At 37.5% G+C, this 72,089-nt stretch overlaps 1 protein-coding gene and 1 pseudogene across 1 annotated transcript; one reads left to right on the top strand and one right to left on the bottom strand.

Annotated features, from left to right (window-relative positions):
• Nucleotides 1-24,934: 24,934 nt before the first annotated feature.
• On the bottom strand, nt 24,935-25,293 carry LOC119542459 (annotated as a pseudogene).
• Nucleotides 25,294-29,831: 4,538 nt separating this feature from the next.
• Nucleotides 29,832-34,147, top strand: MUCL1 (mucin like 1). Its single transcript, XM_037845874.1, has 4 exons — nt 29,832-29,906; nt 30,402-30,431; nt 32,115-32,177; nt 33,983-34,147. Exons 1-4 carry the CDS (start codon nt 29,849-29,851, stop codon nt 34,099-34,101), a joined length of 270 nt encoding a protein of 89 aa, XP_037701802.1. The 5' UTR covers nt 29,832-29,848; the 3' UTR covers nt 34,102-34,147.
• Nucleotides 34,148-72,089: the final 37,942 nt, after the last annotated feature.

Below are 72,089 nucleotides of genomic sequence, written 5' to 3'. Positions count from 1 at the left end.
AAGAAAGTAGTTGTATAATTGGTAGTGGATAAAATGAGAACTTAAAATTGTATTATCTGTTGCCAGAATAAAATTTTTTAAAAACCCAGAATACATTTATATATGTACATACAATTTACGTATTTATGTGTGTGTGTGTGTGTGTATACATATACATACATATGTATATGTTGGAGAGTACAGGAAAGAGAGATAAACTACAAGGAGGTAAAGAAAAGATAAGACATAAATGAAGGTTATTCTCTGCGTATAACCAGTATGGAATAAACCCAACATCCCACCTACTGAGGTTCCCCCTCACCAAAACTGGGCACAAATTTCAAGGGTCACCCAGAGGATGGTTACTTATTTAGTGTGCCCACCACTGTGCTTGGCAAATGAAAGGCATTAAGACTTACCAGACAGAGGTAAGGTGATAATTACCTTGCCAGGGAAAAAGAGACTAAATGTGTAAAATTGTAGTCCAAAACATTTTGGCTTTCAAGTTCCAGGGTTGCATGATGGAATCTGAGAAGGGAAGACTCTAAACCCCCAAACCCAGGTTCAACCAGAATAGCTCAACTTTCATTTGTCTCTGCAGCTGGTTTCAAAATAAGACTTGAACAAAGGGATTACAGGCTTTATTTTCCATAGATAATGTAATTTTATGACACAGCAGTGCCTCAAATATTATTCTTTTTGGCATTACCATTTTCAAAGAGGTAAAAAAATACTATACAATGTATATAAATATTTAAATTGTACTCAAAGGAACCACAATTTTTTCCATTAAATGAGAAACATCATAATGTTGGATATTGGTATCAAAACTAGATACATTACTTTTCCACATCACTAAATTCAAATTTTGTATCATATATTTTATATACATTAAGTATGATGGATTCCTATAGAGCCAAACTCAGTATATACAGTACATTTATAGTTAAATGTGCCTCAGAATATTGATTCCTACTAAGAAAACAGATAGGAAAATAAATTTGGTCCATTCATAGTCAAACTAAATCCAGAATGCATCTCTAAACTTCCTCTGTTCCTCTTTTAGCTTTTCATTATAAAACAACATAGGTGCAAAGGAGAATTAGAAGAAAGTTGAAGTCATCAGAATTTCCACTACAATGAGATAACCATTACATATTTTACAGAAATTTAATACATGTACATAAGCATGCATTTAATACTTTTTATCTAATTAAGCACTAATTCTTATGGCATTTTTATATTTTTCATTTTTTAGAGAGCTAAAACCAGGAATAATGTGCCATACTACTACTGCCAACACTAAAATATGTACTGTTAACTCTGATTTATGTCCTTCCATAAATTTATATCATCATTTTCAAATATACATATATTCATGTTGTAAATATAATATGTAAATTATAAAAATATTATATTTTATATTATTGTATTGTAGAGTCTTCTTTGGCATTCATTAATATATTTTATAAATCTGGTTTACTTCACTGCTCTGGACCAATCTCTTTCTTTTCAATAACTGTATTATATCCATGGGTTTGGATATATTACAATTTATTCAACCTTTCCTGGTTAGGTGAATTCAGGTCATACTCAATTTCTGCATACAACAAACCCAACCAGCAAGTGATATACTTTTTAATGTACCCTTAATTGCTCAAGATCTTATGTCAGCATGATATATTGCCACAGTAAGTTTTGTAAGTCAAATAATATGTATAATTTTCATTTTAATAGATATAATCAAATTGCTTTGCCAAAGTTCTGTGCTAATTAATATTTGCTATGGCAAAGTAAGGGACCACAGTTTTTTCAAGCATCTCTGTGAAGACTATTTGTCATCTCAATCTTAACACTGGCCAATCTGAGAGGTCAAGAACAATATTTGTTCTACTGGTTTGCATTTCCTTGATAACTGATAAGATTTTCTGTGGTTATTTTAATATTTGAATATTGTCTTCCATGATTTGCCTATTCAAATGCTTTCCTCCATTATCAATAGGAGTTTCTGTTATAAATTTGAAGACTTAGAATTTATAAGAAATATTAACATTTTCCCCATCATAAAAATCACAAAATTTTCCAATCTAATACTTGTCTTTTAAATCATACACACTATATTTGCCATGCAAATACATTGTACTTTATTCAATCAGTGATATATTCTTCGTTATAACTTCTGGGTAAATTAATTTGAAAAACCTGTGACTTGATACCCTTAAATAAAAGACACCTTCTGTATTCTTCCATGCAAAGCTCAACTTCTTCCCAATCCACAGCTTTAAACAAAGATCACCATCCTGACCCTAGTCATCAGTGCACACATGAATTTGGAGCATATTTGAAGGGGAAACTAGGCCCTGAGAGAAAACCTTAACAGAAGCCCAACCCTGAAAACAGGTCTTAGAAAGAGCCATCAAATGATCAACTTCAAAACCAGACCCCAACATTGTCACCATACAGGACACAGAAGTTAGAAGACCCTGCAACAGTCATGGACTTGAGTGGAGCAAGGACACGTGGCTGATTTTCAAAAGCAGTTTAAAAGGAGAAAGGCTAACAGTGGGATCTAATACAGAGTTTATAATTAAAAATAGAAGTAAAGGGAAGTCCTTAGCTAAGGGGAGGCCCAATGGGATTTTGTATTAGGACAAAAGGTAAGATCTCACCCTGTTCTCACATCAGAAGATCTAAGGTGCACTGGAGGCTGCAATGTGACTGTACAACAGTAAAAATCTGAATGTGTGCACCAAGCACAATATATAGACACAGAATGTTTCTACTATTTTTCAATATACATGATTTCTGTGGTACATTATTTTCATTCAATCTCAGCTTAAATACACCTCTTCAGGGAAGCCTGTGATGGCTTCTAATCTAAAGTAACTCCTGAGGGATTTCCACATAACTTGATTCTAATTTTATCATAATATTCTTCACTTCCTGAAATTTGCTTTTCTCTTTGTTTCTTTGCTTTTTGCTTGTTGGTTTTCTGCCTGCCTTCTCGATGATGTAAACTCTAAAAGAACAAAGAGTTTGCTTTCTTCCACAAGACCTAGAACAGTGCCAAAGACTTAGAAGATACTCAATAAATGTTAGTTAGCCAAACAATTAATGAAATGCAAATTCCTTTAAGATATAGGGAGATCATTTTTTTTAAAGTGTTGGGGATAAAGCTTGGGACTACGAGCTGGATGTGGAGGAAGAAAGGAATACATCTGGAAATGTGGGACCTCAGGCTATGACTGTGAATTCTGAGATAAAATAGACAAAGAGGTGTAAGGTAGGCAGAGTACCATGAATGGAATTAGCTAAAGAAGGATCTCAGAGGTGTTTAGTTACAGAAATGTTCTATCTCTCAAAGCTCTAATAGTAAGAGGAATCTGGATATACATTGAGTTATGCACAACAGCATAATGTGAGGGTAAGAGTTCCACACACAGATGAAGCCTAGTCATTACTAAACTCATTAACATATCCCATAAGCACTTCCTATAATGAAAACCTGGGAAAATTTTCCAGAGCTTCCCTATGCTCTGAGTCAGTATTATCCTGGCAGAAAAGGACTCTCCAAAACTCAAACACTCTTCCTTCGGCTCTTAGGAGTGGGGAGAAAAGGAGCTCCAATCCTTCACCCAATTCATATTCTTTTCCCAAGCTGGGCTTAACCCACTGTTATTTGTTCATTCTCCACCAATATATGACTTTGTTTCCATTAATTTTGAATGGCCACTCCCAGCTAAAACACACAGAAAAGACTAACAAATGCTCTTCAATGAATCTAAACAATTAGAGGAATCATATTTCTAAGTGTTATCCTTTTATTTTTCTCTTTCTGGGAATACACCACAATTTCTCACTCATCTATCATTTTCTCTCTTTATTTTTCTAAGTTTGAAAGTCTTTCTATCTCTCCATATGTCTTCCTGAATTTCTTTTTCATATTTAGTGTTTATATACCTCTCATTATCCCTTACCCCATTTTGAACTTTCCAAATATTATATTAATTTGATAATTTTTGCAGTTAGCACAACATTCTCAATATTCTAAAACTTCTTTGCTGGAAGTCTGAAAACAAATATACTCTTAGAGTCTCCTCCCTAACTACTTGGGTTGGCATCCTTCCAAGGGAGCTCCAGAATCACCCTTGAAAACTGAGGGTTTTTCCTTCCTCTACTCTACCCTCTCTTCTTCACACTTTCTTACTAGCCTTTGGTTATCTCAATTGCTGGATCCAAATATTTAGTTTACATCATGCCAAGTTTTATCTATAAACTGTCCCAAGTACCTACCATGTATTCTGGTCTTTTGTCTTTGGCATTACTGTTGATCTATTCAGCACTCTTGGAAAAAGATGCATTAAGGGATTACATACTTCTTTAAGAATAAATAATTCCATTCTAAAATCAAATACTCATTATCCATCTAGAGAAAGATGTTCAAGATTTCCACATACAAATTATGACATACAAATGGAAGATAAACCATGTACAAAACATGGAAAACCCAATATTGTAAAGATATTATTTCTCTCCAAGTTAATTTATGAATTTGAGGAAAATCTAATGAAAGTGTGGGAAGTTTATTTCTGTAACTCATAAAAAGGATTCTAAAATTTCAAGGTTATGGTAGACAGAGTATCTAAATTTCAATTGTACCACCCCAACCCCAGAAACCTGTGAATATGATGAGAAAGTACATTGTAATTGTTGGGTTATTTTATGTTGTATTATGTTGTGTTGTGTTATGTTATTTTATATCATGTCATGTCATGTCATGTCATGTCATGTCATGTCATGTTGGAAGCTGTGTGGCACAATTCACCTTAAGATAGGGAGATCACTCAGCTGAGCCTTCTATAATCCTGTAGCCTTTGGAGGAGAAACCGAATGCAGATTTTAGTACCTGGAAGTGGGATTTTGCTGGAACAAATAACTGAATATGAGAGTAACTTTGCAATGGGGGAGAAAATGTAGACTGGCACAATTTTGAGGAACATGACAGAAAGAGGCTAAATTTCCTTGAACCTACTGGTGGTAAAAATATGTATGCAATATGCTGGTGAGGCTTAGAAGAAAGAGGAGAACAAATTATTGAAGAATGGAAAATCAAGGATCCTTGTTATGTGGTGGCAGAAAGCATAGTTTAATTGTCTCCTCCAGTTATGCAAGAAAATAGAACTTGTAATGATGAATTTACATACTTAGCTGAGAAATATCCCAAACAAAGTGTTAAAGGTGCAAGTTGTTCCTCTTGCTACTTACAGTAAGATATAAGACTAAAGAGATGATTTGAGGGAAGAATTGTAAAAAAAAATAAGAACGAAGAATTGATGATTTGGGAAACAAATGTCAGCACATCCAAATGGCAGAAGATGCTAAAATTAAAAGATTGCCTGAAAAGTGTATAAAGAGAAAAAGCCAAATATGAGACTGCACAACCCTTTGCTGAAACCTCAAAAAGATTAAAATATCAGAGCATTCAGTCACAAAACGATCCTTCTAAGAAATTAAAGGTGTTTCTCGTAGATCCGCTCAAATTCTGATAGAGGGAATTTTAGAAGCATTGCCCATCAGAACCCTCAGCCATAATAAAAGTAGACAAGGGATTATCTTGCAATTTGTGGACATGTCCTCTTGCCAATGGAGTGAATCCTCATGATATCCACAAAAGACCTTCAAGGTTACTGAGAGATTTATGGCACCAGAAACCCTGCCATTTTAGACTGAAAGAGAAAGAGAGTAAAAAATGAGAAAAGGCGCTGATCTCTGGAAGAGATTAGGCTGATAAACTATTCAGCTGCAAATATGGACTAACTTTCATTAAAAAGAAAGGACATGGGGATAGGCAAGATGGTGGCATGGTGAGGTGTAGAATTTAGTTACTCCTCTAGGGCAGCAGGTAAATAGCCAGAACTGTCTGGAATAACTGACAGGAAAAACATTGTAAACCTGTATGGGATGTGTGGAATTGCTGAGCTCTCAGCAAGGAACTATTATTTCACCAGGCATGGGACTAGTGCCCCTCCCTCACAGACACAGCAGACTGTCTTAGAGCTTGTTCCCTGAGGGAAAAAGAAGCATTCTCTGCTATGAGCAAGGAGGAGGGCTCATCCAGGCTTGAATTGCAGAACTGACAAATTTTGACTGCTGAATAAAACCTCAGAGCACAGATAAATAAAGACCAAACAAGAAAGGAACATGGAGTATTCACACTGGCAGAAAGGAGACGGCACTAACAACAACAACAACAACAACAACAAAAGAGACTTTTGAAGTTGTAGTAGCTCAGAGTACTCAAAAAGGGCTGGATCCTAAGAAAAAATGGCACATAGAAACAGGTACCAGCCCCAGCTCTTGATTGGCAAACCCAGGGAGATGGGATATGACTCTGAAAGGGTTTCCTTTTCTTTTCTGTTCTGTTCTTTCTCTCCATCTCTTTATGTTTTTTACTTTTCTATGCCCTATTAGAGCTTCTGGAACTCTCAGATTTCAATATCTCCCCAGGCAAGGGCAGAATTAAAGTTGTCTGAGAATAACTAGTCAGGTGAAGGAGATAATTACCTAAAGAGTGTATACTTAAGTGGTCACTACTGTAAGCAAGGGAAAGTAGCTCAGCAAAGCTACAACTGTGGCTTTAATTCCAGCAGAGAAGAGACAGGGCTGACAGAAAAAATGAAATAAAATAATAAACAATAAAAATGGGGGCTTTGGAGTCAGCTGTTCTCAGAGTGTGGGAAAGGGGCTATGCCCCCAGAAGTGGGGTGCACACAGAGTGGGGTACCAATTCTGCCTCTTCACTGGTGAAACTTGGAGGCCAGGGAAAGGCTCTGAAAAGGGATTTCTTTTTTCCCTGTTTTCCTCTTTTTTTTTCCTTTTTTTCCCTTATCTTTTCTTGTTTTTTATAAACTATTCTAAGTAGCTCACTAGAGAAAGCCTCAGATATTTTCAATTGGCAACTGGACCCAAAAAGAGCAGAGCTAAGATATGTCTGAGACACAAAGCAGTAAATCAAGTGGGGAAGACAATTCCCTAAAAGAGCATAACTTCCACAAGAAAAGGGGTGGTGGAGGCCAGCTCAAGTGATGGCCCTTCTTCAGAAACTCAGACCCCAGAGATTGGAAAACAGAAACATCTTGATCCACTCACACCCCTGGCAGAGATAGGGGCTGCTAAGAATTAGAGGCACTGTATCTCTTTACACCAATGGGGAGCTGTGGGCATACAAGTACCACCTGCATGCCAGTACAGGAAAAGCACAGACTCTAGAGGCTTCACAGAAGGGTCTGAAAACATGCTGGGTCTCACGCTCAGGGAAACTTCATACACTTTACACCCTCCTTCTGAGATCTGGGCCTGTCAATTCTGGGAAAATCTGATTGGAGTCAATCATGTCTGGGGAGACCCACTTATAAAAAGGTTATATAGAGGCAGGGCAAGAACCACAAAAACAGGAGCTGAAAATATCAGATCTATTAAACAGAAGCTATGCTATAGATATAGAATAAATTGAACTGAATGTCAAAGAACAGATAGAGAACAAAGACTACCAACAAGAAAATCCTAGCCAAAAGATTGAAAATGAGCTCCAGAATAAACTAATCAAGAGAATCAGATGACTAGACAGCAAAAAAATCATAAGCCATGCTAGGAAACATGAAAATATAGACCAGCCAAAGGAACAAACTAACACTTCAACTGAGATACAGGAGTAGAAACAATTAATTAAACATGTTCAAACAAATTTTAAATCAAATCAATGAGCTGAAGGAAAAGGTGGTGAGATGAAGGATATAAAGAAGACACTAAGTGATGATGAAGAATTCATAAGCTTGAAAAACAAATGGCAGAACTTATGGGAATGAAAGGCACAAAGGGGGATAAAAACACATTGGAAACACACAACAGCAGATATGAAGAGGAAGAAGAAAAGATCAGTGAACAAGAAGACAGGCATCTGAAATCATACACACAAAAGAACAGATAAGGAAAAGAAAGGAAAAATATGAGCAGGATCTCAAAGAACTGAATGACAACATGAAGCATATGAATATACATGTTATGGGTGTCCCAGAAGGAGAAGAGAAGGGAAAAGAGACAGGAAGAATAATGGAGGAAAGAATCACCAAAAATTTCCCAACTCTTATGAGAGACATAAAAGTAGAGATTCAAGAAGTGCAACATACTTCAAATAGAATAAATCCGAATACACCTACTTCAAGACACTTACTGATCAGATTGTCCAATATCAAACACAAAGAAAGAAGCAGGAGAAAGTGATCTATCACATCCAAGGGTAGCTTGATAAGACTATGTACAGATTTCTCCACAAAAACTACAGAAGTCAAAAGTCAGTGGTAGGATATATGTAAGACACTGAAAGAGAAAAACTGGCAACAAGGAATTCTATGTCTGGAAAAGTGTATCAAAAATGGGGGAGAGTTTAAATTACACTCAGACAAAAAGACACTGAGAGAGTTTGTGAATAAGGGACCCACTCTACAAGAAATACTAAAGGGAATGCTACAGTTTGTTAGGAAAAGACAGGAGAGAGAGGTTTGTAGAAGAGTATAGAAATGAAGACTATCAAGAAGGGTAAAAGGGAAGAGAGAAAAAATAAGATATGACATATAAAATCCAAAAGACAAAAATGTAGAAGAAAGTACTGCCCTTACAGTAATAACATTAAATGTTAATGGATTAAACTTCCCCATAGAAAGACATAGACTGGCAGAATGGATTATAAAACAGGACCCACCTTTATGCTGTCTGCAAGAGACTCTTAAGAAACAAGGACAAAAACAGGATGAAAGTGAAAGGTTGGAAAAAGATAAAAACAACTAGAAAAGAGTGGGGTTAGCTATGTTAATATTAGACAAATTGGACTTCAAATGTAAAACAACTAAAAAGACAAAGAAGGCCACTATATACTAATAAGAGAGACAACTCATCTGGATATAACAATCATAAATATTTATTCATAGAGTAAGAGTGCCTCACAATACATGAGGCAAACACTGACAACACTGAAGTGAGAAGTAGAGACCTCTATAATAACAGTTGGAGACTTCAATACACCACTATCATCAATAGATAAAACATCTAGACAGAGAATCAATAAAGACACAGAGATGTTGAATTGTATGAAAAAGAACTAGACTTAACAGACATTTATAGAACCCTTACACCCCACAACTGCAGGATAAACATTTTCCTCAAGTGTTCATGGATCATACTCTGGGATAGACCACATGTTGTATCACAAAGTAAGTCTCAATAAATTTAAAAATATTGATATTTTACAAACACTTTCTAGGACCATAATGGAATGAAGTTGGAAATCGATAACAGGCAGAAGTTTGGGAAATTCACAAATACATGGTAGCTAAACAACACACTCTTAAACAGCAAGTGGGTAAAGGAAAAAATTAGAAGAGAAATTAGTAAACACCTTGAGGCAAATGAAATTAAAACACAACATATCAAAACTTATGAGATGCAGCAAAGGTGGCACTGAGAGGAAAATTTATTGCCCTAAATGCCTTCATTTAAAAAGATGAAAGAACAAAAATTTAGGAATTAACTGTTCACCTGGAAGAACTAAAGAAAGAACAACAAATTAACCCCAAAGCAAACAGGAGGAAAGAAGTAACAAAGTTATTTTATTTCTGAAATGAAATTGAGAACAAGAAAACAACAGAGGAAATCAGCAAAACCAGAAGTTGGCTCTTTGAGAAAATCAATAAAATTGATGGATCATTAGCCAGCCTAACAAGAAAAAAAGAGAGAGAGGATGCAAATAAATAAAATCAGGAATGGGAAAGGGAATATAATTACTGACTCCACAGAAATAAAGGAAATAATGAGATGATACTATGAACAACTGTATGCTAATAAACTAGACAACTCAGATTAAATGGACAACTTCCTAGAAAAGCATGTGCAACCAACATAGACTGAAGAAGAAATAGATGACCTCAACAAACCAATCAGAAGTAAAGAGATTGAGTCACTCATCAAAAAGCTCCAAAAGAAGGAAATCCCAGGACCAGATGGCTTCACATGTGACTTCTATCAAGCATTCAAGAAAGAATTTGTACCAATCATGCACAAACTCTTCAAAAAAATTAAAGAGGAGGGAAATCAACATAACTAGTTCTATAAAGCCAACAACACCCTAATACCAAAGCCAGACAAAAAAACTACAAAAAAAGAAAATTATAGACCAATCTCTTTAAAGAATATAAATGAAAAAAAAAAAAAAAAAAAAACTCTCAACAAAATACTAACAAATTGAATATAGCAGCACATTAAAAGAATTATACACCATGACCAAGTGGGATTTATTTCAGTTATGCACATCTGGTTCAACACAAGAAAACAATTAATATAATACACCACATCAATAAACAAAGAAGAAAAATCACATAATCATCTCAATTGATCCAGAAAAGGCATTTGACAAAATTCAACATACTTTCTTAATGAAAACACTCAAAAGGATAGGAATAGAAAGGATCTTCCTCAATATGATAATGGGAATATATGAAATACCCACATCTAATCATACTCAAGAGGGACAGATTGAAAGCTTACCCTCTAAGATCAGGAACAAGACAAGGACACCCACTGTCACCGTTGTTGTTCAGTATTGTGCTGGAAGTTCTAGCTAGAGCAATTATCCAAGAAAAAGACATAAAAGACATCTAAGTTGGAGAGGAAGAAGTAAACCTTTCACCATTTGCAGATAACATGATCCTATATGTAGAAAATCCAGAAAAATCTAAAACAAATCTACTAGAGCTAATAAATGAATACAGCAAAGTGGCAGGGCACAAGATCAACATGCAAAATCAGTTGTGTTACTAAACAGTAGCAATGAGCAATCTGAGGAGGAAATCAAGAAAAAATTCCATTTACAATAGCAACCAAAAGAATCAAGTACTCAAAGTATTTAGGAATAAACTTAAACAAGGCCACAAAAGACTTATACACAGAAAAATAGAAGAAATTGCTAAAAGAAATCAAACAGGACCTAAATAAATGGAAGGACGTATCGTGTTCATGGATTAGAAGATGAGGTATAGTTTAGATGTCAATTCTACCTAAACTAATGTATAGATTCAATGCAATGTCAACTAAAACACCAACTTGCTTTGCAGAAGTAGAAAAACCAAAAACCAAAGTTATTTGGAAGGTTGGAGTGCCATGAATAGCCAAAAAAATCTTGAGAAGGAGGAATAAAGTGGGACTTTTCACACTACCTGACTTTAAAGCTTATTACAAAGCTACAGTGGTCAAAACAGCATGGTACTGGCATAAAGATAGATACACCAACCAATGGAATTGAATTGAGTGTTCAGAAATAGATCCTCCCATATATGGACAATTGATCTTTGATAATGCAGTCAAGCCAACACAACTGGGATAGAGCAGCCTCTTCAGTAAACGGTGTTTGGAGAACTGGATATCCATATCTGAAACAGTGAAAGAGGACACCTATCTCACACCTTCTACAAAAATTAACACAAAATGGATCAAAGACCCAAACATTAGAGCTAAGAAAATAAAACATTTAGAAGAAAATATAGGGAAATATCTTAAAGATCTTGTGATAGGATATGGTTTCCTAGACCTTACACCCAAAACACAAGCAATGAAAGAAGAAATAAATAAATGGGAACTTCCCAAAATTGAACACTTTTGTGCATCAAAGGACTTTGTCAGAAAAGTAAAAAGGCAGCCTGCACAATGGGAGAAAATATTTGGAAACCACATATCAGATAAGGGTTTAATATCCAGAATATATAAAGAGATCATACAACTCAACAAACAAAAGACAAACAACCCAATTTAAAAATGGGCAAAAGACATGGACAGACACTTTTCTGAAGAGGAAATATGAATGGCTTAAAAACATGAAAAGATGCTCAACTTCACTGGCTATAAGGGAAATGCAAATCAAAACCACAATGAGAAATCATTTCATACCTACTAGAATGGCCATTATTAAAAAGACAGAAAATTACAAGTGCTGGAGAGAATGTGGAGAAAGAGCATACCCTTTCACTGTTGGTGTCAATGCACAATGGTGCAACCACTCTGAAGGCAGTGTGGTGGTTCCTCAGGAAGCTAAGTATAGCATTGCCATATGATGCAGCAATTCAATTACTAGGTATATACTTAGAGGAACTGAAAGCTAAGACATAAACAGACATTTGTAAACCAATGGTTTTAGCGGCATTATTGACAATTGCTAAGAGATGGAAACTACCCAAATGCCTTTCAATTCAGAAGTGGATAAACTAACTGTTGCATGTACAGATGATGGAATATCATGCAGCTGTAAGCCAGAATAAAGTCCCAGAGCATATAATATGGTTGATGAAGCTGGAGGACATTATGTTGAGTGAAATTAGTCAGAAACAAAAGGATAAATACTGTACAGTCTCACTAATATGAATTAAAATTAATGAATAAACTTTGAGAGTTAAACCTGAGAACAGTTTATCAGGAGATAGAAAGAGGGTAGAGATCAGGTATTTGTTGCTGAGGGAGTACAGAATGTTCAGTGGGATTGATTGTGTAGATCCAGAAATGGATAGCAAATACTGTGTGATAGTAGCACCATATTGTATGTACACTGAACAAAGATGACTGTGAGAACATTTGAAAAAGGAAGGCTAGGGGCATGTGTGTTGTTTGGATATATTATGATCCCCAGAAAAGCCATGTTCTTTAAAACAGTCTTCTGGGGGTAGACTTATTAGTGTATTGATTAGGATATGACTGTTGATTCAATTATTTTCTATGGAGAATTGACCCTGCCCAGTCAGGTTGGGTCATAATTAGATCACTGGGGTCCATTGAGAGTAGCTGAGAGAGACATTTTGGAGAGAAAATAAGATACATAATGTAGAGTTTGCCCCCAGGAGAAGTGAAGAGAGGGGGGAATGGGGGATGAGATATTTGGGGTATTTTTACTTGTATTTTTATTCTGATATTTTTTGGGGGGGATAATGAAAATGTTTAAAAATTGTGGTGAAGAATGCACAGCTATATGATGGCACTGTGAACAACTGATTATACTCTGTGGATGATTGTATGATATGTGCATATATCTCAGTAAAACTGTATTTATAAAAAAAAAGAAAGGATGTTTTTCAGAAACAGCCTGCAGAATGATCCTATGCCAGATAAGCCCTGAAACCCAGAGATACCAGTCTCTCCCACAACATCAACCAGTTTCATGCTTCTGCCCAATAAGGTCATTACCCTTTTCCAGCACTTAGTGCCTAGTATTTTGGAATAGCCAGAAGGAAATACCTGAAGTTGTGTAACCGTAATCCAGTAGTCCTGATCTTTGATAATGATTGTATAACTACAGAGCAAAAAAGAAAAAAAGTCAGTTGCCCATGTTTGTATGGATCTACTTCTGGATGTTTTGCTCTGTTCCACTGACAGTACTACTCCGTCTCAGTTAACCAACCTCTGTTGTAAATCATAAAATTAGGTATAGTGCAATACTAGTTATCAGTAAAAGGGAGGGGTAATGGACTTGGTATGATTGGGGGTCTTCTTTTCTCTTTTAATTTCTTTTTCTGGAGTAATGCAAATGTTCTAAAAATGATCATGCTGATGAATACTCAAGTGGGATGATACTATGAACTACTGAGTGTATACTTTGGATGGACTGAATTGTGCATGAATATATTTCAATAAAATTACTCTAAATAATACTCTAAATAATAAAAATACTCTAAAAAAGAGTATTAAGAAAAAATTTTTAAATAGAATAAAATAAAAAAGAAAGGATGATGCACAGAGCAAAGCCAGAACTCCCAAACAGCCATGGGAGATAATTCCCAGCCCTTGAAACCTAATGGATTTTGTCCAACTGGATTTCAAGTTGGTCAAGTGACTGCCGTTCACCTTTCATTTTCCCCTTTTTGGACAAGAATGTCTATAACTATTCTCCTGCATATGTCCCAGTCTTATCTATTGGGACAGATGAATTATTTTTTTAGTTTTACAGGCTCACTAATGGAGAGGAATTGTACCTAGGAGTCTCATCTGCTTCTCATTTCAATGATTTAGATGAGAATTTGGGGACTTTAGAACTGGTATGATCTTGGATTTTAGTTTATGCTGAAATGCAATGAGATGCTTTGGAACAATGGGAAGAGGCAGAAGTCTTTTGCATTTTGGAATAGGAAAGAAACAAATCTTTGGAGGACAGAAGGTGGACCATGGTAGGCAGAATATCTCAGTGGTTCCCTGGGGATGACTCACATGAAACCCTAATTATGTTACATCATATGGCACAGTTGACCTTAAGAGAGGGAGATTATCCAATCACATCAACACTTGAGGAGAGCTTTTATTGGGGTAGCCATGAAGAAAATCAGCAAATTTTGAAGCATGAGGAGGATTCAACACACTCTTGCTCCTTTGAAAGTGGAGCAGTGCACATAGAAGGAACAGAGAGCAGCCACAAAGTCTAAAAACAATCTCTAGCCAACAGCCAACAATTATGGGGATCTCACCCTATATCCATAAGCAACTGAATTCCGATAACAAGATTGAGATTCAAAGAGGGCCTCAGGCTCCAATGAGAGCACAGTCAGCTGACACCTGACATCTCTTTCAGACCCTGACAGAGATCCCAGAAATGCCATCCCAGAATTCTGATCCACAGAAATGCGAGATAATGTTTTATACAGCTACAGAAATTAATACATAGGAACAGTCAAAGGGCAAATATACACATGATAATCTTGAAGAGCAAAGTTTCAGGAATTACACTACCTTATAAAGAGATTTATTATAAAGATACACTAATTAAACAGCATGGGTTGAGGCAAGAATAGGAAAATAGTAAACTAGAACAGAATAAAGAGTCCAGAAAAAATTCACAAATATAAAATGATACAATTTCCAACAAACCTGGAGAAAAGATCTTTTTAATGAATGTTTTGGGAAATTTTGGATATTCATACAGACAAAAGTGAATACTGACACCATATCTACTCCATATAAAAAATGTATTCCACATGGATAGTCTATATAAATGTAAAAAATAAGGATTCTAAAAAATATCAGAAAATAGCTCTGGAGTAAGACATGCAAATATTTCTTAAATAGGACATAGTAAACACTAATAATGAAGTAAAAGATTAATGCATTAGACTATAATAAATAGAAGATTTTTTTACAAAGTAGGATTCAGCAAACTACAGCCCTAAAATCAGTCCCCAGTTTAAGCAAATAAAGTTTTCTTGGCACATAACCCACCATTCATTTATACATGGTCTATGGCTGCCTAAGAGCTACAACAGAATTGAGAAGTTGCCATAGAGACCTTATATGCTACAGGCCTAAAATATTTACCAACTGGGAACTTAAGAAAAAAAAATTGCTGACCTCTGAGTCAAAGCATCATTCAGCTAGTAAAAGAACCATCCACCAAATGGGAGAAGATATTTATAATAAACACAGTCAAAAGAGACTAGAATCTAGTCAAGACAAAGACAGACAATCAAATGAGGAAAGCTTTGAATTAGACTTCAGGAAAAAAGATATCCAAATGATCAACAAACACATGAAAAGGTGCTGAAACTTATTTATCAGAGAAAATCAAATTAAGGCAACAATGAGACTATACTATACTGTCATCAGAATGACTGAAAATTCAAACACTAGCAAGACCAAGTATTCACAATGAAGAGGGAAAACAGGGAAGATATGTGGAACTAATTTACACAGAAAGCTACTAAACTGAAAGAGTATAAATTAAGAGGACCAAAATAAATCGTGACAGACAAAATATTCATGAATTGGAAGACTCAGTATTGAAAAGGGACATTTTCTGTCCAGTTCTGCCTAAATTGATCTATTCTGTCAAGACAAATCTAGTAAAAAACTATGAAAATTCTGTGGGTAGGAAATGGTAAACTTTTTCTAATATATATATATATATATATATATATATATATATATATATATAAAGGCAAAGAATTAAGAATAGCAAGAATGTTCAAAGAAACTGAGAGGGGAAGGACTTACTCTGGCTGGAATGAAGACTTAATACAAAATGACAATAATTAAGGCAGTGTGGTACTGGTGCAAGAATAGTTAAATAAATAATGGAACATAATGGGGGCCCCAGAAGACAGTCATATATATAAATAAATACATACTTGTGTATATATGTGTGTATGTGTCTGTGTGTGTATAACCACAAAGGTGACATTGCAGAGAAGTCAGGAAACAATGCTTGCAATGGTTGTTCTGAGTTGATTTGATTTCTACATGGAACAAAATACAACTGGACTTCTCTATCTCTACACACACAAAAATCAATTCCAGATGAATTTCAGATTTAAATGTGATGGCAAAACAAAAAAGGTTTAGAAGATAGTGTAGGAGAATATATTCATAACTTGAGAGGGAACCCTAGGAAGAAGGAAGAAAAGAAGGAGGCAGATAGAACTAAAGAGAAGCAATGCCCAGAAGTCTATCTGAGTAAGATTCCATTTGAACTTAAAGGTGATCCAATGAGAAACTGCAATGAACCCACTGAAATAACTTTGGTTCCTAATTGTATTTATCATTAAAAGAAAATGATTTCTCTCTGGAAATGAACAACACAGCCTCCCAGACACCACGTGGCATAATGGATGGAAGAAATTGGTTTTAAATAGAATAAGTCATCTATTTTTATGGCTATATCATATAATTTACCTTAGTTTTGTTATAATCCCAATAATAAAAAGAAAGTCATTTTATTTATTGAGATGTAAATTATATGATATATATTGGAGATTCCACAGCATTTAAAGGAAGATAAGCTACTGTGAGTCTCCAGAAAAAGCAGGAAATCAGAGCTCCCACCTTGCTACCAAAAACAAAACAAAACAAAACAAAAAAATAGAAAACAAAAAGTAGCCAAATACGGTCAAAGAAATGCAGTGAAAACATAACATATCTTTAGGAGGGGTAAGAAGATAATGGGGTAAGAAGATAATGGGGAAAAGTTTTAGGAAGCTTAATGAGCCCTCAAGGGCTATCCTGAAAAATGAGTTCCATGATGTTTTTCTCCCCTTAACTGGCCATAACCCTCAACAGCCATTTATCCTCACATTACACACCTCTAACCATGTACTTTGCAAACTGCCAGTGTTTCCCAAGATCCTTTGCTAATATTTCCTCTAAAGGAGTTCTTCAAAGTTTTGACAGTGATAGACTGGGGTGAGGAACAAAATGTATGAAAGCAGTCATGAATTGCTAGGGTCTCCTGAAGCCTGAGCGGCAGGCTTCCCAATGCTCTAAGCCTTAGCCCTACATCAATCTTTTCTTGAGCTTGAGAGATAGAAAGGGAACTAGGAAACAGAAATCAACTCCTTCCAGATTAGGCTTAAAGATCCCATCTCAGGCCCTTTTAGTCCAGGCTGGCAGTGTGTCTGTTCATACAGATCTCACACACACAAAAAAACTCATTGGTTTTGCATGCAGCATACAGGGGCCCCAACCGACAGACAGTAGGACTTTCCACAAATCTTTCTGGATAACTCTATTTCCAATACCGAGTCACACTGAAATGACTGACTGGTTAAATCCTCACATGGGGCTTTATTCTCTGGGGCCTCATTTCCCAGAAACTCAGAATTTCCCAAACCATCAATTTCTGGTTTGTGTCCAAGGGTTCACTTCTCAGCTTTTCCCTTTAAATCATGTTATCTCTCTTTGGCTTATTGTTCTGTCCTCACTGAAAGTTCTAGTTTAAAGAGGAGTCTTCTCAGATCGTGGCACATGTATGATCTCATTGGTGTGTGGATTGGGAATTACAGATCAAAGTCACATGGTTAAAAGAGATACTTATTGGGATTTCCAGGTAGAAATACTCAAAAATACAAAATGATATAGGAAATATAGGATTCTGGAAACTTTTTTCTTCCACTTCAAAGAATTTTCCCAGCTAAAATCTTACACTTTGGGAATTATATATATACATATCTATAAAGATTGGCCAAGAATGGGAGCCAAGGTTATGGTGCTCCACATGGTAGCCAGCCTTGGGGAATCAGAATTTCAGGATCTAGAGAATCTGGTAGGAATTTTAAGAAGTACCTTGAAGGAGACTTACCCCATGGCTCACACACTTCCTAGGGAAGTACTGAAACTTGAGAGTTCTGGCAGCTCTAATGGAGAATTGAAAAGTGAAAAATATAAAGAGATGGAGAGAAAGAACAGAAAAGAAAAGAAAAGAAAAGAAAACCCTTTTCAGAGCCAGGTCCCATCTCCCTGGGTTTGCCAGTTAAGAGCTGGAACTGGTACCTGTTTCTATGTGTCCCTTTTCCTTGGGGCCCAGCCCTTTTCCAGTACTTTGAGCTCCTGTAACTCCAAAAGTTTTTTTTTCTTTTTCTTTTTCTTTTTTTTTTTTGTTGTTGTTAGCCCTGTCTCCTCTCTACCATGACGAATCCTTCCTGTTCCTTTTGTGCTTGCTCTTGATTTATCTGTGCTCAGAGTTTTTATTCAGCAGTTTGAATTTGTTAATTAATTTGGCAATTGGAACCTGGTTGAACCCCCTCCTTGCTCCCAGCAGAGACTTCTTTTTTCCTTGGGGAACCAGCTCCAAAACAGTTCCATGACTGTGAGGGAGGCACACCAGCCCCATGCGTGGGAAAGCTTACAGTTCTTCGCTGAGATCTCAGCTCTCCCATGCATTCCAGATGGGTGTGCGATGTGTGACTGGTTACAGAAGTCCCCCAAACAGTTGTTCCAGACAGTTCCTGGCTATTTACCTGCTACTGTAAAGGAGTAACTAAATTACACACCTCACCATGCTGCCTTGTTGCCCTGCTCCCACATACTTCCTTTTTAATGAAAGTTAGTTCATATTTGCAGCTGAATAGTTTTATCAGCCTGATCTCTTCCAGAGATCAGGGCCTCTTTCATTTTTTATTCTCTTTCCTTTTCAGTCTAAAATGGTAGGGTTTCTGCTGCTATAAGTTTCTCAGTAACCTTGGGGGTCTTTTGTGGAAATCATGAGGATTTGCTCCATTGGCAAGAGGACATGTTCACAAATCTTTGCAAGATAATCCCTTGTCTACCTTTATCATGGCTGAGGATTCTGATGGGCAGCGCTTCTAAAATTCCCTCTATCAGAAGTTGAGCAGATCTATGAGAAACTCCTTTAATTTCTTAGAATGATCTTTTTGTGACTGAACGCTCTGATCTTTTGATCTTTCTGAGGTTTCAACAATCTGTTGTATAAACTCACTTTTGGCTTTTTCTCTGTAAACACTTTGGAGGCAATCAATTTTAGCATCTACTGCCATATTGATGTGCTGAGATTTGTTTCCAAAATCATCAATTCTTGGTTCTAATTCTTTTTTACCGTTCTTCCCTTAAATTATCTCTCTACTCTTGCATTTTACTATAAGCTGCAAGTAGAAAACAACTTGCACCGAAGCCTTTGCTGCAATATTTCTCAGCTAATGTAATGGATGTAAGTTCATCATTACAAGTTCTGCTTTCTGCATAACTGGAGGAGACAATTTCACTATGCTTTCTGCCACCATGTAACAAGGATCCTCGATTTTCCGTTTTCCAATAATTTGTTCCTCACTTTCTTCTATGCCCTCACAAGCAGCATCTTTTGCATGCATATTTTTTACCAACAGACTGTTCAAGGAAATTTAGCCTCTTTCTGTCATGTCCTCAAAATTGTGTCAGTCTACATTTACTCCCCTATTGCAAAGTTACTTTCATATTTCAGTTATTTGTTAGAGCAACATCCCATTTCCAGATACTGAAATCTGCATTAATTTTCTTTTGCAACCACTGGAGAAATCTCTCCTTCAAAGGCTACAGGCTCAGGTGGATAATATCCCTATATTAAGGTGAATTGTGCCACACTGCCTCAAACTTAATGTAATGTAATATAACGTAACAGAAAACAACATAATACAATATAATATAATATAATTTAACATAACATAACATGATATAACATAATAACATAATTACAGTGTGCTTTCCCATCATATTCACAAGTTTTTGGGTTTGGGGTGGTACAATTAGAATTATTTTAGATATTCAGCCTACCACACCCTTGAAATTTCAGAATCTCTTATTGAGTTCCAAAAATAAACTTGCCCACTCTTTCATTAGATTTTCCTCAAACCCATATATCAGTTTGGAGAGAATTGGCATTTTTTCAACATTGGCTTTTCCATGTGGTTTATATGATTTATCTTCATTTGTATGTTATAACTTGTATGTGGAAATCTTGAACATTTTTCTTTAGATGGATAATAAGTATTTGATTTTAATATGGAATTGATTATTCTTTAAAAAGCATGTAATCACTTAATGCATCCTTTTCTGAGAGTGCTGAATAGATCAACAGTAATGCCAGAGACAAAATACCAGAATACCTGGAAGGACTTGAGACGCTTTATGGATAACACTTGGCATGATGTCATGTAAATATCTGGATACAGAAGTGGGATGATCAAAGGATGCTAAGAAAGTGTGAGGAAGAGGGAGTAGAGAAGAGTGGAGGAAGAGTAATCCTCAGGTTTCAAGGTTGATTCTGTGCTTCCCTTGGAAGGATGTCAACCCAAATAGTTAGGGAGGAAACTCTAAGAGTGTAAGTGTTTTCAGACTTCCAGGAAAGAAGTTTCAGAATATTGAGAATGTTCTGCTGAATGAAAAAATTATCAAGTTATATAATATTTGGAAAGTTCAAAATGGAGTAAGAGATAATGAGAGGCATATAAACACTAAATATGAAAAAGAAATTCAGGGAGACATATATGGAGAGACAGACTTTCAAACTTAGAAAAATAAAAAGAGAAAAAATGATAGAGGAGTGAGAAGTAGTGGCATATTCTCAGAAAGAGAGCATAAAAAAAAGGATAACACATAGAAATACTACTACTCTAATTGTTTAGATTCATGGAGGAGTACTTGTTAGTTTGTTCTGTGTATTTTAGCTGGAGTGGCCACTCAAAATTAATGGAAACAAAGTCATATATTGATTGAGGATAAACAAGTAGCAGTGGGTTAAGCCTGGCTTAGAAAAAAAATGTGAATTAGGTGAAGGATTGGAGGACCTTTTCTTCCCACTCCTGACAGCCGATGTCAGAGAGAGTTTGGGTTTTGGAGTGATATTTTCTGCCAGGGTGATACTGACTCAGGACATAGGGAAGCTCTGGAAATTTTTCTTAGGTTTTCATTATAGAAAGTGTTTGTGGGATATGTTTATGGCAGCTGAGTAATGACTATTCTTCACTTGTGTATGTAACTTTTACCTTCACCTATAGGTTCACGATGCTTTGTGCATAACTCTGTGCATATCCTGATTCCTTTTACTATTAGAGCTTTGGAAAACAGAACATTTCTGTAACTAAACACCTTTGAGATCCTTCTTTGGCTAATTTCATTCACGGGAATCCTGCCTGCTGCACTCCTCTTTGTCTACTTTATCTCAGAATTCGCAGTCATAGCCTCAGGTCCCACATTTCCAGATGTATTCCTTTCTTCCTCCACATCCAGCTCATAGTCCCAAGTTTTATTCCCAAAGCTTAAAAAAAAAAAAGTTGTCTCCCTATATCTTAAAGGAATTTGCATTTCATTAATTGTTTGGCTAACTAACATTTACTGAGCATCTTCTAAGTCTTTGGCACTGTTCTGGGTCTTGTGGAAGAAAGCAAACTCTTTGTTCTTTTAGAGTTTACATCATTGAGAAGCAAGGCAGAAAACCAACATGCAAAAAGCAAAGAAACCAAGAGAAAAGCAAATATCAGGAAATGAAAAGTATTATGAAAAAATTAGAATCAAGTTATATGAAGACACCTCAGGAGTTACTTTAGATTAGAAGCCATTGCAGGCTTCCCTGAAAATGTGATATTTAAGCTAGATGTAATAAAAATAATGTACCACAGAAATCACATGTATTGAAAAATAGTAGAAGCATTCTGTGTCTGTATATTGTGCTTGGTGCACACATTCAGATTTTTACTGTTGTACAGTCACATTGCAGCCTCCAGTGCACCTTAGATCTTCTGATGTGAGAACAGGGTGAGAACTTACCTTTTGTCCTAATACAAAATCCCATTGGGCCTCCCCTTAGCTAAGGACTTCCCTTTACTTCTATTTGTAATTATAAACTCTGTATCAGATCCCACTGTTAGCCTTTCTCCTTTTAAACTGCTTTTGAAAATCAGCCATGTGTCCTTGCTCCACTCCAGTCCACGACTGTTGCAGGGTCTTCTAACTTCTGTGTCCTGTGTGGTGACAATATTGGGGTCTGGTTTTGAAGTTGATCATTTGATGGCTTTTTCTAAGACCTGTTTTCAGAGTTGGGCTTCTGTTAAGGTTTTCTCTCAGGGCCTAGTATTCCTTTCAAATATGCTCCAAATTCATGTGTGCACTGATGACTAGGGTCAGGATGGTGATCTCTGTTCAAATTTGGGGATTCGGAAGAAACTGAGCTTTGCATGGAAGAATATAAAAAGTGTTATTTATTTAAGGGTATCTAGTCACAGGTTTTTCTAATTAATTTACCCAGAAGTTATAACAAAGAATATACCACTGATTGAATAAAGTGCAACATATTTGCATGGCAAATATAGTGTGTATGATTTTAAAAGATAATATTAGATTGGAAAATTTTGTTAATTTTTATGATGGAGTAAAGTTTAATATTCATTATAAATTCTAAGTCTTCAAATTTATAACAGAAACTCCTATTGATAATGGAGGAAAGCATTTGAATAGGCAAATCATGGAAAAGAATACTCAAATATTCAAACAACCACAGGAAATCTTATCAATTTGATAAGTTATCAAGGAAATGCAAATCAACAGAACAAATATTGCTCTTGACGTCTCAAATTGGCCAATATTAAGATTGAGATGACAAATAGTGTTCACAGAAGTGCTTGAAAAAACTGTGGTCTCTTACTTTGCCATAAAAAATATTAATTAAAACAGAATTTTGTGGTCTCTTACTTTGCCATAACAAATATTAATTAAAACAGAATTTTGGCAAAGCAATTTGACTGTATCTATTAAAATTAGTAGACTATATCTATTAGAATTAAAATTATATATATTATTTGAGTTACAAATTTTCTTTTGGCAATGTCTTATGCTGATATAAAATCTTTAGTAGGTAAGGGTACATAAAAACATATATCACTTGCTGTCCGGTTGGTTGTATGCAAAAATTGAACATGACCAGAATTCACCAAATCAGGGATAGGTCAAATAAACTATGATATATATATATATATATATATATGTGACTTTGTAATTGATGGTGAAACTTGGGCAAATTTATGGAAGCATGTAAATCAGAGTTAACAGTGGATATTTTAGTGTTGGCAATGATAACATGGCATATTATTCTTTGCAGGATGTGGATATAATATCCTGGTTTCAACCCTCCAAAAATAAGAAAATATAAAATACCATATGAATTAGGGCTTAATTAGATAGAAGTATGCATGTTTATGTATATGCATAAAAATTTTATAAAAATATATAATGGTTTTCTCATTGTAATAGAAATTCTCATATCTTCAACTTTCTTCTAATTCTCCTTTATACTTATTTTATAATGAAAAGCTAAAAGAGGAATAGAGGAAGTTTTAGAGATGCATTCTGAATTTAATTTGAGTATGAATAGAACAAACTTGTTTTCCTACCTATTTTCTTAGTAGGAATCAATATTCTGGGGCACATTTAAATAAAAATTTACTATATTCACTGAGTTTGGATCTATAGGGATCTTTTATACTTATTTATATGTATGTAAAATATATGAGAGAAAATTTGAATTTAGTGATGTGGAAAAATAAGGTATCTAGTTTTGATATCAATATTCAACATGTATGATGTTCATTTAATGGAAAATATTGTGGTTTCTTTGCATGTATTTTAAACATTTACATATAATAGAGAATTTTTCTACCCCTTTGAAAATGGTGATGCTACAAAGAATAATAGTTGAAGCACCACTGTGTCAAAAAATTACATTGTCTATGGAAAATAAAGCCTGAAATCCTGTTGTTCAAGTCTTACTTTGAAAGCAGCTGTGGAGACCGATGAAAGTTGAGCTGTTCTGGCTGAAGCTTGGGTTGGGGCTTTGGAGTCTTCCCTTCTCAGATTCCATCATGCAACCCTGTAACTTGAAAGCCAAAATGTTTTGGACTTTAATTTTACACATTTAATCTTTTTTCCCCAGCAAGGGAATTATCAACTTACCTCTGTTTAGTGAGTCTTAATGCCTTTCATTTGTCAAGCACAGTGATGGGCACACTAAATAAGTAACCATCCTCTGGGTTACACTTGAAATTTGTGTCCAGGTTTGTTGAGAGGTGACCTGAATGGGTGTGTTTTTGAGTTTATTCCATACTGCCTTTACTCAGAGAATAACCTTCACTTATGCCTTACTTTCTTTACCTCCTTGAAGTCTATTTCTCTTTCCTGTACTCTCCAGAATACATATACATTTTCTGGGTTTTTCAAAAAATATATAGTCTGATAAGAGATACACAACCTTAAAGTTCTCATTATATCCACTAAGAATTATACAATTCCTGATGTTAATTACTTTCATAATCTTGTGCCACCATGACTACCATTCATTAGCAAAATTTTCCATCATTCCAAACAGAAACTCTGTACCAATTAAACATTGACTCCATTCCCTACTTCACCCTAGCCCCTGGTAACCTGTATTCCAGTTTCTGAGTTTATAAAGTCGCATATTATACTTATTTCATTTAAGTGAGCTCAAGCAATATCTCCCCTTTTGCTTCTGGTTTATTTTACTCAACATGATGTCTTCAAGGTACATCCATGTTATCGGATGCATCAGACCTTCATTCATTTGGGTTTTTTTTAGCAACTGACAATCAGTTTATTAAAAATAGTTGACTTAAGCATCTGCAATTATGACTTCAACCTCTAGTCCTAGCTCAATACTGATGGAAGTTATCTGCTTAACAGTCTTAGAAGGACTGTGCAAGTCTATGAGTCACTTGAGGGTTCTCATCTGGAAATGATCCAAGACCTTCGAACCTTCACCACAAGGAGTTTTCCTTGAGGTGATTCTTAGAGTCTTGGGAGGCATCTGAACTTGTCCCTTCACCTGAGGTTCTTTTCTTTTGAGCCTCTGATCAGTTCAGCACACACCTCCGCCAGAGACTTCGCGTAGCGGCTGGTCAGGGTGATCCTAATGTGGTGAATCTCCTCCTCTGGTTCCATGGGCATCTTTCTAGTGCTCTTAAAAACCATGGCTGCGGAGCGGCTTCCTGACTGACTTGTTCCTCAGCGAGAGTGAACAGCGGTGAGTCAGAAGTGGGGAGCCAGAGCACCAGACAGCAGTGCCCGTGTTTTACTCAAAAGGTTTCATTCATTTTTATGGCTGAATAATATTCCATTGTATGTATATACCTCATTTTGTTTATCCATTCATCTATTCATGTACAAAAATCCAACAAAAATTCAGGGGGCTTCCTTCTCGGCAAAATTTCTAGAGACCAGATGTGAGGATCATGTTTCAATATCCCTCTGTGGTGAAGGATAAGTGGTTGGATCTAACCCCTCCAACTAACAAAAAAAAGAGGGACAACACTTTGTGGGACTCTTTGGATTTATGAGGTAGTGTATTTCTCATCTGAGTGTGTTACTCCTGCCCATTTATCAAAAGGCAAAAAAACTACTAGTATTCAGTGGTGCCCAGAGGAAGAGAAGGTTCAGCAGGTCTATGCTGGCAGGCAAGTTGTTCTGCCACTCCAGCCATGTTACCTACCATAGCCAGTGGTCCTTGAAGTGACTCTGGGTGCTAGAGAGAGATGTTGTTTGCAGCCATTGGGTGCCCCTGTAGGTGAAGAACATAGCAGACCTTTAGGATTTTGGTGTATAACTACTTCCCTTTAATGTAACAAATTTTGGCTAGTTACTGGGCCTTACTAGTGACTGAACACTTAACCATGGACCACAAAATTACCATGAAACTTGAGCTGTTCCTCAAGAACTGGATGTTGTGTGAAGACACCAAGCAACAAAATTGGGGGTGCCCTGCAGGACTCCATTATCATACATAAGTGATGTGTATGAGATTAGGCTGAAGGCACAAGCAAGTTACTTGAGGAAGTGGCCTAAATTCCCATGTCTCCCACTCCTGCTACATTATCTTCACTCTCTCAGCCCAAATGTATGGCTTTGTGGGGAATTTCCTAAAACACTTGTGCAAATCAATTCCTTGCAATTAATCTGTTAATATATGTCTCCTACTAGTTCTGTTTTTCAGGTTGAACCTTGTAAACAGCATATAATTGGGTCATGTTTTTAAAATCCATTCTGTCAATCTCTGACATTAGACAAGATAGTTTAATCCCTTTACATTTAAAGTAACTAGTGATAATATGGGATATTCTTCTACCATTTTTTTAATTTAGTCTAAGCCTTATAACCCTTTTTTCCCCTCAACTCTTCCATTACTGTCAATTTTCAGATTTATTTGACTTTTTTATTGTACCATATCCCTCTCTCTATATATATTTGTTCTAGATATTTTCTTTCATGGCTTTTGACAGTTTGAACATAAAGTGTCAGAGTGCAGTTCTCTTCAACTCTTTGGGTTACTTGAATGTGCATATTGATGTATTCATTAATTTTGGGCTGTTTACTCCCACTATTTCACTTCCCACTTTTTCTACCACTTTCTCTCTTTCCCTTCCTTCTGGGATTCCCATGATGCATATTTTAGTATGCTTGATGGTGGTTGATATGTCTGCTATGGATCTGTTAGGCTCTGTGAAGTTTGTTTCATTCCTTGCTGTTTCTGCAACTCAAGCTGGATAATGTCTATTGTTTTATCTTTGAGTTCCCTGGTTTTTTTTCTATGATCTCCAATCTTCTATTGAAACCCTCTTGGGAATTATTAATTTCAATTATTGTGGTCTTCAGTCCTGTATTTTTGTTTGTTTCCTTTTTATATTTTCTCTTTGTTTATATTCTTTTTGTTTATTTACTGTTTCCCTGATATCTTTCATTCCACGCATTTTCCTTTAGCACTTTGAACAAGTTGAATAACAATTTGAAAAGTCTTTGTCTTGTATGTAAATACAACATCTGATCTTCTTCCTATATGATTTCTGAAGTATTATCTTCTTCCTTTTGATGGCTTGCCATGTCCTGTTTTTTTGTTTGACTTGTAAACTGTTTTCACACTGTTCATTTTCATTATGTGTTACCTCTGGAATTGATTCCCTATACTCTCTGCTCCTTAAGTTTGTATCTAGCCAGTGATGAGACAGAGATTTCCTTGAGTGTTAGGAACTAACAAATCAGCCTAAAGCAAAAATGTCTATCAAATTCTTTGTAAATTGGCTCGTGTCGACTGGTCCTCTGTCAGAGTTAGTCCTCCTGCTAAGGAGATCATCCTGAATCTAAATTGCTGTGTCCTCTCTGTGTTGCTGAGCATGTGTCCTGTCATGGACATGAGGGTTATTACATAAATTCTCCTTTTTAAACATATCTGAATGGCCCCGTCAGTCCCATTGAAACAGACTTTCCTGCCTCTTCTGGTGTTCTGTTGTATGTATTGAAGCCAGCAATTCTTTTCCCCAGGCTGCTTCCATTTGATTATTACACATGTTGCTTTAGTTCATGGCAACCTGCTTTGGCCTACAACATAAGTTCTGGAGGGAAAGTCAGAGATAATTTTCCTGGTTAAGTCCTTCATGCTGCCACTTGACAGATTGGGACTGACATAGAGGCACTGAAGTATGCACATAGGGGTTACTCTGCTCCCCTTGGAAAAGAACCAGAGACCCACATTGAGTGTGGCGAGCCAGTAGCACACCATATAGGAAGGGGGGTGGGGTAGGGGGGGATGCAAGGTTGTCATGAGATTCCCTTTGTTTCTTAAACTACATTTTCTTCATCCCATGAACTTTTTGCTACTAGCACCCTCTAAAACTTTGCTGAAACTTTGAGGAAGATAGCTCTTCCAGTTGTTAGTAGACATTTAATATTCTGTGGGATTTGGGGACCCAAAGCAGCCTACACCTCCAGTGAAGTCAAGGGGCTAGAATATGATCTTAAACTCTGTGTGAAATACACTTTTTATATGAAGTAGAATATTGAAAAGGTAATTACTATAACCCTTGCTGCTAATTTTAGCTCATGCCTGCATGTCATCATGAATAACAGCTCTGTACTTAGTGACAGAGGTGAGGTTAGTTTTGACAGGGGAGAACAGCTCTTTCTGAAGCATAAGGACCACCCTCCCTGAAAGTCCATCTTTCCTATTTCATTCACATGTGGGGGCCTGTCCAGCATGTCTTGGTATATCCTGTGTCTAGTGTTGATTTGTGGACTTTCATATGAAAGATAGATAGATATTCAGGGTTGCTATGGAAGGCAGAGTTTCTCTCGTGTGTGGATCAAAGGCATTATTTGTATGAATGAGAAATCCTTTTCAATGATTATTGGAGAAAGCATATTTAGAATGCAGTGAACACTCCACATTTTAATTATTTCAGGAGATGTTCTGTGTCTCCCTTGGAACCCTGGCCAGTTTCCACCCTTGGTTGGGATGTGGATGTAGTTCTTTCAGTCTTATGTTTACAAGCTTGTGTTTACTGAGCAGCTTGGGTGGATTAATATCCTTAATGACTGAGGCTTTTATTGTCATAAGTTAGTGCTCTGTGGGGCTGTGCTCAAATATGGCGGAGGGACAAGCAGGATAAAATGTTATGGTGTGTTAGGACTTGATTTTTCTTCCCCATGGAATACAGTTGTCAAAGATAGCCCATGGTTCAGTCCTGAGCTCCTTCGAATCTTTGTTCAAAGGTCTCCTTCCCAATAATTTCTTCCTTAGCCACATTACCTATACACAGAACTCCATACTTCTATCTATAGAAACATTCTTTATGATTCCCCTGTGAAATTATTTTTTAATGTTAGTCTGCTGTCTCTGATGTAATACATTGTAATTATAAGGTATTTTTTCCTTAGGGAATGATTCCCTGATAGAATGCCTGACTTGGAATTTTTGTGTGGTATGTTCACTGCCCATTCTCTAATGCATAGCAATGTGCATGGAACATGATAGTACTGATATATATGTTCAATACTGAATTCATTCATTGAATGTATGGGAAATTAATAATATTTTTCAGAATTGCTCCTTCATTCTGAATCTTTATGCAAGAGAAAAGAGAAAATCCAGAGAGGTCAGATTTAGTTCTGGAATTCTTTGTTGGACTTGCTGTATATATAAATGACAGTTATCCTCTACAACATTCAGAGGAGGGAGGCAGTGGCTTGAGGAATGAGTAGTATGACTTGATGATGGTACTTGGATTGGTTTCCTTTGCCCTAATTATTACCATTTGTGTAGAAATATGATTAAGCAAGCTTGCAGTTTACAACTTCTAATCTCTATGAAAGCAGCAATGTGTCAGTTTGTGTATGAGCCTTTCCAGCTTGTCAGAAATTAGTGCTACTCTACCCCATAACAGTAAGAGGAATCCAGAAAGAGAGAGTTTTGCTTGGTAAGATTTCACAAGGAAAATTTTTAAATTTGAAACTTGTCTCAGAGTCAAGGACTTGCATCTCATGACCTTTTCAAAGGGTCTCTGGCTGAATTGTTGATCCTCTGGTGGTTTCTCTGAACACCACCTGTTTCTGGCATTAACAAACCTGGATTCTGAGCTGGCAGCTCATGATTGGTGCCCTCTGCCTATATAGTGCCAGTACCTGGGATGTGAGAGTCATCACCCAACTCCACCTGGGCTAAAGCTTTCCTGCTTGCGCTACTGCTCTGCCCTTCCTCACAATGAAGTTCTTGGCACTCCTGGTGCTGGTTGGAGTTTCCACCGTCCTGGTCTCTGGCCGTAAGTGAAGATCCTTACCTGAAAATAAGGTTTCAAGATTCTTACTGAATATATGTGTGACCAATGGGAGAGTAGGCAGACTGCTGATACTCCAGTTCCAGGTCCATTCTCAAGGTTTATCACTGATTTAACTGACCATTCAAGATGGACTTGACTCCACCTTTATGCTTTCCTATTTCAGTCAGATCCTTGCTCTATTCCACTCTCACTGTCAGCCAGTGCATACCGTGGGAACCCAGCATCATTATTGTCAGTGTAGTAAAATCTGTTTTGGAATGTAATTCAGGTTATATACTCAGGAAAGCAAAAATGAAAGCATGTCAGCTTAGTTAGTGGACATGTGGGATTTCATATTATATATGAATCTCTTCCCCCTCAAATTCTATACCATAGACCAAGAGGCTTTCACTCATGCAAGCATTTTCTGAATTCTCTTTTCCCTCCACCCAAGCTGGTCTTTGTCACAACTCTAACTGTTTATTCTTACTTTTCCAGAGAATACAACAACTGCTCCAACTACAGCTGGTGAGTCTGCCCTTGCACTTCTTGTCCTTTCTACTGTGACTGTTTTCCACTTCCAACTCTTTTCAAAGATTCAGCAATAATAGGGAATGTCCAAGGTTAAAGAAAACCCTGGAAAATGTAGGAGGCCAATATCCTGATTCCAAAGTTTGTTTTGAACATCAAATTCCTGCTTATTTCTTTAAATTTTCATTAGCAACATGAAGCCTCTGACATGGATTTATATGAATTGTGAACTATTCTTTCTTTCCCAGCAGAAAAAAAAAGGGTAATGTGACATTTTATGGTGGCCTGACAATTTTATGAGATGCATGTATTGTAGTTTTGCTCATCATAATTTAGAGAGCTTGAAAGATATTCATTGTGTGAACTGAGGTCAGTTAGTCTCAGAATGAAGAAGAGGTTGTAATGCCTGAGGGGCCATAGAGATGCAGATATTTAAGTCAGCATTAGGTCTAAGGAAGGTGGGATGTGGGATTTGGCATCCAAAAGAAACAGGATATTTTCTTCCTTGTAATTGTGTATTTGCCGTATTTAGGCTTTAAGTACACTGTGGTCCAAAAACCGAGATGGTGAACCAAAGAGCCTGTTCCTTCTTTTCCTACTTCAAAAGCGTCCTGTGTATCATGTGTGTGAGTGTGTGTGTGAGTGTGTAGGTGCATGTGGGGCTCATGCAGAAATTGTGAGGATTTCTTCTCTGATGCTATACAGCTTGGGGATTTTTGTCCTTTGGACATAATTTCTCTGACTCCAACCAGAATTTGCACACTGTGTCATAAGTGCTACCTGCCCTGTTGGATTAAGTTTGAAATATATTCTTTCACCTGAATGGTGCCTGAGACAGAACTGCTAGACTGTGGGATACAGTTGGGGAAATCCTGTTATTGCAAGTTGTTGTGATCTTTCTGTTTATCCATAGCTTTCATGTGGGGTTAAAGGAGAGAGAATTCTAATAACTCAAAGTCACTTAACCCTTGAACATGGGATGTGTGACAGAGACTCTGGGGTTATTTTATTATTGCAAGGATAGTACCAAATCTCCCATTCTGTCTACTATGTCTCTCACAATTATTGCTGTAGAGACAGAGTCTCAGTCAATGGAAATGGTGAGACAAATGTGACCCTGTTAGGGCAGGAGCTGAGGGAAGAGATTTAATTGCAATGAAGAGATAATAATAATCCAATCTGAGATACATCTTATCCTTAATATGAATACACTTAATCTGTTTTTCTCCTCTCCTGTGGAATTTCTCCCTCTACAAAAACTCGTACATGTTGCAGTGGAAAATATTCAATTATGAATTATTCTGTGGAAGGATGTCAGAATACCCGGTTGCAAGGGATATTCTTTTTGCCTCTGGGTAGTAGTCCCTGTGATTGTAAAACAAGTTGATGGGTCTTCTGGGCTCATTTTGGAGATAAAGTGTATACCTTCTGCTCTATCAGCCCTGATGTGATTGGAGAAAAGCCTCAGATATTACCTGTTCCAACAATTCCAGGGCTATGTTGGGAAACAGAAGAGGAAAAGGGACAGGACATGTCCAGTGTGAAGGGATGACAGAATGGATGGCAGCTTTTCAGAGATGAATTCAGACTGAGGAACGCATTTCCAAGCATGGGTGGGAGAAATCTTGTTCCTTGAGCAGGAATCTGTGTTTTACCTGGGAATTTTCTTCCTAATTTCAGCTGCCACTCCACAGACCACCACTGCGGCTCCTACCACCACCTCTGCTACCACGGCTACTACCAGTAAGATCCTGCCATTCTAAATGCTTCCTTTTTCTGTCTCCTGTAATCCTGAAGTTCCCTCTTTTTACTGTAGAATATATTGCTGCGCGGGAGTAAAAAGCAATGAGAAAAGCCCTGTTTTCTTCTCATTGGTCTTTAATTTCTTTTGGTTTTCTGTAGCAAGTTATAGTATAGAGAGTAGCAGTAATTGGCCATTGTGTCTTCTTGGCAACCATGTTACTTTTTAAATATTGGCAATAATAAGGCAAACTTCATCTTTAGCAATAATGTCATTGGAAATACCTCAAATAAGAGGTATTTTAGGGATAATGTGGGAAGGTAACTGTGTTGGTTTGCTCTGATCAGTATATTTCTTTTCTCCTTTTGAAAAGGTCCTATAATGGAAAATGGCTTCATATTGAGACACCCTTTCTCTATTAAGGGTTTTAGGGTTCTTAAGGTTATTTCTGGTAATTTTGAAATTCATGGAGAGTCATTTGAGTTTTCCTATTCTTGTTTATTTATCCCTCTCCTTCAACTTTCATATTCATCATTGCAAAATTTTTTGAGTAGGATATATACTGGAATTGTGTTATACAGTCTACATAAAAACATAATTTTAAATTTATAGTACCTCTATGAGGTAGAAAATTTAAAGATAAGTAAATAAGTAATGAGCAATTCTCCTTTAGAATATGGGGTATAAGAAAAGGGGTTTGGGCAGGGGAGTGAATCTCCCTGGCAACGTGGAATATGACTCCCGGGGAGGAATGTAGACCCGGCATCGTGGGACGGAGAACATCTTCTTGACCAAAAGGGGGATGTGAAAGGAAATGAAATAAGCTTCAGTGGCAGAGAGATTCCAAAACGAGCCGAGAGGTCACTCTGGTGGGCACTCTTACGCACACTTTAGACAACCCTTTTTAGGTTCTAAAGAATTGGGGTAGCTGGTGGTGGATACCTGAAACTATCAAACTACAACCCAGAACCCATGAATCTCGAAGACAGTTGTATAAAAATGTAGCTTATGAGGGGTGACAACGGGATTGGGAAAGCCATAAGGACCAAACTCCACTTTGTCTAGTTTATGGATGGATGTGTAGAAAAGTAGTGGAAGGAAAGAAACAGACAAAGGTACCCAGTGTTCTTTTTTACTTCAATTGCTCTTTTTCACTCTAATTATTATTTTTGTTATTTTTGTGTGTGTGCTAATGAAGGTGTCAGGGATTGATTTAGGTGATGAATGTACAACTATGTAATGGTACTGTAAACAATCGAAAGTACGATTTGTTTTGTATGACTGCGTGGTATGTGAATATATCTCAATAAAATGATTAAAAAAAAAGTTAAAAAAAAAAAAAGAAAAGGGGTTTGGGTTGGAACACCTGTAATTTTAGTTGATGGTGCTTTTTCCAAATTTTGTTTGTACATTATCAGTGTCTGGATCATTGCTTCACACTTGGTTCATGGAGCTGCTGAGCAGTCCATGGCAGAGAAGATGCCTCTTTTCCTTTCTCAGAAGAAGGGTGGAATGCTCTCTGTCCTTTGTTTAAGAAATGCATCCTTGTCTCATTCCCGTTCTAGCTACAGCTTTCAGTCTACCTAGGCACTTTATCCACAGCAGTAGCTTCTGTTTTTTTCAACAGTATTTGAACATAGAGGATCTTTACCATAATGCTATTTCCAGTAACCTAACCCCAGATTGCTTTGATTGCATTGAATCAATGCCTTTTAACACTTGTTATTCCCCTTGTGGGCTTTAAGTAAACAGCCTTCTGCCCTTTTTTTAGCATCCCTCTGAAAATATGTTTTTTTTTATTTTATAGAAAAATATATAGTGCTCCCGACTCTCCCTACTCTTCCGACTTTTCCGAATCTTCCGACTTTTCCGAATCTTCCGACTTTACCGAATCTTCCGACTTTTCCGACACTACGATTTCCCTGAGATGGAATCAGACACATTCCTAGACTGGACCATTAGCAGTTTCTCCAGCTGGAAAAGAATTGCCACATTTTATTTCATCTGATTGTCTACTATGCTCCCAATATCTTTCCCATTCTCAACCAGTTTACCTGCTTTCAAATAAAGAATAATCATGAGCAGCAATTAAAATTGGATGTTGTTTTCTTTTTCCAACATGGTAGAAGAAATGTGAACAGGCATGGGTATGTCTGATCTTTTGGTACTTGCAGTAATAATAGAGATTACATGGCATAATTCGAGCACATGGGGAACAAAACAGCTACAGGAATAAAAGTGTTGGTACAAGTGATGATCATGGTTATGTGCAAACTTGGTTTGCCTACCGCCCTTGGTTATTAGACTGTAATCCAGATGTTGCTGTGGTGGTATTTTGTAGATGAGATTGAAGACCACTTGTCAGAATCACCCTATTAACTCCCTGAACTGTGGATTATGGACATTATATTAGGAGGGGAAAAGTGGAACAATGAGAACTGTCTCTCCCTAGGAAAATAGAAAAGAAAAGCAAAACCACATCCCTGAAGGTATTACAGAGATTAATGTGACCATCAAGGACTTGAGGAATATTTGGATAATGATTCCCACAACATTCCCATTTAATTCACCTTTCTGCCATGCCCAGTCAGCTGATGGTTCTTGGATAATACCTGTGAATTGTTGTCAACTTCATCAGGTGGAGATTGCAATTGCAGCTCTTTTGTTCCAGATGGTCCGATTGGTGATTTCTTTGATTAAGCAAATTAACACATTCCCTAGTACCTGGTATGAAGCTCTTGATCTGGCTAATGCTTTTTTTCCTCAGCATTTGTAACCAAAGTCTACAGAAGTTGATTGGCTTTGGCTGGCAAGGCCAGACATATGCCCTCAGTCTCCACCTCAGCTCTATACTCTCCACCTCTCTACCTCTTTATCATAATTAGGTACATGGCAGTCTTCATTGACTTTTTGTTCCATAAGATATCATGCTGGTGTATTTTACTAATATTATACTCATTTTATCTAATGGGGAAGAAGAAGAACTACTTTAGACATATTCATAACACATTTGGGTGTTTATGGGCGGAAAATAAATTCAAAAAACTTTTGGTAACTTCAATGCAGTGAAATTCCTGGGACCCTGTGTTGTGGGTCATGTTAAGATACCCCTTCTAAGGTGAAGGAAAAGTGATTATATTTTCCCCCTCCTAAAATAAAAAGGGAGGTACCAAACCTGGTGGGTCTCTTTGTATTTTTGAGGAAATTATTCATCTTCTGGGTGTGAACTTCAGGCCATTTTTGAAATGACCCAAACTGCTAGTTTTGAGTTGGGCCTAGAGGAAGAGAAAGCTCTGCAATAGGTCTATGTTGTCATGCTGCTCTGCCACTTGGGCCATATCATCCATCTTAACCAGTGGCACTTTAAGTGTCTCTGGGAGATAGAGAGATGGTTTTTGCAGGTTTTGGTATACCTTTGTAGGTGAAAAACAGAGTACTTTAGATTTTGTTAGCAGAACCATACCATTCTTGGTATATAACTTCTCTCCTCTAGAGAAACTGCTTTTGACAAGTTCCTGGGTCTTAGTAGAGACTAAATGCTTAACCAAGGACCAACAAGTTACCATGTAATCTGAGTTGTCCGTCATGTACTGGATGCTGTCTAATGACACAAAGCAAAGGTTTGGGTGTGCACTGCAGAACTGCATTATCAAATGTGAGTGGTATATATGTGATGGGCTTGAGCAGACCCTCAAGACACAGGAAAGTTACATGAGGGAGTGGCCTAAATTCCCAAGGGTCCCACTCCTGCTACATTACCTTCACTCTCTCTGCCCAAACTTACGACTTCATGGGGAGTTCCCTACAACCCTGGTGTAATCCAGTTCCTTGCAATTAATCTCTTAAAATGTGTCTCCTACTAGTTCTGATTCTCTGGATGTACCTTGCCTGATTCAGTATTCATGCAATAAGTCTGGTATCATTTTTTTTTCCCTGACAGATTATTCCCTTATCCTATTCAACCATCAAGGAATACCTTTAAGGTGTCTCGTTCTATGCCAAACAATAGGTTAGATCAAGCACATGATAAATAATTCTGTGAGATGTGTTGAGGAAGCCAGTCTATCTCTCAAGGGAATGTTGGATATGAAACTATTTTTCATTTACCTGTCCTCATGAAGTGTTGATACTAGACAGAATGTGAATAAAGATAGAGTATTTATACAAGGATCATGGGAATCCAATTTGAGAATCCTTTCTATGTATCAGATCATTTGTCATAGATTGCAAGATAGGTTTCCAGATGAATAAATCACCTAACAGTTAAAGCATTTCTTGGCAACAAATTCTGGTAAGCTATATGTTACACAAATTTTACTTTTGACCATTTTTAATGTTCACTTTAGTGACATAGATTACATTTACAATTTTGTGTATCACCACCATTCATTCCCAAGATGTTTGAATGAGCCGATAGTTAAATTCTGTACCTATTATACAATAAATCTTTCCCCAGTCCCTGGTAATCCCAATCTACTTTCTGCTGCTATTAATCTGTTTATTTTAGATGTATAAGTGGAATCATATAAAACTTGTTTAACATCCCAAAGTAATTTGGGCAGATAATAAAAAATATATCTACAGCCTCCCCCTCCTCTGCCCCAAGGAGCTGGGGGAAGGTGCAGAAGTGTTGGACTTCCTCACCTAGACTGGTGTTGATGTTGTCACAAACACTGGGACTGGCGGTTTGATGTGCCGAGCCCTCGATTGTGGGAGTTGCCCTTATGAAGCTCATTACTGCAAAGGAGAGGCTAAACTTGCATATAATTGTGCCTAAGAGTCTCCCCCTGAATGCCTCTTTGCTGCTCAGATGTGGCCCTCTCTCTCTCTAACTAAGCCACCTCAGCAGGTGAACTCACTGCCCTCCCCCCTACGTGGGACCCAACTCCCAAGGGTGTAAATCTCCCTGGCAATGCAGGATATGACTCCCGGGGATGAATCTGGACCTGGCATTGTGGGATTGAGAATATCTTCTTGACCAAAAGGGGGATGCAAAATGAGATGAAATAGTTTCAGTGGCTGAGAGATTCCAAATGGAGTCGAGAGGTCACTCTGGTGGACATTCTTATGCACTATATAGATAACACCTCTTAGGTTTTAATGTATTGGAATAGCTAGAAGTAAATACCTGAAACTACCAAACTCCAACCCAGTAGTCTGGACTCCTGAAGATGATTACATAATAATGTAGATTACAAGGGGTGACAGTGTGATTGTGAAAACCTTGTGGATCACACTCCCTTTATCTAGTGTATGGATGGATGAGTAGAAGAATGGGGATAAAAACTAAATGACAAATAGGGTGGGATGGGGGGGATGGTTTGGATGTTCTTTTTTCACTTTTATTTTTTATTCTTATTCTGATTCTTTCTGATTTAAGGAAAATGTTCAGAAATAGACTGTGGTGATGAACATATATGATCGTACTGTGAACAGTTGATTGTATACCATGGATGACTGTATGGTATGTGAATATATTTCAATAAAACTGAATTAAAAAAAAAAACAACTAAAAAAAAAAAACTTGTTTAGCTTATTTTGCTTAACTTATTGCTGTCAAGGTTCATCCTTCTGTAACATTTTCCTTTTCCTGTCTGACTAGTAAATCATTCTATGTATATCCATTTATGTGTCGATGAACACTTGTGGTGTTTCCACTATTTGATGATTGTGAATAACCCTGCAGTGGACATTGATGTTCAACTATCTGTTTGAGTGCCTTCTTTCAATTGTTTTAGGGATACAACTAGGTGTCTAATTGCTGAGTCATGTACTCAATCTGTTTAAGTTATTGATGACCAGCTAGACTTTTTTGTCCTTCATTATCTTAAAATCCCACCAATAATTTTCAAGGCTTCTAATTTCTCCCCTTCCACAGCAACACCTTATTTTCCTTTTAAAACATGGGCATCCTAGTGGGTGTGAAGTGGTATCTCACTGTAGTTTGATTTGCATTCCCTTGATAACTAATGATTTAAATCACCTTTTCATGTGCTTATTGGCCATTTGTGTATATTCTTTGGAGAAAATCTTCTTGATTCCTTTACCTATTTTTTAATTGATTTGCTGTTTTGCTGTTGTTGAATTGTGGCAGTTCTGCAGAAATTCTGGGTGGTAAACCCTTTTCAGATTTATGGTTTCCAAAGATTTCATTCCATTTTGTTGATTGTCTTTTCAATTCTCAAATATGTCCTTTCAGTCATAACTTTTCAATGTTGATGAAGTCCATTTTAGCTATATTTTCTTTTGTTGCTTGTGTTTTTGAAGTCATATCTAAGAAATCATTTTCAAGTCCATGATCGTGTGTATTTTCTCCTCTGATTTCTTGAAAGTGTGGACATCCAGTTTTCTCAGCTACATTTTTTGAAGAGACTCTTCTTTCCCCACTTTGAATGTGGCACCCTATTTGAAAACCTGTTGACTAAAAATATGTGGCCTCATTTATGGACTTTGAATTCTATTCCAATGTCTGTATATCTAACTTTATTCCAGAGACACACTCTTGTGATAGCAGTATCTTTGTAGAAAAAGCTACTTTTTTCTTTTCTGATATTTTTTCATTTAGGGGCCTTCTGCAAATCCATATTAAATTGAGGACTGGCTTTTTTATTCCTGCAAAAAGAAACCTGAAATTTGATAGAGATTGCATAGCATCAGTTGGCTGTTTTGGGTAGTATTGACTCTCCACAATATTTTGTCTTCAAATTGAAGAACACTGATTATCCTTCCATTTATTTAGTTCTTTAATTTCTTCCTGCAATGTTTTGTAGTTTCCATGTAAAGCACTTTATCCTTGATTAAATTTCTTCCCAGATCTTAGATTCTTCAGGTGCTATTGTAAATGGAATTATTTTCTTGATTTCCACTTCAGATTGTTCATTGCTAGACCATGACTCATTCTGTCTGTTGATCTTTCATGCATCTACTTTGTTGAAGTTGTTTATTTACCTTTGGAGTTTTGTTTTGGATTTCTCAGGATTTCTACAGGTAGGATCATGTCATTTGAAATTAGGGAAGATATTACCTCTTCCTTTCCAATTCAAATGCCCTTCCTTTCCAATTCAAATGTACCATATATAGGGTATAAAATATGTCCTATATATGGTGTTAAATGTACCATATATACAATCTAACATTTCCCCCTTTAATCATATTCAGATATATATTTTGGTGTTGTTAATTGTACTTATGATGTTGTGCTACCATCACCACCATCCGTTTCCAAAACATTTCCACCATTCCAGATAGGAAACCTGTACATTTTAAGCCTTAATTTTCAATTCCTTATCTGTCCTCTGTCCCCTGGTATATTCTGTATAAGCCATACTCTAGATTCTGACTCTGTGTGTTTGTATATTCTTATTGTTTTAAATCAGTGAGATCATACAATTTTAGTCCTTTTGCCTTTGTCTTATTTCACGTGACATGATGTCTTCCAGGTTTATCCATTTTCCATATGTTTCAGGACTTCATTCCTTTTTTTACAGCTGACTAATATTTCACTGTGTATATATACAACATTTTATTTATCCATTTGTTAGGTGATGGACAGTTCTGTTGCTTACGTCTTTTGGAAATTGTGAATAATGCTGCTCTGAACATTGGTGCACAAAAATCTGTTAGAATCCCTGCTTCCAATCTTGGGTATGTCTGAGTAGTAGGATTGCTGGGTCTATGGTAGTCCATACATAGATTTCTGAGGCACTGACAAACTGTCTTCCACAGCAGCTCATCATTTTACATAGACGCCAGGAATAAATGAGTGTTCTTATATCTCCATGCCCTCCCATCTCTTTTATTTTTCATTGTAATAATAACAGACATTTTAATGGGTGTCAAACCGTATCTCATTGTGGTTTTGATTTGCATTTCTCTGATATCTAATTATGTTGAGCATCCTTTTTTCATGTGCTTTCTGGCCATTTGTGTATCTTTTTTGGAGAGATGTCTGGTCAAGTCTTCTGCCCATTTTTCAATTTGATTGTCTTTTGGTTACTAAAGATGTCTGTATAGATTCTGGATATTAAACCTTAATCATATATATGGATTCCAATATTTTTTCCCATCCTGTAGATTATTATTTTTTCATAACAAGTCCTTTGAGTCACAAAAATTTTAATTTTGATGAGGTCCCATATATCTGTTTTTATCTGATGTTGCTTGTGCTTCAGGTGTAATGTTGAAGAAATTGATGCTCAACACAAGGTCCTAAAGATGCTTCCCTATGTTTATGTTTTCTTCTAGCAGTTTTGTAGTTCTAACCCTTATATTTATATTTTTGATCAATTTTGAGTTAATTTTTGTATATGGTGTCACATAGTGGTCTTCTTTTTTTTTGGCAAATCGAGATCCAGTTTATCCAGAAACATTAATTGAGGAGACTATTTCTTCTGATTTGAGTGGGTTTTGTCCATTGGTATAAATCAGATAGACATATATGCGAAGGTTGATTTCTGAATGTTCAATTCAATTCCATTGGTCTATACTTCTGTCTTTGGACCACTACTATACTGTTTTTTAAATGCAATTTTTTGAGATATATTCACATTACAGATTATCATCTAAAGTGTTCAATCAATGGTTCATGGTATCATAATATAGTTGTTCATTCATTACCCACAATCAATTTTTGAACATTTTAATTTCTCCAAAAAAATAAGAATAAAAATAAAATATAACACCCAGAATATCCCATACTCCTTATCTACACTATTATTTATTTATTTTGTCTTTATTTTCTTACTCAGCTGTTCATATTCTGGATAAAGGGAGTGTGAATATCAAGGTGTTCACTATTACACAGTCACACCATGAAAGCTATATAGTTAAACAATCATCTTTCAGAATCAAGGCTACTGGATTACAGTTCAACAGCTTCAGGTATTTGCATATCCCTAATAGCCAGTGAGGTTGAGCATCTTTTCGTATGTTTTTGAGCCATTGTATTTACTCTTTGGAAAAGTGTCTTTCCATGTCTTTTACCCATTTTTAAATTGGGTTGTCCTTTGATTGTTGAGTTGCAGGATCTCTTTAAATACTCTGGAAATTAAACCCTATCTGATATGTTGTTTTCAAATATTGTCTCCCATTGCTTATGCTGCCTTTTTACTTTTCCAACAAGGTCCTTTGATGCACACAAGTGTTCAATTTTGAGGGGATCCCATTTATCTATTTCTTCTTTCATTACTTGTGCTTTGAGTGAAGATCTAGAAAACCACTTCCTATCGCAAGATATTTAAGATATTTCCCTCCATTTTCTTTTAAAAATTTTATGTTCTTAGCTCTAATGTTTAGGTCTTTGATCCATTTTAAGTTCATCTTGTATAAGGTGTGAGATAGGAGTCCTCTTTCATTCTTTTGGATATGGATATCCAGTTCTCAAAGTAATATTTGTTGAAGAGGCTGCTCTGTCCCGGTGAGTTGACTTGGTAGCCTTATAAGATCAATTGTCCGTAGATGAGAAAGTTCATTCTGAACACTCAATTTGATTCCATTGTTCAGTATATATATCTTTATGTCAGTACCATGCTGTTTTGACCACTGTAGCTTTGTAATATGCTTTAAAGTCAGGCAGGGTGAGATCTCCCACTTCATTTTCCTTTCTTAAGATATTTTTAGCTTTTGGGGGCCATCCTGCCCTTCTAAATAAATTTGGTTATTGGTTTTACTATTTCTGCAAAGTAAGTTGTTGGGATTTTAATTGATATTGCATTGAATTTATAAATCAATTTGTGTAGAATTGACAACAGTATTTAGCCTTCCAATCCATGAACATGGGATGTCCTATCATTTGTTTGTGCGCTGTTTCATTTCTTTTAGGTAGTTTTTGTAGTTTTCTGTGTACAGTTCTTTTGTGCCCTTGGTTAAATTTATTCCTATTTATTTGATTCATTTTGTTGCTGCTGTAAATTGAATTTTTTTTCTTGATTTCCTCTTCAAATTTCTCTTTACTAGTTTATGGAAACACTCCTGAGTTTTGCTTGTTGGTCTTGTACCCTGGAACTTTGCTGAACCATTTATTAGCTATATTAGCTTTGCTGTAGATTTTTCTGGATTTTTTACATATAAGATCATGTCATCTGCAAACAGTGAAAGTTTTACTTCTTCCTTTCCATTGTGGATGACTTTTATTTCTTTTTCTTGCCTAATTGCACTAGCCAGAACTTCCAGCACATTGAATAACAGTGGTGACAGTGGGCATCCTTGTCTTATTCCTGCTCTTAGAGGGAAAGCTTTCAGTCCTCCTCCACAGAATATGATGCTAGCTGTGTGTTTTTCATATATTCCCTTTTTCATGTTGGTGATGTTTCTATTCTTTGAAATGTTTTCATCTAGAAAGCATGTTGAATTTAGTCAAATGTCTTTTCTGTATCAATTGAGATGATCATGTGTTTTTTTCCCCTTTAATTTACTGATGTGGTGTCTTACATTAATTGATTTTCTCCTGTTGAACTACAATAAATACCTGGAATAAATCCCACATGGTCATGTATAATTCTTTTAATGTGCAGCTGGATTTGATTTGTGAATATTCTGTGAGGACTTTTTCATCTATATTCATTAAAGAAATTGGTCTATAATTTTCTTTTCTTGTAGTGCCTTTGTGTGGCTTTGGTGTTAGGGTGATGTTGGCTTCATAGAATGAGTTAGGTAATCTTCCTTCCTCTGTGATTTTTTTTTGAAGAGTTTAAGCAGGATTGGTTCTAATTCTTTCTTGAATGCTTGGTAAAATTCGCACATGAAGGCAACTTGTCCTGGGCTTTTTTGGGAGGTGAGCTTTTTGATGAATATTCAATCTCTTTACTTGTGATTGGTTTGTTGAGGTGTCTATTTCTTCTTGAGTCAATATTGGTTATTCATACTTTTCTAGGATTTTGTCCATATCATCTTTGTTTTATAGGTTATTAGCATATAGTTGCTTATAGTATCATCCCATTGTCTTCTTTATTTCTGCCTGGTAGTATTTATGTCCCCTCTTCCATTTCTCATTTTCTTTATTTGCATCTTCTCTCTCTCTCTTTTTTTAGCCTAGTTAAGGGTCCATTGATTTTATTGGTTTTCTCAAAGAACCAACTTCTAGTTTTGTTGATTCTGTTTACTTTTTTTCACATTCTCAATTTCATTTATTTCTGCTCTAATCTTTGTTATTTCTTTCCTTTTGTTTGCTTTGGTGTTATTTGCTGTTCTTTCTCTGGTTCTTCCAGGTGAACAGTTAAATTCCTTGATTTTTGTTCTTTCTTCTTTTTAAATATAGGCATTTAGGGCATTAAATTTCCCTCTCAGCACCACCTTTGCTACATCCCTTAAGTTTTCATATGTTGTGATTTTATTCTTATTTGCCTTGAGGTATTACTAATTTCTTTGTAATTTCTTCTTTGACCCACTGGTTGTATAACAGTGTGTTGTTTTAGCTGCATATATTTGTGAATTTTCTGATCTTCCACCTGTTATTAATCTCCACTTTCACTCCATTATGATCCAAGAAAGCATATTTTTGGTTTTTTAATTCAGTTTTATTGAGATGTTTTCCCATACCATTCAATCATCCACAGTGTACAATTGTTCACAGTACCATCATCTACTTATGTATTTATTGCAATGAATTTTTGAACATTTTCTTTACTCCAAAAAATAGGAATAATAATTACAGTAAAAATGAACACCTAAAACATCCCATCATCTCCATCACCCCATTATTCATTTAACTTTTGCTCCCATTTTTCTACTCATCTGTGCATACACTGAATAAAGGCATTTGAGCCACAAAATTTTCACAACCACACATTCACACTGTGTAAGTTATATAGTTATTCAATCATCTTCAAGAATCAAGGCTACTGGGTTGCAGTTCAACAATTTCCATTATTTCCTTCTAGCTATTCCAGTACACTGAAAACTAAATAGGGATAGCAATATAAGGCATAAGAATAACCTCCAGAATGTCTTCTTGACTCCATTTGAAATCTCTTAGCCACTGAAACTTCATTTTGCTTCATTTCTCTTGCCCCTTTTGGTCAAGAAGTCTTTCTCAAACCCATGATACTGGGTCGAGGTCCATCCCTGGGAGTCATTTCCCACATTGCCAGGGATATTTACAACCCCTGAGGGTCAAGCACCATGTAGGGGGTAGGGCAGTGAATTTGCCTGCAAAGTTGACTTAGAGAAAGAAGGCACATCTGAGCAACAAAAGAATTTCTCTGGGGGGTGACCCTTAGTCACAGTTATAAGTAAGCCTAGCCTCTCCTTTGCAGTAACAAATGTCATAAGGGCAAGCCCCAAGATAGAGGGCATGGTTTCTAAATTGGCAGTCCCCAATGCTTGTGAGAATATCAGTAATTCCACATTTCCCCCAGTCCCTCAAGGGGTTTTTGCAAATACATATTTATTCTCTGCCCAAGTTACTCTGGGATGTATCAGGGATTCACACTAACTTGTACAAACCAACCAGATCTCACTCCTTATTCAAAGTTCCATGTAATTATGGTGTTTGAATAAACTGACCATACAAATTAAATTATATGATGTGTTACCAAAAGTATAGATTTTGCACCAAATAAGCTTCTCTTCCTTTGGTCTCACACAGAAGTTGACGTTTTAAAACACAGTCAATATCATCCTTTACCCTTTAGTTTGATTTGATGTAGTCCTGACATGATCAGCTTCATTCATGTCTGCAATTAAAGTCTGGACTCTTTTTAGCATTTTTAACAGTTGCTGTATGGGTTATACTGACATTCTTGGATGCCAAACTCTAGTGCTGAGCCTCAGGTGTCACACAGATACCCAAATTTCCAGATACTGACCAGGTCATATGCAAAGAGCTCAACATCTCAGAATTTAGAGTTAACCATTACAACTCAGCAATAGATGTGATTGCTGTAAGAGCTTACTATCCAAGGACCTTTACCATAAGCCTTGTCTATTAACCTATGCTCTAAGAGTCAATTCTCAGAGTTTTCACATTGTAGTTTGTCCATATTAGTGAGGTGTTTAAATGTCTTTTTGTTTCTGTCTTATTTCATGCAAAATGCTGTCCTCAAGGTCCATTCTTCTTAAGATTTCTATCTCTTTATTAATACTCTCATATTGCTCATTCGTTATTTTCCTATTTTATTTCAGTTCTTTCTCTATATTTTCCTTCATCTTCTTTAACATTTTTAAGCTAATTTGAAAAAAAATGCTGTGTTTGGTATGTAAACATTCTCATCTTCTTCAATGTTGTTTTCTGTATTTTTATCCTCTCCCTCTGGGTGGTCCATCATTTTCTCTGGATGGTCCATCATTTCCTGTTTCCTTATTTTCCTTGTACTTTATTTGCACACTGTTCAGTTTAATATTTAATAGTTAATATTTTAAAAAGTAAATTTGGGATTTATTCCCTGAGATGTCTGTTTATTGATTTTGCAACAAGCTGATGAGGAGATAGAGATTTTCTTGAGCTTAAGCCCTCCTATCAGGATGATTTACCTAAAGTAAATGCAGTTTGCAGGGTTTTCCATGTCTTTTTGAGCATCTCTCTTGTCCTTTACTTCTCCTTGTTAGTTGCTTTGGAGTTCCCCTCTTTATTTAGTTTGTTTCCCAGGAGACAGACCTCTCTGCCTGGTGTATGAAACTAAAAGGCCTTTGCCCTAGACTGTCTGCCTTTATAATTTCTTACACTTCTTTGATTGTCTCAAGGTGCTTAGGATTGGGGGTAAATTCTGGGAGTAGGGACATGCTGGAGTAGACTTTCTTAAGTCAGCATTTCCCAGCTGAAACAGGGCCAGGGACCCAGGAAGCAGGCACAGACTGACTGCAAGTTGCCCTGTGGTGAGTTAGGAAGCATTCCAAGGTCTTCTCCTATAGGATTTCAAAGCTGAGATTTCCTGGCCTGCCCAGCAAATGTGGCTCCTCAACTAACTGTCCCTTGCATTCCTGGAGAAGCAGAGCATCTTTAAGCATGCACTGACAAAGTCACTTTCATGTAAGGTTTGAAACATGGATGCAATCACTTTTGTGTGGGATAGGTATAAACTATGGTTGCCACTTCCTTTCTCCAGGTTTGTTGACATAATGGGTCATGTCAGAGCCAGGTCCCCAGTGATCTGAATTCACTAATCAAAGGCCATGATGAGTGATCAGCAGTGCTCACCTCTTTTCTTGGGGAAGAAGATTTATATGACCTTTTATGTCACCATTGGTCTATCCAGGGTCTGGATACTATGGTGGCCTGCCATGAAAGGGTAGGGAAGGGGGACTGGTATCTACCATGCAGAGAGACAGAGAGCAGTTCTTCCTCCTACTCTTCCCTGGATGCTGTACAGTTTCCTTCTGGCCTCCTGAGTTTCAAAGTTGTTTCAGACAGTTCCTGAGTGTTTAATTGTTGTTTTGGTGGAAGGACTGAATCCTGGAACCCCTACAAGGCATTTTCCCACAATCCTGCCCCTTGCTTTCTTAAGCCATGTTTCCTTGTTAAGGTGATCTACTATTACTGCCAGCATCTATCTCTTCCTGGAGCTCTGAAGAAAGAAGATAGATCTCCCAGTTTTTGCTAGATGTTTAAATATACTGTTGGCAGGTGGGATGCTGTTGAATCCAGCATTGACTTTGTTATGAGCCAGAAAATGTTTTTGAACACTGTGGAATACACATTTCCTATTGAGTAGAAATTGAAAAAGTAATGAATATAATCCCTGTTGCCAATTTTTTGCTTGTGCCTACATGTCATCAGGAATGACAGCTCTGTGCTCAGGGGCAGAGGTGAGGTTAGTTACGACAGGACAGCCCAGCTGCTTCGCTGAGCTTAAGAACCATCCTCCCTGGAAGTCCTTCCACCCTATTGCATTGATGTGGGCCTGTCCAGCACCTCTTGTCAATTCCAGAGGCTACTATTGCTTGATAGAATCGTATGAAGAAGAGAGGATAGATATTGAGTGTTGTTCTAGAAGGCAGAGAGCTTCTCAAGGTGGGATATTTCCAAGGACATTATTTGTATGAAAAAGAAGTCTTCTTTAATGATTATTGCCATTTAACAGAAGAGAAAGCATTTTTTGGAATCCACTGAATGCACCATCATTTTCACTATTAATGGAGATATTGTGTGTCATCCTTGGGTCGCTTGTCAGGGTCCACTTTTTGGTTGTGATTTGAATGTGGATCTTTTACTTCCATGTTGATGAGCTAGTTGAGTTTACTTAAGACTTGGGTACATGTTTTCTTAAATTCCTAACAACTGAGAATTGATTGTCTTAAGGTAATCCTCTGTGGGGATTTTCTCAGTTATTGCAGAGGGGCTAGAATGATGGAATATTAAGTTGTATTAGGACTTGCTTTGTATTAGGACTTGCGTTTCCTCTCCATGAAATACAATTCTCAAAGATACCACATGGCTGAGTACTCACTCCTTCAAATAGTTGTTCAAATTTCTCCTTCTCATTAAGGCCTCATTTGGCCACATTACCTAAACATCTAACCACAAAGTCTTATCACTAATCATGTCCTTTAGGCTATCCCAGCATAATTTTTCTCTTTTGGTCTGTGTCAGCTGCAGTACATTGTAAATCTAGGGTATTTTGTTCTCAAGGTAGGATTCCCTGCCTAGGATGTCTGAGTTAGGTTTTGTGTGCTGTTGTTCACAGTCACTTCTCTTGCCTAGCAATGTGGATGGAACATGATAATATTCTATATACAAGTTGAAGAATGTACTCATTCACTGAATGTATGGGAAATTAATAATAGTATTTCAGATTCTTCCTTGCCTCTGCATCTTTAAAAAGATTTGTATAAATCCAGAGAGGTCAGATATTGTCCTTGAGTTCATTGTTGGAATTTCTGTGCCCACAAATGACAATTATCCTCAACTACATGCAGAGCAGGCAGCAGTGACTTGAGGAATGCATAGTATGACTTGAAGATGATGGTTCTTGGATTGGCCCTCTCTGCTCCAAGAATTATTTAAAATTATTAGGAAAGGGATTATTTCCTTTTGAATAGACATATGACTAATTAAGCTTGCCACTTAGGAGCTCTAAAATCTGAGAAATCAGCAATGTGGGTATGAGCAAATCAGCCAGGCTGGTTATGAGGCATTTCCAGCTTGTCAAAAATTATAGTGCCACTCAACCCCACAATGGTATGAGAAATCCTGAAAGAGAGAATACTGCTTGGAAAAGATTTCATTAGGAAAATTCTAAATTGAAACTTGTCTCAGAGTCAAGAACTTGAATCTCATGACCTTTCCAAAGGGCCTCTGGCTGAATTGTTGATCCTCTGGTGGTTTCTCTGAACACCACTTGTTCCTGGCATTAACAAACCCAGATTCTGATCTGGCAGCTCATGATTGGGGCCCTCTGCCCATATAGTGTCAGTACCTGGGATGTGGGAGTCATTGCCCAACTCCACCTGGGCTTTAAGCTTTCCTGCTTGTGCTCCTGCTCTGCCCTTCCTCACAATGAAGCTCTTGGCACTCCTGGTGCTGGCTGGTTTTCCACCCTCATGGTCTCTATCCCTATGTTAAGAATCTTATCCGAAAATATAGTTTGGAGGAACCATAAATCAAGCCGCCCCTGAACTTCTGTGTGACCAGTAAGAAAGCAAGCAGACTGCTGACACTTCCAGTTTCAGTTCCATTCTAAATGTCTATCACTGTTTTAACAGACCTTTCAAAATGGAGTTGACTCTACCTTTATGCTTTCCTATTTCAGTCAGATCATTTCTCTGTTCTATGCTCACTGTCAGAGAGCAAACACAGTGGGAATCCAGACTCATTGTTGTCAGTGTCAATGAAATCACTTATGAAATGTAATCAGGGTTATTTCTTTAGGAGAGCAAAAATGAAACCATATCAGCCTATTTAATGGTTATGTGGGATTTTATATTTGTGAATATGTTCCCCCTCAACTGGAGCCCCACAGACTGAGAGGTCTTCAATTATGCAAGCCTATTTTTCTCTATTCTCTTTATGAAAATCTTACTTCATATTCTTACTCTTCCAGAGAATACAAGAGATGCTCTATCTACTACTTTTGAGTCTGCACTTGTACGCCATGTCTTTTCTGCAGTGACATTTGTGCTCCCAGGCTCTCGGCAAAGATTCAGTAATAATAGGGAATTTTCAAGCTGTAAGAAAAGTCCTGGAAAATGTGGAAGGCCATTATACTGATTTTAAACTTCATTTTGAACATAGAATTCCTGCTCATTTCTTTAAATTTATTTTACAACTTGAAGCCTCTGTAATGGATATATGTGAATTGTGAGCTATTCATTGATTCTTTCCCAGCAGAAAGGAAAGGGGAATATGACAAGATACGGTGGCCTGAGCATTTTGTGAAATGTATGTTTTGTCTTTTTGCTCACCATAATTTGGAGAGCTTAAAAGGTATTCATTGCATGAAATGAGGCCAGTTAGTCTCAGAATGTAAAAAGAGGATGTGATGCCTGAGGGGCCATAGAGATGCAGATATTTAAATCAGAATTAGGTCTCATGGGAGGTGGGATGTGGGATAAGGCATCTGAAAGAAACAGGATCTATATTTTGTTCCTTTTAATTGTATATTTGCCTTATTTAGGCTGATGATTGTTACTATTCTGTGATCCAAAACCGAGTTAGTGGACCAAAGACACTGTTCCTTCTTTTCCTACTTTCAAAGTGTCCTGTGCTTCCTGTGCCTTGTGTGTGAGTGTGCATGTATTTGAGTGTAGGTTCATGTCGTGCTCATGCAGAGATTATGAGGATCTCTTCTTTGATCCTATACAGCTTGGGGATTTTTGTCCTTTGGAAATTATTTCTCTGACTCCAGTCAGAATTCACACACTTTGTCATTATTGCTAACTGCCTGGTGGGGTCCAGACTTAACATATTCCGTCAGCTGAATGAGGCCTGAGACAGAATTGCTAGAGTGTGGTATGGAGGTGGAGTCATCCTGTTATTGCCAGTTGTTGTGACTCTGGCTGTTTATCAGTAGCTCTCCTGTAGAGGATAAGGAGGGAGAGTTCTTATACCTCTATGCCAATTAACCTTTGAATCTGGGATGAGTAACAGAGACACTGTGCTTGACTTTATTATTTCAAGGATAGTACCAAATTCTCCCATTCTGTCTACTGTGTCTCTCACAATTATGCTGTAGAGACGGAGTCTCAGTCAATGGATATGGTGAGACAAATATGACCCTGATAGGGCGGGACCTGAGGGAAGAGATTTAAAGCAATGAAGAGATACTATTAATCTGATACAACTTATTCTAAATACAAATACACTTAATCTTTTTTCTCTTCTCCTGTAGAATTCCTCCCTCTACAAAAACTCCTATATGTTGCAGTAGAAAATATTCAATCATGAGTTATTTTGCACAAGGTTGTCAGAATATCCAGTTTGTAGGGATGCTGTTTCTGCCTTTTTGGGTAGTGGTCCCTGAGACTGAGAAAACAAGTTGATGGGTTTTCTTGGCTCATTTTTTTTTTTTTTTTTTTTTTTTTGGGTTTTATAAGGGGGTTTATTTGGCTACAAATTTACAGTGTCACAGCTATAAGTGTCCAAACTAAGGCCTCAACAAGATGATACCTTCACTGAAGAATGGTCTCGGCTCATCCTGAGATAAAGTTTATGCCTTCTGCTTTATTAGTCCTGATGTCCTTGGAGACAAACCTCAGTTATTACCTGTCCCAGCAAGGTCAGGCTACGTTTGCAAAAGAGGCAAAGGGACAGGTTCAGGTTGAAGGGATGATAGAATAGATGGCAGTTTTGCAGCAACAAGTTCAGACTAAGGAATTCATTTCCAAGCATGGGTGGGACAAATTTGGTTCCTTGTGGAAGAGTCAATGTCTTACCTGAAAATTTTCTTCTTAATTTCAGCTGCCCCTGCATAGACAACCACTATAACTTCTACCACCACCTGTGCTACTAAGACTGCTGTTGCTATGGCCAATCAATTTAGTAAGATCCATTCTAAGTGTTTCGTTTATCTGTCTGAACCTAAGTTTCCCTCCTTTAACTGTAGAATATTTTGGTGTGGGGGATAGATGTCACAGAGTAAGAAGGAATGAGAAAATCCCTATTTTCTGCTCATTGCACTCTAATTCCTTATGGTTTCCTGAAGACTGTTAGAGACTAGAGAGCAGAGGAGCTTGGAAGTTGTGTCTTCTTGGCAACCATATTACTTATATGGCTTTTTTATATTGGCAGTAATAAGGGATACTTCATCTTTAGCAGTAATGGCATTGGAAAGACCTCAAATAAGGGAACTAAGTGGCAAGGTGAGTATGTTGGTTTGCTGCAATCACCAAATTTCTTTTCTCCTTTGGAAAAGCTCTTATAATGGAAAATAGATTCATCTTGAGGTTCCCCTGGGCTCTTAATGGAGTTCTTAATACTGTTCAAATATTGTCCAAAAATTTAGAAGCTACTGCTTTGTGTAAGTGCCCAGGTAGACTGAAAACTGTAGGTAGAAAAAGACTGAGACAAGGATGCATTTTTTATACAAAAGGACAGAGAGCATTCCACCCTTAATGGGTTCTTAAGGTTATTTCTGGTAATGCTGAAATTCATGGAGGGTCTATTCTTCTTTATTCAGCCCTCCACTTCAACTTTCATATACATCACTACAAAATTTGTTGAGTTGAATATTTATTGGAATTGTGTTATACATCCCACATCAAAATATAATTATTTACTTAGAGTACCTCTATGAAGTTAGAAATTCAAAGATAATAAATAAGTAATGAGCAACTTTTCTTTCAACACTTGGGGTATAAGAGAAGAGTTTTGGGTTATAACTTATATAATTTTAGTTGACAGTGTCTTTTCCAAATTTTGTTTGTACAATATCAGTGTCTGGATCATTGCTTGACACCTGGTTCATGGAGCTGCTGAGCAGTCCATGGCAGAGAAGATGCCTCTTTTCCCTTCTCAGAAGGGTGGAATGCTCTCTGTCCTTCTGTATAAAAAATGCATCCTTGTCTCAGTCCTTTTCTACCTACAGTTTTCAGTCTACCTGGGCACTTACACAAAGCAGTAGCTTTTAAATTTTTGGACAGTATTTGAGCTTAGAGGATCTTTACCATAATGTCATTTCTAGTAACCTAACCCAAGATTCCTTTGATGCCACTGAATAAATGCCTTTTGACACTTGTTACTCGCCTTGTAGACTTTAAGTAAACAGCCTTCTGCCCCTTTTTAGCACCCCTGTGACAATATGTTTTTTATTTTATAGAAAAATCTACAGTGCTCCCAACTCTCCCTACTCTGCGGACTCTTCCCCTCTTCCGACTCTTCCGACTCTTCCACCTTTTCTGACTCTACAATTTCCCTGAGATGGAATCAGACACATGCCCGGAGTGGACCATTAGCAGTATCTCCAGCTGGAAAAGAATTGCCACATTTTATTTCATCTGATTGCCTACTATGCCCCCAACATCTTTCCCATTTTCAACCAGTTTACCTGCTTTCAAATAAAGAATAATCATGAGCAGCAATTAAAATTGGATGTTGTTTTCTTTTTCCAACATGGTAGAAGAAATGCGAACAGGCATGGGTGTGTCTGATCTTTTGGTACTTGCAGTAATAATAGAGATTACATGGCATAATTCGAGCACATGGGGAACAAAACAGCTACAGGAATAAAAGTGTTGGTACCAGTGATGATCATGGTTATGTGCAAACTTGGTTTGCCTACAGTCCTTGGTTATTAGACTGTAATCCAGATGTTGCTGTGGTGGTATTTTGTAGATGAGATTGAAGACCACTTGTCAGAATCACCATATTAACTCCCTGAACTGTGGATTATGGACATTATATTAGGAGGGGAAAAGTGGAACAATGAGAACTGTCTCTCCCTAGGAAAATAGAAAAGAAAAGCAAAACCACATCCCTGAAGGTATTACAGAGATTAATGTGACCACCAAGGACTTGAGGAATGTTTGGATAATGATTCCTGCAGCATTCCCATTTAATTCACCTTTCTGCCATGTACAGTCAACTGGTGGTTCTTGGATAATACCTGTGAATTATTGTGAATTTCATCAGGTGGTGACTGCAATTGCAGCTCTTTTGTTCCAGATGGTCCAGTTAGTGGTTTCATTGATTAAGGAAATTAACACATTCCCTAGTACCTGGTATGAAGCTCTTGACCTAGCTAACGCTTTTTTTCTCGGTGTCTGTGATCAAAGACCACAGAAGCTGATTGGCTTTGGCTTACAAGGCTAGATATATGCCCTCAGTCTCCACCTCAGCTCTATACTCTCCACTTCTCTAGTTCTGTATCATAATTAGGTACACAGGGATCTTCATTGCCTTTTTGTTCCACAAGATATCATGCTGGTACATTTTTACTGATATTATAGTCATTTTATCTAATGGGGAAGAAGAAGAACTACTTTAGACATATTTATAACACATTTGGATGTCCATGGATAGAAAATAAATTAAACAAAACTTCAGGTCCCTTCACTGCAGTGAAATTCCTGGGATCAACAGTGTGGGTCATGTTAAGATACCTCTTCTAAGGTGGAGGAAAAGTGGTTGTGTTTTGCCCCACCTCTAATAAAAAAGAGCTCCCAAACTTGGTAGTTCTCTTTGTATTCTTTGAGGAAACATGTTCATCTTCCGGGTGTGGACTGCAGGCCATTTTTTAAATGACCCAAACTGCTAGTTTTGAGTTAGGCCTAGAGGAATAGAAGGCTCTGCAACAGCTCTATGTTGCCGTGCTGCTCTGCCACTTGGCCATATCATCCATCCTAACCAGTGTCACTTGAAGTGACTCTGGGAGATAAAGAGATGGTTTTTGCAGGTTTTGGTATGCCCCTGTGGGTGAAAAACAGAGCACTTAAGATTTTGTAGGAGAACTGTGCCATTCTAGTTGGATAACTTTTCTTCTTTAGAGAAACTGCTTTTGACATGTTCCTGGGCCTTACTAGAGACCAAATACTTAACCAAGGACCAGAAAGATACCATGTGACCTTAGCTGTCCACCATGATCCGGATGTTGTATGAAGACAACAGGCAACAAATTTGGCTGTGCACTGCAGAACTCCATTATCAAATAAAAGTGGTATATATGTGATGAGCTCCAGCAGGCTCTGAAGACACAAGGAAGTTACGTGGGTCCCACTCCTGCTGCATTACCTTCACTCTCCAGCCCAAACTTATGTTTTCATGGGGAGTTCCCTACAACCCCTGTGCAATTCAATTCCTTGCAATTAATCTTTTAATATGTGTCTCCTACTAGTTCTGTTTCTCTGGATGTACCTTGACTGATTCAGTATTCATGCTAAATCTGGTAGCACTTTTTTTTGCCTACTGATTACTCCCTTTTTCTATTCAACCATAAATGCACCACTTTTTAGGTGTCTGGTCGTATGACAAAAAATAGGTTTGATCAAGCACAGGATAAAAGAGTCTGCACTTGTCCCAATTCCCTTGCAGACAAGGTACAGCCTTGTGAACTGAATTCTGATAAACCCCATAACGTGTTTGTTCTGGCCATGAGTAATATTTATCTAGGTCTTCATTTTCTGGGCATATACTGGCTACTGAAACAACCAGCATTCAGGGTTGAGCAATATTTGTAGGACTGAATTCTTATCAAGAAGCACATTTCACTGTCTGCAATTGTTATTTCAATTCATGGAATTTGGGGTTTGGAGACATCAGTGGATCTGGTGTCAGTTTTCTCATCAAACCAGTCCTCTGGCATTTTATGGCATTGTTCCTATAACCTTATACTTTATGTCTTTCCTTGGCCCTCCTAATGATTTTAGGAGCTACTTCATTGTTTTCAATGTTATTTTTCTGCTTATGTTAGTTTGTAATAACAACCCTGATTAAGTCACAACAATTTTCACATTATTTTACACAATTATTTCCTGTCTACATGCCTGCATGCTTTTCATTCTTGTAATAACTGTGTAGAGAGTGAATTACACTAATATTTTGCCAGTTATTTAGCTTAAATATTCTTTCCACTATGTGATATGGTTTTCAGGGTAATTTTAATTATTATAAAATTAAAATTTAATCATTTAATAAATCCATTTTATCTTAGTACTTTCCAATTATTTCCTGGCTTTGCTTATTTGAAGTAAGGCAGCAATAAATACTTTTATTCACTAGCTTTTCTCTTCCTTTGAATCTATTCTTAGGATCCTATCTATGTGTGGCTTTTGTTTGACTTTTCTCGTTGCTTCCCCAAATATTGTCCTAAATACAACCACAACTTCCTCACAGATTTACATACCTAGGACAAAGAATGTTTTTGGTGAAGTCAGAGACCCATTACCTTACTTGTTTATCAGAAAAACCATTCTGTGACTAAAATTGATAGATGTTTTTGAACTACTTCAGTTGATAAAACTGTGACACAAATTCATCTATGATATGCCTAGTTTCACTGTGTTAGTTGCAAAACTGGCACTAGAATTCCAGGCAGTCAACATTCCTGATATTTTTAAATCTATAAATTCTACTGAAGGTCTAAATGATCTTTTACCTCAGTACATAATTTGACTGTTCAGCAATTCATTTAACAAATATTCATTAAGAATCCATTGTCCTGGACACCATATTCTGTATTTTCTATGGCAGCAAATAAAACAAAATAAGGTTCATCCCCTGATAAAACTTCCTATCCAGTGGGAGAGACAGAAAAAGAAACACTTATAAAGAGAAGTAAGCAATTTTTAAAAAATAACTGTGTCCTTATAACTTTAATGATTATGTGAATTAGTAGAGTCTCCATCCTGATGCTAGTATGCGAAAACTGTGGCATCTAAAATATACATATCATCTAATTTACATCTCAATAAGTAAAACGACTTTCATTTTATTAATTGGGATTATGGAATAAAACTAAGGTAAATTGTAAGATACATCCATAAAATAAATAACTTATTCTATTTAACACCAATTTCTTCCATCCATTATTCCACATAGTGTCTGGGAGGCTGCATTATCCATTTCCAGAGATAAATAATTTTCTTTTAATGATAAATACAATTGGGGACCAAAGTTATTTCAATGTGTTTATTTCAGTTTCTCTTTGGGTCACCTTTAAGTTCAAATGGAATCTGATTCAGATAGACTTCTGGGTGTTGCTTCACCTTAGTTCTACCTACCTTCTTATGAAATTCACCTGAAATTGATTTTGTGTGTGTAGAGATGTAGAAGTCCAGTTTCATTTTGTTCCATGTAGAGATTAAATTGACTCAGCATAACTAACACAAACATTGTTTCTCGACTACTCTGCATTGTCACCTTTGTGATTACACACACACACTACACACACACAGACACACATATATACTTATTTATATATATGACTGACTCTCTTCTGAGGGCTCCATTATGTTCTATTGGTTTTTTAAGTATACTTGCACCAGAACCACACAGTCTTAATTTTTGTCACTTTATATTAAGTCTTAATATCAGCTACAGCAAGTCCTTCCCCTCTGATTTGCTCTGAAAATCCTTGCTATTCTTGGTTCTTTGCCTTTCTCTATATATATTTTAGAAATAATTTATCATTTGCTACACAAAAAAATCTTCATAGGTTTTTACCAGTTTTGTCTTGACAGACTAGATAAATTTGGGCAGAATATTCTCTTTTTAATACTGAGTCTTCTAATTTACGAATATGTTATAGTTCTCAATTTGTTTTGGCCCTCTTGATTTATACTCCCTTAGTTTAATAGTTTTCTGTGTAAATGAGTTCCACATATTTTTCCAATTTTCACACTTCATTGTGAATACTTGATATTGCCAGTCTTTTAATTTCCAGTCATTCTGATGGCAGTATAGTGTTTGTGTTGCCTTAATATGATTTTCTCTGATAAATAAGAAGTTCGAGCACCTTTTCCTGTGTCTGTGGATTATTTTGGCATCGTCTTTTGTGAAGTATTATTCAAACTTTCTCCATGGTTGTATTTATCGTCTATCTTTTTCCTGACTGGATACTAGTCTTTTTTTTTTTTTTTTTTTTTATCATATTTAGTATAAATATCTTCTCCTATTCTGGGGATGGCTCTTTTACTCGCTGAATGATGCTTTGAATCAGGGCAGCAAATTTTTTTCTTAAGGTTCCAGTTAATAAATATTTTAGGCCTGCAGCTTATAAGTTTCTCTGTGGCAACTTCTTAATTCGCTATTGTAGCCCTTAAGCAGCCGTAGATCACACATAAATGAATGGGTGGCCTGTATGCAAAGCAAACTTCATTTGCTTACACAGTAGACTGATTTTAGAGCTGTAGTTTGCTGAACCTTACTTTGGAAAAAACAAAATTCTTTTATTTATTATAGTCTAATGCATCAATCTTTTACTTCATTTTGTTGTTTACTATGTTCTATTTAAGAAATATTTGCATATCTTACTCCAGAGCTACTTTCTGATACTTTTAGAATCCTTATTTTTGCATTTTACATTTGTATAGACTATCCATGTGGAATACATTTTTGTGTGGAGTAAGTATGGTGTCAGTATTCACTCTTGTCTGTATGAATACATAAAATTTCCAATAACATTTATTTAAAAGCTCATCTTTTCTCCAGGTTTGTTAGAAATCCTATCACTTTACATTTCTTAATCTTTTCTGGACCCTTCATTCTGCTCTGGTTTACTATTTTCCTATCCTTGCCTCAACCCATGCTGTTTAATTCATATATATTTATAATAAATTTCTATATAAGTTAGTGTAATTCCTGAGACTGTTCTTCAAGATTATCTTGTATATACTTGGCCTTTGAGTGTCCCTATGTATTGATTTTCTGTAGCTGTGTAAAACATTATCTTGCAGTTCTGTGGATCAGAAGTCTGGGATGGCATTTTTGGGCTCTCTGTCAGGGTCTCACAGAGATGCCAGGTGTCAGCTGACTGTGCTCTCATTGGAGCCTGAGGCCCTCTGTGAATCTCATTCCTGTTATTGTCAGAATTCAGTTGCTTATGGATGAAGGATGATATCTCCATAATTGCTGGCTGTTGTCTAGAGGTTGATCTTAGCTTCTGTGGCTGCTTTCTGTTCCTTCTGTATGTCCTGCTCCACTTTCAAAGCCAGCAAGAGTGTGCTGAATCCTCTTCATGCCTCAAAACTTTCTGACTTTCTTCATGGCTACCCTAAGAAAAGCTCTCCTCTTTTAAGGGTTGATGTGATTAGATTATGCCCACTTGGCTAATCTCCCTCTCTTAAGGTCAACTGTGCCGTATGATGTAACATAATCAGGGTTTCATGTGAGTCATCCCCAGGGAACTACTATGATATTCTGCCTACCATGGTCCATCCTCTGTCCTCCAAAGATTGGTGACTTTCTTCTTCCAAAATGCAAAAGCCTTCCCCCTCCTCCCATGGTTCCAAAGGATCTCATTGCATTTCAGCATGAACTAAAATCCAAGATCTCATCAGCTGTAAAGACCCAAATCACCTCATCTAAATCATGATAATGAGATGCAAATGAGACTCCTGGGCACAATTCCTCTCCATTTGTGAGTCTGTGAAACTAAAGAAATAATTCATCTGTCCCAACATATGAGTGGAGCAGATGTAGGAGAATAGTTGTAGACATTCTTGTTCAAAAAAGGGAAAATGGAAGGTAAAAGGCACTCACTTGACCAACTTGAAATACAGTTGGACAAAATCCATTAGGTTTCAAGGGTTGGAAATTATCTTTCATTGCTCTTTGGGGGTTTTGGCTCTGCTCTATATGTTTTACTTTCTTTTTAATGAAACGTAGTTCATGTTTGCAGCTGAATAGTTTTATCAGCCTGTTCTTGAGTTTGGACCTTCTCTCAGTTTTTACACTCTTTCCCTTTCATTCTGAAATGGTGGGGTTTCTGCTTCTATAAAGTCTCAGTGACCTTGTGAGTCTTTTGTGGATATCATGAGGATTCACTCCATTGGCAAGAGGACATATCCACAGATTTTTGCAAGATAATCTCTTTTCTCTCTTTAATTATGGCTAAGGGAACTGAGGGGCAATGCTTCTAAAATTTCCACTATCAGAAGTTGAGAAGATGTATGAGAAACACTTTTTATTTCTTGTTAGGGTATTTTGTTTGACTGAATGCTCTGATCTTTTGATCTTTCTGACGTTTCAACAAAGGGTTGTACTATCTCACATTTGGCTTTTTGTCTGTACACACTTTGGAAGCAATCTTCTGCCATATGGATGGTTCTAGGAGTTTCCCAAATCATCAATTCTTGGTTCTTATTTCCTTCACAGTTCTTTCCTCAATTTATATCTCTACTCTTGCATTTCACTATAAGCAGCAAGGAGAAAACAACTTGCACCTTTAACAATTTGCTTGGAATACTAATCAGCTAAGTAGATAAGTTCATTATTATAACTTCTGTTTTTTGCATAACTGGAAGAGAAAATTTCACTATGCTTTCTGCCACTGCATAACAAGGATTGTTGATTTTCCATTTTCCAATAATTTGTTCCTCACTTTCTTCTAAGCCTTCACCCCTCACCAGCAGATTCTTTTGCATACTTTTTTTTTTTTAACCAATAATCTTTTGAAGGCAATTTAGGCTCTTTTTGTCATTCTCTTTAAAATTCTCCTAGCCCACACTCACTTGCCATTTGCAAAGTTACTTTCATATTTTCAGTTATTTGTTACATCAACATCCCATTTTCAGGTGTGTAGCAACCGTGGCCTGAGCAAAACAGTCCGGCAGATCTTTGGTGCGCAGAGGTCTGCATGACCTAGGCAGCTAAATGTTTAATCTATTGTCTTTCTAAGCCAGTAAAGAAAAAAAGGGTAAATTGACCTTAAAATGTAACTTTATGCAAGCAGGCAGGAAGTGAGAGGCTCTTAAGTCTCACAAAAAGAGCAAAATGTAATTGTTCAAGTGTTATTCTAGTGTTTCCTGCACCATCCCCCAGGTCAAAATGACCTATTCCTGCATCTATGCTCCTTCCACCCTTAGGAAGGCCTTTGTCTTAAACCCTTATAAAAGGCTTTCTGCCCTTTTTGCATCGCTCGGCCGTCTTCCCTGCGAATGCGATGCCTGCCCGGCCTGAGACAGTCGTCATGATCTCTCCACGACTTCTCACCCTGTAAGTAAGCCCTGAATAAAAGTTCATGTATCATAAAATGTTTGTTGTCTTCTTTGGCCTCTGACTGGCATGGCCCTCTTGGGTTGCGACAAGGTACTACAGTCTGTGTTACTTTACTTTTGTTACCATCTGAGAAATCTTTCCTCTAAAGGCTACATGAATAGAGCAGACTCACCTGGATAATTTCTCTAACTTAAGGTAAAGTATGCCACACAGCCTCAAACATAACATAACATAACATAACATAACACAACATAACATAATGTAACATAACAAACATAACATAAAACATAACATAACATAACATAACATAACATAACAAAATAACATAATTACAGGCATGCTATCCCATAATACTTGCAGGTTCCTTAGGCTAGGGTGGTACATTTTGAAAGTCATTTAAGAAATTCTGCACACCATATCTTGGAAATTTAGAATCTCCTAGTTAGTCCCATAAAGAAACTGTACACATGTTTGTTAGTTTCCACAAGTACAAAAGTCAATTTGGAGAGAATGATATCTTTACAATATTGGGTTTTCCATGTTGTTTATATATTTTATCCTTCATTTGTTCATCATAATTTCTATGTGGAAATCTTGAACATCTTTCTTTAAATGGAGTTATGATTATTTGATTTTAATATGGAATTAATTATTCTTAAAGTATGTAATCTCTTATATCATCCTTTGTAGAGTATTGCCAGAGAAAAAATACCAGAATACATGGAAAGTACTTGAGAGAGCTTATGGATAAATCTTGGTAAGATGCAAAGTAAACATTTAGATCCAGCAAATGTGATGTTCTAAGGCCAACTGGATAAGTGTGAGGTAGAAGGACTAGAGAACAGTAGAGAAAGGAGGAACCCTCAGTTGTCAAGGGTGATTCTGGAACTGTCAGAAGGATGTCGACCCAAGTAGTCAAGAAGAAGAGTCTAAGAGTATGAGTGTTTTCAGACTTCCAGGAAAGAAGTTTTAGATTATGGAGAATGTTGTGCTAACTACAAAAATTATCTAATTAATATAATAGGGAAAGTTTGAAATAGGGTAAGGGAAAAGAAGTGGCATATGAACACAGAATATAAAAAAAAATTCAGAGAGACACATATGGAGGAATAGAAAGAACTTCAAACTTAGAAAAAGAAAGAAAATTATATAAGAGTGAGAAATCATGGAAATAGTGGCATATTCCCAGAAAGAGAAAAAAAATTAAAAGTAAAGGTGGATAACACTTAAAAATATCACTCCTCTAATTTAGATTCATGGCAGAGCATTTGACTTTAGCTGGGAGTGGCCACTCAGAATTAGTGGAAACAAAGTTGGATATTGATAGAGAATGAACAAGTAACAGTGGGTTAAGACCAGCTTGGGAGAGGAATGTGAATTAGGTGAAGGATTGGAGGAACTTTTCTCCAATTTCCTAACAGCCAATGCCAGAGAGAGTTTGGATTTCGGAGAGACCATTTCTGCCAGGGTGATACTGAACCATGACATAGGCAAATGCTGGAATATTTTCTTAGATTTTCAGTATAGAAAGTGCTTGTGGGATCTATTAGTGAGAGCTGAGTAACAACTATGCTTCACCTGTGTGTGGAATTCTTTCCTTCATTTATAGGTGCATGATGCTTTATGCATAACTTTGTATATGTCCCGATTCCTGTGACAACTGGAGTTTTAGAAATGGAACATTTCTGTAGCTAAACACCTTTGGGATCCTTCTTTAGTTAATTCCATTCACGGACTCCTGACTGTCTCACTCCTTTGTTTATTTTATCTCAAAATTCACAAACATAGCCTGAGGTCCCACCTTCCCAGATGTCTGTATTCCTGTCTTCATTCACATCCAGCTCATAGTCATTTGCTTTCTCCCCAGCGCTTAAAAAAAATTCTTCTCACTATGTCTTAAATGAATTTCTGTTTCATTAATTGTGTGGCTAATATTTATCGAGTCTCTGCTAAGTCCTTGACACTCTTCTAGATCTTGTGGAAAAGTGTTGAAGAAAGAAAACTCTTTGCTCCTTTCGAGTTTATATCATTGAAAAGGAAGGCAGAAAACAAACAAGCAAAAAGCAAAGAAACAAAGAGAAATGCAAATATCAGGAAGTAAAGAGTATTATGATAAAATTAGAACCAAGTTATGTAAAGATGCCTCGGGAATTACTTCAGATTAGAAACCACTGCTTCCCTGAAGAAGTGATATTTAAGCTGACACTGAATGAAAATAATGTGCGACAGAAATACTGAAAAGCAGTACACTGTGCTTGCTGCACACATTCAGATTTTTACTGCTGTACAGTCACTCTGCAGCCTCCAGTGCACCTTAGCTCCTCTGACGTGAGAACTTACCTTTTGTCGTAACACAAAATCCTATTGGTCCCCCCATCACCCAAGGACTTCCCTTTACTTCTATTCTTAATTATATACTCTGTATCAGATCCCATTGTTAGCCTTTCTCCTTTTAAACTTCTTTTGAAACTCAGCCGTGTGTCCTTGCTCCATCCCAGTCCAGGTCTGCTGCAGGGTCTTCCAACTTCTGTGTACTGTGCAGTGACCATGTTGGGGTCTGGTTTTGAACTTGATTATTTTATGGCTCTTTCTAAGACCTCTCTTCAGGGTTGGGCTTCTTTTATGGTTTTCTCTCAGGGTCTAGTTTTCTATTCAAATATGCTCCAAATTTGTGTGTGCACTGATGACTAGGGTCAGGATTGTGATCTTTGTTTAAATCTGGGGATTAGGAAGAAATTGAGCTTTGCGTGGAAGAATAAGTGTACATTCATTTAAGGGTCTCTAACCACTGTTTTTTCTAATTAATTAGCCCAGAAGTTTTAAGAAGGATATATCCCTAATTGAATAAAGTAAAACATATTTTCATGGCAAGTATATTGTGTATGATTTTAAAAGATAAATTTTAGACTGGAAAACTTTGTGATTTTTATAATGGAGAAAATGTTAATATTTGTTATAAATTCTAAATCCTCATATTATAATAACAAATCCCTATTGATTATGGAAAAAAGAATTTAAATAGTCAAATCATGGAAGAGGATATCAAATATTCAAACAACCACAGGAAATCTGATCAGTTATCAAGGAAATGCAAATCAATAGAACAAATATTGCTCTTGACTTCTGAGATTGGCCAATCTTAAGATTGAGATCACAACTACCGTTCACAGAGGTGCTTGAAAAAGATGTGGCCTCTTGCTTTGCTAAAGCAAATACTAACTAATGCAGAACTTTGGCAAAGCAATTTGATTATATCTATTAAAATGAAAATTACACATATTATTTGACTTACAAAGCTAACTTTTGGCAACGTATCATGCTGACATAAGATCTAGTAGTTAAGGGTACATAAAAAAATGTATTACTTGCTTGGTTTGTTGTATGCAGAAATTAAATATGGCCTGAATTCATCAAACCAGGTAAGGATGAATAAACTATGATATATCCAAACCCATGGAATATAATACAGCTATTGGAAAGAATAAAATTGGTCCAGAACAGTGAACTAAACCAGATTTATAAAATATGAGTGCCAAAGAAGAATCTATAGTATCTACTATATAATAATATAAAATATATTTTGTATAATTTACATATAGTATATACATATCAATATATGTACATTTGCAAATGGTGGTAGGAACTTGGGTAAATTTATGGAAACATGTAAATCAGAGTTAACAGTAGGTACTTTAGTGCTTGCAGTGATAATATGGAGCATTAGGCTTGGAGGAACTTGGATATAAAACCATGGTTGCAACCTTCCAAAAATGAAAAATATAAAAATGTCATATGAATTAGGACTTGCTTAGAGATAAAGTATTAAATGCATGGTTAGCTATATACATAAAATTTTTATAAAATACATAATAGTTGTCTCACTGTGGTGGAAGTTCTGGTGACTTCATCTTTCTTCTAATACTCTTTTATGTTTAGCTTGCTTTATAATGAAAAGCTAAAAGGGGAGTAGAGGAAGTTTTAGAGATGCCAGCCCAAATGTATGGCTTCATGGGGTGTTCCCTAAAACACTTGTGGAATCCAATTTCTTGCAGTTAATCTCTTAATACGTGTCTGCTACTAGTTCCATTTTTGGGTTGAAACTTGTAAACAGCAAATAACTGGGTCATTTTTTTTTAATCCACTCTGCCAGTCTCTGACATTAGACTGGAGAGTTTAATCCCTTTACATTTAAAGGACTATGATAATAATAATAAGGGAGATTCTTATACTGTTTTGTTATTTAATCTTTTTAAATCATATGCCATTTTTTCCCTCAATTCTTCCATTACTGTCAATTTCATATTTATTTGACTTTTTATATTGTACCACACACACATATATATATATATACACATACATACACATATATGTTTTAGATATTTTCTTTGTCATTATCATGGGGCTTTAATTTAATATTCTAAATCTATAACTATCACATTTTGATAATAATTGAACTTCATTCACAGCCAAATACTGTTTCTATACCCCATTGACACAACCCCGCATCTTGTATTCCTCATTACAAATTACATCTTTATACACTCTATGTCCAAAATCACAGATTCATCATTTCCATTTTTGCTTTTGCTTTAAGAAAATTTAAGGTGTAAAATGTATAGTTATGTACCAAAAATATTGGCATTTATAATTACCCATTTGGTTACCTTCACTGGAGATTTTTATTTCTTTATTCTCCTTCAGTCTATGGTTTAGTAACTTTTCTTTCAGTCTTAAGCCATCCCTTTGGCATTTCTTGTATACTAGGTCTACTAGTACCAAACTCACTAGGTTTTTGTTTACCTGGGATTATCTTAATCTCCCTCTCATTTTGAAAGACTGTCTTGTTGGTAGACAATTTTTGTTGGGAAATCTTTTTCATTCAGTACTTCAAATATTTCCTCCACTGCTTCTTTCTTCAATGGTTTTGATAACAAATTGGCACTTAATCTTATTGGGGTTCCCATGTAAATGGCATGTTGCTTTCCCCTTGCAGATTTCAGAACACTTTTCTTTCATGGCATTCAACAGTTTGACTATAATGTGTCAGTGTGCAGTTATCATCAACTTTATTGTTTTGGGGTTTGTTGGGTAATTGAATGTGTATATTCATGTATTTCATTAATTTGGGACATTTTCTGCCATTATTACTTTGCCCACTTCTTCCACTTTCTTTCCTTTCCTTCTGGGATTTGCATAATGAATATATCAGTATGCTTGATGGTGTTGGGTAGGTCTGCTACAGAACTGTTAGGCTCTGTTCAGTGTGTTTCAGGCCTTTTTCTTTCTGCAACACAGCTTGGATAATTTCAATTGTCATATCTTTGAGTTGACTGTTTTGTTTTTTTTTTTTGTTTCTATGATATCCAATATGCTTTTGAAACCCTCTTAGGAATTATTAATTTCAGTTGTTGTTTTCAATCCCTGTATTTTTGCTTAGTTTCTTTTTATAATTTCTATCTCTTTGTTGAGATTCTTATTGTGTTTATTTATCATTTTCCTGATTCTTTTCATTCTCCCTTTGTGTTTTCCTTTAGCACTTTGAAGATGTTGAAGAACAATTTGAAAAGTCTTTGTCTTCCCCAGAAGGTGTATATACAACATCTGATAATATTATTGATGATTTCTGTAGTATTATCTTGTTCATTTGGATGACTTGCCATTTCCTGTTTTTTTCTTTGACTTGCAAGCTGTTTGCACACTGTTCATTTTTATTTTTATATGTTACTTCTGGAATGTATTCCCCATACTGTCTGCTCCTTAAGTTTGTATCTCTGTATTTTCTGAGCATTTGTCCTGTCATGGTCATGAGGGTATTCATATAAATTATCCATTTAAAAATATCTGAAATTCCCCTCTACTCCCAGTGAAATAAACTTTTCTCCTCTCCTGTTGTTCTATAGTATGTCATGATGCCAGTATTCTTTTCCTCCCAGGCTAATTCTATTCAGTTTACTAACACTGCTTTAGCTCATGGCATCCTGTTTCAACCTTCAGGGCAAGTACAGCAGGCAAGCCAGGGGTAATTATCGTGATCAAGCCCATCATGGTGACAGTGGATAGGTTGGCACTGACATACAGGCACTGAAGTATGCACACAGGGGTTACTCTGCTCCCTCTGGTGAAGGACCAAGGACCCACATTGAGAGCTCAAGCCAGCAGCAAACCAAGAAGGAAATTGGTTGGATAGGTGGCAGCTAAGTTGTCAAGAGATTCTCTTGCATTTTTTTTTTTTAATTATCTGACTTTATTTAGCATACCAATAGTTTATCCTGGTAATAAATTAATATATACAGTTATCAAAAAATTTTGGGTGCTTTCCAAAGAAAGTGTTTCTTTCTGAAGTGTATGCAGAACCATTTAAACAGCTGTTTTATAATTTTCAAATTCAAAAGTGTGGTAACATCAACTTTTTGAAGAATAGAGTCTCTTTCTCTGTAATTCATGATTTTAGATAGTTGAGTTTATAAAGGTTTCAGATGCCATTTCAGTTCATGCCAGTCACTGAACCTGACACTATAGAATTGATGGTTCAGAAACCATCTGATCCAATCACCTAATTGTACAGATAAGGGATCCACTGGCATTAGCAAAGATTACAAAAGCTAATGAGAGGCAAAGCCTGGACTACAAATTGATTCTTAGAAAAGCTCCAGAAATATCTGTTAGGCTAAATAAGGCACATTTATTACACAGAACTCTAGTCCATGTCTAAAACGCCCCTGATTTTTCTTTGTTTGACATTGGGTTGAATTCTGATGGTTCTTTTGTAGCACACAAACATATTTAGTCATTAGAACTATTGCAGTATCATGGATCACTGATTGCCAGGGCTGTTTATGCTTCTTTTCTCCTGGTGTGTTTTCAACTTTGCGAACTTTTCTTTCCATTCTTCTGTGCTCATAACAGACCTATGTCAGGGGTGTCTGTTCTTGTTTGAGATTCAACATCAGCAGAAGTAGCTAACATGGTATCAATATCTACCAAACCATCAACATTTGAGTTCGGGTCACCTCATTTCAGTCATTGTTATAAAAATTCCTGCTCTGTTCATGTGAACAGTCATTGGTTCTGAAACCAACTTTTGCAAAGCAGTTGTGGTTTACTTCAGGGGTGTCAGTAGCACACATAACAATGAGATTTCTCAGCACATCAAGAATATGCTGTGTAATGCTTCACATGATGTACCCTGGTGATTTATTATGTCTCAGCCTAATGACCACATAGGCATGCTGCAAGCAGGTAAAATACTGTACACTTGTTTTATTTTAACCCCCAGTGAGTGTGTGTAGCACATTTTATCAATCAGCATTAGAGTATTCAAATTCTAGAAAGTCAGTTTTCTCTTAGGAGCCATTTCCCAAACAACCTGCCAGATATCAGTTCATTTTTTTCAACTTTATATATATGCAGGAAAGTTGCATATATAAAGGGAAATTTTGAATTTCCATATAAGTGATCTAATTTTGTGCTACTTCTCATCTCTGCAGCAAAGGAAGACTAATGGCCTATCTTTATATATTTATTTTTCTCCAGGGCAAACCTCTCAGAAAGAGTGTATATCTGATTTGGTTGCTGTCCGGCGCTGCCCCGCTCGGTCCCCGGTTCCCGGCCGGCGAGGGGAAACAGGGAAGGAGAGAGAGAGATGCAGACTGCGCGAACTAACCTGGTCATGAATCACGACTCGAACCACACGGCAGTTGTGAAAGCAAGCCCTTTACTACAGCTAGATGAACATTCTGTGTTACTGGTTCCCACACGGGGCACGGCGCCTCGTGGGAGAGCAGCCTCGATGTGGCCGTCAGGCACGGCTCCTTGTGGGCTGTCTCACCCTACCCCGTCCGGGTAAGACCTTTTATACACAATTAACAACCAATAAGCTTCTAGGCTAGTATCGCGTATACAGGATTTCGATTGGTAGGAGCGGGTGGCGGATACATGCGTCACTATGCGGAAACAGGATGCAGGCGCCATCTTGGCTCACTCGATGGGCGGGGGTAACTCTAGAGCAGGCTGCAGCGCATACGCTAGGCCCGATTCGGGAGGCGGCTTTCCACATCTCCCCCTTTCTTATTTATTTTTGACCCAGTGTCTCCAGTGATGAGCGTGCTCCCGTGAACCCAAATGGTTCACAACCTCTTTGGTGCTTTGGGGAGTCTGGACTAGGCCTCAGCCATCCAGCGGCGGAGCCTCTAGCACCAACCAGAATGCTCACGTCATATGGAGACCGGAGAGTCCGTAAGCTGGAAGCAACGTGACTCTCCCTGCAGTGCTTTGCCTGGCAACTGGGGAACAACGACGGGGGCAGGAACAGCAGTAACCAGAGTCGGGGGTGTCACTAGGTGTCTCTGTGCAATGGCTAGGGTCCAGTCTGGCCACAACTAGGACTCTGCCCTAGAGACCCACCTGAGACAAAATTATGACTACTGGTGTCGCCTTTTACACCCGAGAAACAGCCATGCGATTCGCTACAAATTTTGCTCCAAAGCGCCCCACCTGAGGCGACCAGGAAGGGGTATGGTTAATAAATCGGTCACTATCGGGGGTAACAGAGGTGGGAGTCATAGCCATCATAGTGGTAACACGCAATTGCTGCTGCGCTTGAAACAGGCGTTCTAGCAAACATTTAACAACGACTAATCCCACCAATAATCCCACTGCAATGAGGATCCAATTAGTTAAATTGGGCCAAGAGAACCAGGAAGAAACACTGTGCAATAGTTTCTGTAGAACCTCGCCTAACCCGGAGAGATCGACTTTAACGGGTTTTAACTTGATCCCCCCAATTGTGTCTAAACTAGATTCCACCTGTTGGGAGAGATTAACAAATTCAGGAAAATATGACCTTTTCAGCCAATCAGAGACTCTGGAAATGCTTCCGGTCACGTTGGCCCTGACAGGAGTGACACAGAGTTTAACCGTAAGCCACCGGGTGTCACATGTTTGCTGAAGCACTCTCCAGAGTCCATCTGTTTCCAGTCCAAGTTCATCTATCTCCGCTTGGAGTTTCTGAATGGCCTGGAAATTTAAGTTCAGCATCTGATTGTGGCGGCGTAGCACGTCTCGGGTAAGGTTGACCAAGCCATTTACCGTTTCCATCGTTATGGCGAGCTGCCGATCTGTCCATGCTTGTAGCACAGCCTGCCCGATCGTTGGGACAAACAAAGAGGAAGCTACACCGGCAGCATTCGATAGCCATTCTTTTATGCCTCTTGGACGCCTAGACTTAGAGAAGGGGATATTGTTAAGTGAAACAACTTGAGAAACAGGGCCAACCCAGTCGGTTGCCTTGACGGGGAGCCAGACATAACTTGGGCGATACACTAGGATAGCGGGGCGGCGAGGCATCCGGGTCTTTGGAATGGTTGCAGACTGTAGGAGCAAGCCCTGGAAGGAAAAGGCACCTTTGAGTCTCCTTTTTACTCAAGATCCCTTCACAAGACTGGCGGCTCTTCCCTGTAACGTTAAGAAATTCAAGCAAGACTCCCTTACTTAACTCGCCATTACCAGTTTCACAAGTAGCATTCGCCGCAACTGTGGTGTTGACAACCTTGACAGAGAGGTTAACAAAAGAGAGGATCAGTGTGTCATTGGTGAGGGGGAAGGACTCGTTGAAGCTTGTGGAGGGTCAGAAGGCAGGTGGTGGAGACCTAGAGACAGGGTACGAGTGAAAAACACAGGAGAGGCGGGAGACCCAGCAGAGAATGGGGCCAGGGTCGGGGGATGATGCCACAGGCCCCAAAGACCACTCTCCTGCGCTACCACAGTTCCACTAAAAAGAAAAAGGCAGATTAGAAGGATTGCTATAGGAGAGCAAAGAACAGAGTTACCGATCCTCTTTTTGGGCAACCGCGGGGTGGTCAGTCCTACTATTATCGTCTTGTCGGTCGTCGCCATCATCAGCAGGGTCGGAGGCTTGGTCTAATGGTTCAGGTTGTATATTCGTTGGCGTTTCTGACAGCTGTTCCTTGGCTTCTTCAGGTGATGTCACGGTTCTCACCAGTCTTTCCGGAACCCACACTGGTTGACGTCCTGGTTCCTGGGGAAAAACACAAACAGAGCCTCTGGCCCAGCTGAGCACCGGGTCAGGGCCTTTCCACTGCCCCGACAGGACATCCTTCCAACGGACTAGACCTCTATGCGGAGGACTCGGGGTGGTGTGTTGCAGGGCAGGTGTCATTCCTTGTGAATTTTCGTTTAAAAAATTATATGTGAGCAAGGCTACAGACAGTCGAGCTTTTGGGGACAGGCCGTGGCCTATACCCTCTTTCTGTTTTTTAAGCAAGTCTTTGAGAGATCTGTGCGCTCTTTCAATGATTCCTTGCCCCTGAGGGTTATAGGGGATGCCATGTTTTAATTGGACATCCATGTTGTCACAAAATTTTTGGAAGGATTTACTAGTGTAGGCAGGCCCGTTATCCGTCTTTAACGTCTTTGGCTTACCCCAAGCTGCCCATGCAGCAAGGCAGTGTGCAATGACGTGGGAGACTCTTTCTCCTGGTTCAGCAGAGGCAAATAAAACTTGGGAGCATGTGTCCACCGACGCATGTAAGTACTTGATCTTACCATACTCTGAATGATGAGTGACATCCATCTGCCAAGTATCCCCTGGGGTGAGACCCCTAGGGTTGACCCCAACCGAGGGGACTGCTCTCTGCTCTGCACAATTGTTGCAGGCTCGGACAATATCTCGAGCAGCTGCACGTGGTATGCTGAACCGCTTAGCTAGGGTACCTGCATTGATGTGAAACTTGGCATGGAATTCTCGGGCTTGTTGATACGGTACCAGCGTCGGAAAGATGTGCAGCTGTCGAGTGGCTACATCTGCGCTATGGTTCCCCTGGGCCATAGGGCCAGGCAAACCTGTGTGGGCTCTAATATGGGTTATGTAAAAAGGGTGTTGCCTGGTCCATATAACCTCCTGTAGTTTGGCAAAGAACGTCCTTACTGTAGAGGAATGTTTAACAATGCCCACCGTTTCTAAAATTTGTACAGAGTTCACAACATAAGCAGAATCCGAGACGACATTTAAGGGCTCGGAAAGGCTTTCCAGGACTGCAATGATAACCTGCAGTTCTACCCATTGAGGCTTTTGTGGTTGGAAGAGCACTGTTTTAGGAGTGTCCCCCTCCACACAATACGCCCCTGTTCCAGAGCTGGAGCCGTCCGTGTATACGGTGGGGGCGCCTGCTAGTGGCCTAGGAGAGGTTACTTTGGGAAAAATCACTGGGTGCCGGGTGACAAACTGCAAGAGAGGAGCCTTAGGGAACTGATTGTTAATGGGACCAAGAAATGTACACCGGAGAATGGCCCATTGATCTATGCATCCGGTGAGTATCTCAAGCTGCTGGGAAGAATAAGGCACCCTGAGATTTTTGGGCTGCTGACCGAAATGCTGCACAGCCCTTTTAATGCATTCTAGGGCCAAGTCTGCAACCGCTGTAGGATAGTGCTCTAGGACTTTTTTTTGGGGGAAACTCCAGGGTGGACCCAGAGCAGCGGCCCCCGCTGCCACAGTACCGCAGTGGGCTGTAATTCTGTCGGCAGCACGCAGGCTTCAAAAGGCTCATCAGGGTCTATTCTCTTCAGTGCAGCGCCACTGAGCGCCTGTTCCACCTGGCATAGTGCTCGCCTTGCCTCTGGAGTGAAGCTTCGAGGTGAGTTTATATTAGAATCCCCCTTCAACAGGTCGAACAAAGGTGTTAGTTTGACATTGGGTATTTTTAGGTATGGACGGATCCAATTGATATCCCCCATGAGTTTTTGTAGATCATTGAGAGTGTGTATATTGTCTAGCCTGAGAGACACCTTTTGGGGGGAAACATGAGTGGGTGCGACTTTCGCCCCCAGGAAAGTGGTAATGTCAGTCATTTGGATTTTTTCAGGGGCAATCTCT

This window comes from Choloepus didactylus, chromosome 8 (assembly GCF_015220235.1).
Source record: "Choloepus didactylus isolate mChoDid1 chromosome 8, mChoDid1.pri, whole genome shotgun sequence".
NCBI lineage: Eukaryota > Metazoa > Chordata > Mammalia > Pilosa > Megalonychidae > Choloepus > Choloepus didactylus.
This window is presented reverse-complemented; position numbering and strand designations above follow the sequence as displayed.

What these genes read in the sequence shown, in the direction of transcription:
- MUCL1 (XM_037845874.1), top strand. Translation starts at nt 29,849, where the DNA reads ATGAAGTTCTTGGCACTCCTGGTGCTGGTTGGAGTTTCCACCGTCCTG. An exon ending in AACTGCTCCAACTACAGCTG is followed by an intron (nt 30,432 to 32,114) that starts GTGAGTCTGCCC and finishes TCCTAATTTCAG; the next exon opens with CTGCCACTCCACAGACCACC. An exon ending in TGCTACCACGGCTACTACCA is followed by an intron (nt 32,178 to 33,982) that starts GTAAGATCCTGC and finishes TTTATTTTATAG; the next exon opens with AAAAATATATAGTGCTCCCG.